Source organism: Haliotis cracherodii, unplaced genomic scaffold, assembly GCF_022045235.1.
Source record: "Haliotis cracherodii isolate W230 unplaced genomic scaffold, xgHalCrac1.p SCAF_19, whole genome shotgun sequence".
NCBI classification, from domain to species: Eukaryota; Metazoa; Mollusca; class Gastropoda; order Lepetellida; family Haliotidae; genus Haliotis; species Haliotis cracherodii.
Window position 1 is genome coordinate 16,439,807 of NW_027266274.1, and position 72,089 is coordinate 16,511,895.

Consider the following 72,089-nt stretch of genomic DNA (forward strand, 5'->3'; position numbering starts at 1 on the left):
GAACTGATCCCGCTAGGCTAGGCCTAGTGTCTTCGTTACATTGTTTCGCAATTTTTATCTCCGAAGTTGCCAAAACTTGTAAATGACTTAGTTGCGTCACAGTAACACACTGATTTTAAATATATTAGACTATTCTTTTGATAATGATAACACTTATCCCGGTATCTCCAGATTCCTGATAGTTTAGTCATGTTTGTTTGTAAACATTGAAAGTAGTCCCTACTTGACCTCTGATATTTACATCTCTATCCGCATATGACCCTAACATATATCTTCTTTATTCGGTGGCTTTATCCTGTCGAGAAACCTACCCATTATATGATAAATATTAATATCAAACTAACAACATATTGATTTAGATTTTACCCTCAATGGCATACTGATGTGTTGCAAACCTTTGTCTTTTATTTGACATGTTTTCTGAACTGTCAGCAATGGGGAATTCCTTTAGGTTTTCGTTAACTGACATGCGACTCACGCTTGACTCAGCCGAACGAATTTATGGCAGTTATTCTATGGTGGTACATGTATGTTGACATGCTTTTCATGTCTGATTCTATGCAATACTGGCAATACTCGGCATATTTGTGTAAGGGACAGGAATGTGTTAAACTGAACAAAATAGAATAAAAAAGTACACAAAATAAATACTTAATTGACAAAATTCGGCGTGTTGTTTGGAAAACATATTATCCATTACAAGTATATCAAAAATGACAGCAAAAGAAATATCTGTTTAAATATCCCCCCATACAGATTCCATTTCGCCGCCTCGGAAAAAGTCCAGCAGTCCAACAAAGACCTTGTCATTGATGACACCATGGATGTGAAATTATTACATGTAGCTGATCCCGACGGGCTAGCATCAGGCAGTGGGCAACGTCTGAATAACGTGGTTGGACTGGAAGCATTTTTAGAACGCAATAAGCACATTGTACGGATCAAGAACAAAGATCGATCCTGTTTGGCAATTGTGGTGGCACAGCATTATGTGCAGAAGACCGACCCCCCGACCCAAGAATGGTCAAGGCAGAGATGGAGACTGATGATAACGGGGCGAACTATGTTAAGGAAAACTGGCACAGAGATTGTTTCACCGCCTTGACATCCCTGAAGGTCGCTGTCGGGGTCTGGACACCCTAGAACGTGTGGGACGTACCATGGCCCGAAGGAACTATCAACTGAAAGTCTACAGTCAAGTTATGTTCAACAGACTGTTGTACAAGAGCGATGAGGCTGTACAAGGGTGATGAGGCTCCACCCGTCGCCACCGTGTTGCATTTATACCATCATGATGACCATTTTCATGTGATCACCACCATGCCAGCCTTTTGGGGGTGTAACCATTACTGTGAGCGGTTATGATACTCCCATCAAGCAATACCGCTGCCATGCATGCCACTATATACATCGTGATTCTGCACCTACCATGCGTTGACTTCAGAGTGTCAATACTCATAAATTGAAATTAGAATCCTCAATATCAGGGCGAGGGTGTAGGATTTACCGCCATACTCTGGCGGATAGATCTTCAGAACGTAGAAAGCGATTATGCTTGTCGTAAGAGGCGACTAACGGGATCGGGTGATCAGGCTCGCTGACTTGGCTGATGCATTTCATCGTTTCCCAATTTCGTGGATCAATGCTTATCGTCCAGACACGATTATTTACAGACCTGGACAGTATAGCTGGACTATTGCTGAGTGAAGCTTTAAACAACATGCATGCAAACAAACATACTGGTGTTCTACAAGTACAAAAAGGCTTTAGTTTCTGTACAGATGGTTGATAGTAATGAAAGGTTGGGTTCATATCGATGGTATTATGGGGATATGTATAACAGTCTGCACAACTGATAATATTATTTTTAAACAAATCCCTGACCCAGATTCCACACTCACCCATCTATGTACTCCACCCACCCAAGCATATAGAATGGCCGATCCCTAATGTCAATATATACTCTATGTGTATCATTGACATTCTGGGGTCTGTTCTAAAAAGAGGGAATGACAGTCTAATTTGTATCCTTTTCTGATCCAGCATTGGTAGGTCAGTGTGTAAATATTTGTTTTTGTCATGTCCAAGAAGATGTGTCAAAGACATTGCACACAACTGAGGCTATGATCTCTCTGATGAATATTCTGTGAAAGCTTATTGAGGCTTGTGACTTTGAGAAACTGAAGAGCAAAGCAAAAAAAGAAATAAACGATTGTATTGGACCTGAAAGACACTGGAGGAACATTCTATTGAAAAGGTACAGTTGGTTGATTTAATGCAATTTTTTGTATAGTCAAAGGCATCAGTAGATTGATCTGTGATCACTTCCCCTTGCTGATCCACAAAATACAAGCGACAACTATTTCCATAATCAAAAGAAATCTCTTCTAAAAGCTATTTCATGATTCTTACTATATCATAAGCATGTACTATACCATACGTCCACAATCACTTTCACTGCCCTTTCAGGTTGGGTTATATTGGAAGTATGGAATCATATAAAGGACATTGTGGCGTTACCGCCAGCTTGCCAGGAGAGCTTCAATCATCCCCATGCATCCTCGAGGACTGGTAAAGTATAAAATTCACCTTCTTTTTCTCTCTGTCATTTTTCAAAGGACGTGTGTGGACTTAAGTCCTATCGTAGGCTAAATGTCTGCTATATGAAACCTTAAAGCTACAGAAGGTCTTAAGTGCACAATGTTGAGGTGGCCCCTTCCTGGGCAGATTTCATTCACTCTGTCTCCCAGTTTCAGCTAAAATGGACAATTTCGGTGCGTCAAAACAGCCAGAAGAGCTTCATAGCTGGCCGGTATTTTTGACAAGACAGCAGTAGCATTATGAAAGCTGAAACAGCCATTGCTTTCACAATTCAAAGAACAGTCTCTTTCGTATTGTCGTAACTGCGTTTTTGGCTTAACTGGACCATACTACAGTTATCTACACGTATTGTCAAGGTCAATTGATTTCTCTGTCTCTATCTATCTCCATAAGCATTCAGTTACTGGCCCTCACGCACATTAATGAACAAAGTACTCACATACATTAACTTAGCTTCAGTCTATTGACAGTGGTAGAGGGAAATCTCAATTGACAGCGCTACCGTGACGAGATCATCGGCCCCGTAGTTCTACCGTTTGTGCGTCGTCATGGCCCAGGCATTACCTTTCAACATGACAACGCCCCGCCTCGTATTGCTCGACTTGTTAAGGATTCAACAAAACAACGTGCATGTAATATCCCTGGCCGGCTCGCTCCCCTGATCTCTCACCAATCGCGGACATATGGGATGAGATGGATCGGCGCCTTGGACGTCAATCATGTGTTCCACAGACACTCCAGGAACTTCGAAACATGCTCCATCAGGTATGGACAGATATCCCACAGGACTTTGCGCAAAACCTGGTCCATTCCATGAGACGAAGATGTGATGCTTGCATCGCAACCAGAGGTGGACACACACGCTATTGATTTGTAAATTGATAGTTTGGCATGTTCATGGTTTTGTTTATGAAATCACGCATTTTCTGAAGTCAGTTTGGCAAATTAAACCATTTGGAAACTTACAGGAGTCTTTTTTCTGTTACAAACCGAAATTGTTTCAGATTTGGTAAAAAAGCATAACTTTGCATTACATCTTATTCAATGTCACAGGAACTCTTCCTGTTCAGTATAGAAATCTGTACTTAAAGGTACTTAGTGTAAACAAACAAGCAACCAACTAGTGGTGTACAATCAACAAATGTATTACAAAAATTAACCAGATTTACAAATCAATACAGATTACTGCGCAGCAATTCCAGTCAGTACCCAACAGGGTAGTAGAATATTCAAGGGCAATAAATAATATGATGGCAGTGGTCAGTATCAAATACAAAAATACAGTGGTGATAGCAAAAGTCAGTGATAATGGTATATTCATCCAGTGGAAACACCTTGAGCTTCCAAGATGGTCTAGGCAGGGAATCAGAGATGAGCGACACTCACATGAAAGCAGGTTACCATGTGATGACAATCCGTGAGAGAGGCCTAAACACTTTATTGTCCCCGTATGAAAAAAACCCAACCACTGGAAAGTTCAACACAGTGCCCTCTCCAGTCCATAAGCACTAGAACATTAAAGTATTTTCCATAATATACTATCACCGTCCGCGGTATACCAGACCGTAAGGTTAGACAGCACGCTAGCCAAGCTCCTCACAACGATAGCCCTCTTTACTTTCGCTGCCACCGGTCAAATCTCCCCACTGTGATAGGTGGCTCCAACCATGCTTAAGAGTTGAACTCGCAGCCGACTGACCGGAAAGGTAATCATCATTTCAAATGTATAATTTGTTACAATTTTCTAATGTTTTTTATGCATTTTTACATTATAACAACAGCACAGGGTGCACTTCATTTTGCTTGGTGTTCTTAAAAGATGTTTCTGCATTTGGAACACAAAGTTAATATTTGCATCATACAACTTTGATTTTGCGCCATGTTGATGCATGGCATCGTGGTTTTCTTGCAGTTGTTTATTATATATTACAGGACTAAATATGTATATTTTTTAAAGGCTGAAAACAAGACATTCGAACTATCTGTTGAGTAAATGTTCATCACTATTACTCTTATGATTGTTGTTGTTGTTGTTGTTATTTTGTTTTGAATTAGGTTCAATGGAAGTATAGGACGATATAATGAGAGCGTGTATTGTAGGTCCCCTGCAAGAGTTTAGACAGCCGTTTTAATAATGTAAAATTTCCCATGAGGATTATGTTTTGAAAACATATTAAGTTTGTTATAATTCATGTTGCCATTACCTTATAGTGAAACGCACTACTTTGTGCTGTGATAACAAGGGACAGTTCAACAGACTGTGATACAGGAGCTCTTACGTCATGACAGGCTACATGTGAATTCAAATGAAAGACTTGACCATTAGCTGGTGGATAAATACGTGATTCATGATTTAACTTGATTTACTCACTCATTAACAATCTCTTGTCCCGGGATCACACTTAGGACGAATAATCCATACGTATTATTTATTCTCATTACTACATCAGGAGCAAACTGTACTTTGAATATGTAAATTTAATATTTTTTGCAGATAAAAGATAATCACGGACACACATATGTGCGAGCAATTGTTTTAAATGTTCATGTCAAACAAACAACCTACCCTCACCACTCCCGACCTCCCAGTGAACCTAGAATACAGATGTATTTGTCGACATTGTTGATTTGCAATCTCAGAAACGTTTCTTTCTGTTATTTTGTACACCACTATCCCACATGATACACTTCATTCCTTTATCCATAGGTTTTATGTCATGTAGTTATGTGTCTATATTCAAGTTTGAGGACAATTTATGAAACATGAAAGCTCTTGTTATCTGAAGTTTACTGAGAAAACAATATGTGAAATCCTGGACTTCCTCATTGATAACATCAACGTAAAATTTGGGGGTAAGAAGTAGGCATCCCTATGGGCACCAGTTGTGCTCCCCTTCTTGCGGATCCGTTTCTGTCTTCATAAATAAAACCCTGCAGGGAGAATACCCGGGACAGCGCCCGTTATGGTTTATTCTCCATGCAGTGTTATATTGTACGATAAACAACGACCACGAGTCTTTTATTTCTGAAATCAAGGACACCACACTGCATCCGTCCGACATATTTCCACGTTTGTGAGAGTGTTTAAAAAAATCTAAAATGTAAGGTTGTATCAGCATTATATCAGCCTTGTAATGCATGTTCACAAAGCTGGGATGTGGAGCATTTTGATTGTCACACCTGAACCTTGCCAGTCATCGCTCATAATATCACTGCTTTGTCTGGTCCAGACCCGGTTATTTACTCAACGCCGTCATAAGCTGGAATATTGCTGAGTACGGCGTTACATAACAAACAAACCATCATCTTGACATCTTGCAGCAATGCTGTGGCGGTATGGAGAATCTCCATCAGTTCGTGATGTTTCGTACATCAGGTATTGATACTGCCAGGGAATGATGTGCACCAGTAGTGGATGTGGATGTTCTGCAGCTGTTCTGCATCAGGTGATGAGACTGACAGGGAATGATGTGCACCAGTAGTGGATGTGTATGTACATATGGCTGGCATACTGCCGATGTGACGTTAAATCTTAACTCACTGTGGACGATGGTTCGGAGATAAACTTTTAAACAGGTTTACGAGTTGCTGTGCATGCAAACAATCAGTCTCGAAATGTCCTTTTTGAATAAAAACAACATGACAATCTTAAAGCTTGACGTTTACCTTTGTATCGTTCAAAGTATTGCTGCTCTCATGTTAATTAGAACATTGCTATTCGACGGAATTGAAGCCGATGTTTTTACTAAAGTGACGAAAAAGGTAGGAAAAACGTACTTCGTGATTAGAACTATGTCTTTTTAAATTTCAGCAACAACAACTCCATATACAAAATGTATATTTTGCCTTTTTAAAACTATATCGACTACATGACGCCGGTGTTGCACTAGCGTATGTCAGCAGCATTGCGTCACCCTGTGAATTGCCGATTTGGCAGAGAAAACATCCGGCCACTTTAGTTTGTTGACCTTGGCCGCAATGCCGTACGTCCGTACATTACATGTGGTGTTAATGTACCAATCACCACAGCATCAATATTTACACTCATTTTTTTACCTAATCATATATGAAGTTCCAAACACAACAAATGACAAAATGTCTGAAAATATTAAACATCATTTATTTATCTTCAAAAACAAACATTCTGACCTACATCATGAATTATACACACGACGACGTGAACGGCACACAACGTCACTGTCAGGGACACCGTCCTCCTTCAGTGTCTCCACAAATACAACACCGACTTCACTGAGCGCCACGGGAGTCCATGAGGTCCACCACCCGCGGATGTGTCATGAATCTTGCAAGGTCGGTCGCTGTCTCCCCCAACGCATTCCTGGCTTCGATGTCAAACTTCTTGAGTGACAGGACAAACTCCACCGTCTCCAAGTGTCCCCCCCAACAAGCCCGGTGAAGGATGTTGTTACCGTACTCGTCTAACAGTGACACATCAGCCCCTTCATTTCCAAGGAACTCCAACACTTCTTTACGTCCCAATGATGCTGCCTCCATTACCGGTGTCATGCCCCACCATCCTCTACTGTTGATGTCCACCACGTTCAGAGACAGGACAAACTCCACCATCTCTACGTGTCCTCCCGCACAGGCGTGGTGAAGGGTGTTTTTACCATCATCGTCCACCAGTGACACCTCAGCTCCTTGAAACACAAGGAACTCCCCCAATTCTCTGTGTCCATGTTGTGCTGCCCACATCATCGGTGTCAGCCCGCCCGGGCCTATACTGTTGACGTCAGCCCCCCCTGTTGCCAGGATCCGCATCACATTCGCCAGGTCGCCCTTCCTGCTGGCTTCATTGAGTAGGGCGTGGTCTACCTCGAGTGGTCGTCTTTGCACGACAGTCGGCGTCGCTGTAACACAAAGTAACATCTGTGAACTTGTCGGACATCTTACAACTACATTGTTCACATCTCAGGGATGAGAATGGAATGTTTCCATTTCAGCTGAAACTTCTTTCCAATGGAGCGTGGTCCAATATCTGGGGGAAGCCATGATAATACAGTCGGTGGCGTTGTACTGTTGGGTTATAATATCTTCAAAGTTTATTGCAAGACATATGTCATTAACTTCATTGTATACAAACTGTTTAAATAATCTTTGCATAAGGTTAAAATTTACATGATGAATGAGCTTTCCGGCTGACAATTATCATAATATCATGTACAAAACCCTGAGAATGGCACGCTGGCACTATGTTATTTTCTGTCTACAGTACTCCCCCACCTACCGTGTTGATCCGACCCCTCTGCCGGCCCAGGGTTCATTGCTTCTAGTTCGCTCGAGGCTGGAACAAATAAATATGTTCTGTTTTAACTACAGCACTATAAAATATACCGATATGGTATACCTGTACCTATCAAATGTGCCACAACACAGTCACACCTTGCACACGAAGAACAGATTTGTACACTACTTTACAAACGTGATCACATTTAATCGTCACTTATTTCGTCACGCTTTTGAACACATGAGTTGATTTTTTTCCGACAGAATCTAAATTCAGCAAATTCAAAAAGAACAGTCGAATACACTTCACCGACAAGCATATTGCACTGTCAAATACACTTCACATTTATATACACCTCATGATCAAGTACACTTTACAGACAAGTTCACTCTGAAGACAAGTAAACTTCACAGTATATACACCTCACAGTCTAATACACTCCGCAGTCAATGCTATTCACAAGTTATTTACGCTTCATAGTCAAATACACATCACAGTCAAGTACACTACACAGTTAAGTTCACGCCACAGTCAAAAACACTTCACTGCCATGTACACTTCACAGTCGAGTACACTTCACAGACAAGTACACTTCACAGGCAAATACACTTCACACACAAATACACCTCACAGTAAAATACACTTCATAGTCAATACTTTCCATAGTCAAGGACACTTCACAGGCACACACACTTCACAATCAACTACTCATCATGGTCAAATACACTTCACATAAAAAATACACTACACCGCCAAATAAACTTCACAGATAAATACACTACACCGTCAAATAAACTTCACTGTCAAGTACACTACACCGTCAAATCAACTTCACAGTCATATACATTACACAGAGAAATACACATCACAGTCAAAATATACTACACCGTCAAAAAAACTTCACAGTCATATACACAACACAGGGAAATACACTTCACAGTCAAAATTTACAACAAGGGTAAAAAACACTTCACTGCCAAATACACTTCACAGTCAAATACACTTCACAGACAAATAAACGTAGCAGTCAAATAAACTTCAGAGTCAAGTACACTTCACAATCAAATACACTTTCATGTCAAATAAACTTTGCAGAGAAATTCATTTCACTGTCAAATGTACTTCACAGTCGATGAGAATAGCAAACATCTTGTACGTACATTGTATAATCTTCATGATTATTATTGTGATAATCTTAAAAATGATTCAACAATTTTGAAGAGCACGTGACGTCTTTATTATTGTGAGATCGTTAGACATGGACTCACATTTGTATATTAACAAATATATTCATTTATTTGCCACAATTAGTACATTATTAGATATATTTACAGGAGTGACAAAAAGACTCACATTGGGACGGTTACAGACAGATTAACTGTATTGCCAGATAGACTCACGCTGGTACATTAGCATACAGATTTGCTATGGGTCCGGACAGACTCACGGTGACCGATAGAATGACATCCTTTACGAAAAGAGGATGGCTGCATCAGTCATAAAAAATCATTTCATAAAAGGATTTGATAACATGTTATAATCAAACGTAAAACTGTTGTGAACTTACATTGCTGTCTCCTGTTATGTAACAATATGCGTCTGCAAAAGAAAGACACAATCGATCAAGTCAGAACAAGCTCACCTTGAACTAATGATGCTTTCTAAAGTACCATAATTTTTAAATGCACACGGACAATGCAAAACACAGGACCCTGATTAAAGGTTTGTAGCTCACGTTGTCAACGTTTAACTAAATACATGTACACTAACATATTTCAATCAAAGTTAGGTATTACAATTCCAGACTTTCGCATAATAGATGGCAGTACAATTTCTTCACTATAGAACGGCTTGTAATTTCTTCCAAATAGACACTTGTTACGCGTCGATTCCCAAATTGAAACAAAATGTTAACCCAGAAATTAGTACAATAAAACCAACAAGTGGTATACAATGGACAAATGTATTACAAAATTCACTAAGTTTACAAATCAGTACAATTTACTGCTCAGCAATTACAATGGCAGTAAACAATAGAGTGACTTCTTTGATTGGCATTTAGAAGTTGGAGTACTAAGTAAGGATAAGAATTTATGGATGAACAACTTCTTTATTACAATTAAGAGCGACGTTTCGTTGTAGGTTCTAACACCGTTATCAAGCAAGTGATTTACAGAGTGCCATAAATTCTTATCCTTACTTTACAATAGAGTACAATATCCAATGGAAATATATAACATGATGGCAGTGGTCAGTATTAAATACACAAATACAGTGGTGACTGCAAAAATCAGTGTTGATAATATATATTCACAGAAGGTGGTCAAGCTACCGGGATGGACTAGGCAGGGAATCAGGGATGGGCGATTCTCACATGAAAGCTGGTTCTGATGAAAATGCGTGAGAGATACGTAAACACGCTAATGTCCCACGTGCACTATATATACAGTCTTACAAGCAACTGGAAATTTCTACACCGTGCCCTTACCTGTCTAACGGCACTAGAACATTAAAACAGTTTCCATAACATACTATCACCGTCCGCGGCATACCGGACCGGCAGATTACACACAACACTAGTACAATCATCCAAATATAGTAACTTCGTGGCGACTGATCACGTTCCAAACACAATGCATTGAGCGTCTACCGAATCTCAACAGAAACAGTGCATCACAGTTACAACAATAAAATACACTGCCATAAAACACACTCCTATTGTGAAACTATGATACAAATTGGATTCAGTTCAGCCAATCAGGTGACTGAATAAGCAAATATATACAGATGAACATTTTATGGAAATACACAAGCAGACCCACAACAATCTCTTATTTTCATGGCAAAATTCCGAACCAATAAGTGAAGGTATTTAGTCTAAACGCGAAAGGGTTCATAGCTCCTATCTAACCTGAAAGGTGTTTCTGATCACAAGGATTTGGAAGGGAGATAAGATTCATCACATTAGCTCTTCAACATGTGAAACAAGTGGGATGCTTCTGCTCTTGAAAGATATCCTGAGAAGACACTAACAGTGACTGTTCGACAACCAACTGCTTAATACAGTCACAAAAAAGGGTTGCCAAGCATGACTGTTGCAGATTGGAGGCAGATGCACAAGATCAAATTGACAGCACCACCAGATGCATGCACCAGAGCAGTAGGGGAAAAGGTGAAATGCTCCCCATCAAAGATTAACAATCAGTGGGAATTTTTCAGCTACCCCGCGTTCTTCACATCAGAGATCAACAATGGCGGAGATCAGATGGAACTTTTCCAGGTTCAACAAAAAATCAAATCTTCTGCAACCTAGAAGTTTTCAGGCATGCATCGTACGTCACATGAAAGATCAACATTGGTAACGGTAGATTACTCTTCACCAAACCAGTCTGCGCTTTCAAACAACAACCGAGGAGCTTGTCAACATGTAAATTATTTATGGTAGGATTCTGGTTGTCATTTAGCACATGTTTTGTGTAATCCTGATGAGAGTCTTATGACATCATGCTATTTGTTAGCTATGCAAAGTTTCTGTTTTGAAGTGCTTCTGGTAGAAGGTACAGAGTAGGGGAAATCCATGACCAAGCTGATCATCAAGTCGCATACGATTTTTGTAAAGCAATAACTCCAGGTTGGCACTAAGGGAGATCTTGGTCTAACTATGCCCGACATTTTGCTATCTAAGTGACATTCCTAGGAATTAAATGTGATTCCTGACCAGAACAAGATTTTATTTTCAATAACATATATAGATACACTCTTTTGTGATGGTTGAGTGGATGGTTGACAAGTTGTCCGGATTGTTTTATTCTTCTTTTCGTATTTGTACGGAGGTTAGGGGAGGAGGTTTGAAGGCTGTTTATAGAAGTTTAAATCCTTCAAATCGTGACTACGGTTCGAGTAGCCAATGGAATGTGTTAACCTATTATCTGCTGCATCATATGAAGTATTGTGTCTAACAATGAGGTTGACAAATCGGAGAGCTGAACTACTAATCTCTTTATGAGCCCGTATACCGTCAGTAATAATCCAAGATGGTTGTTACTGACCTAATATGAGACCGTATTCCATCAGGAACAGCCATCATGGATTTTCCAACAACCACCTCACATATTTCACATTCGTTATTCGACACTGTTTTGTGTTTTTAAAAATTACAGTTAAAATTTTCAACAAGGTTTGGCCTCTAAGGTTTGAAAGGTAGTCTCCCTTTTGAGCCTTTACGTCAGCGTACTAAGCTTAGAAGAGTAGTCCCATTACACTATAACATCAAGATACCAGAGAGTGTAAACTTGTCGGCATAATACTTTCGTTATGGTGTCTTTTGTTGCCATATACGTGTTCATGTTATGTTAGCAGAAACATATTGGGCTCGGCTAACCTAATATGACACCGTATACGGCAACTAAGGCACCATAACTCATATAGTATCATGTCTATCATTACAAAAAAGAGAGATTGATACGTGTACTAATGTTTCCATGGGGTCTTATTTAATGTTTATACCTAAAGTGAAATCGCTGTGTATTATCCCTTGTTCACTGCAAGAACTATATGGGATGGTGTCATAACTGACTCAAGGACGAAGGGTGTCACCTGTTACCTGACTACTACTTCATCATTTTCTGAATAACTGGTTGTGGAATCAAATATTACTTGCACATGTATAAAACTACAGTTTACGTTTTAACATGTATTCACATTCAAACATTCTTAATATGATAATATATTTTGTTTATAGAGTAATTCACTTTTATGTTTCCTCAACTATTGAATTTGTTTGATTGTTGTTTAACGCCGTACTTAGCAGTATTCCAGCTATATTACGGCCTGTAAATAAGCGACTCTGGACCAGACAAACCAGTGATTGACATCATGAGCATCGATGTTCGCAATTTGTATGCATCAACCAAGTCGCCAAGACGCCGAGTCAGATCCTGTTAGTCGCTACTTTCGACAAGCATGGGTTGCTGAAGATAAATTCTAACCCGGATCTTCACGGTTTTTTAACTGTGGTTCGCATCAATTATAGTCAATTGTAACATTAAAGTATGTATGTACACTGATGTGATTGGTTACAAAGTTTTGTCAAATGAGCAAAACTTTACTGAATGTTTTTGCTCTCATTACCATGTATTTATACATTAATTAATTTTTGAAATCATAAACATGGAGGATCAGATCGAAATTTTCCCCGAGTTCCACATCGGAGATTTCGATGAAATATTTACCGAATGGGACGACTACACATTTTCTCTGAGATTATTGAAAGTAGATGAAATTTACCTTTTTTCATTAAATAAACAGTCAAAATGATAATTGATGAAACGTTTGAGGCATAAAACGTGGCCAAAGTGTCATCGCAAAGTTTGGCAATGATATAACGAGATTGACAAAGATCTGAACGTAAATTTAATATTTCGTTTATTAAGATTTGAGTTATGTTATGCTGCATTGAGGCATTTTAACACACCGTCGTAATAAAATCAAATTCCTCCTACGTTGATAGACTTGAAAGTGCTACTATTCATGTAAAACAAACAAAACAAAACCTATATGAATGTGAATTGCAAGGCCTTACTAATCTTAAAAATAATAGAGACATCGTTATTAAAGAAACCGATAAATGGGGTGTTATTGTTATTGTGAATAAATTATTTTCTCAAAGAAAGATAATGTCCATTTTAAATGATGATCAATATTATAGCAATTCTAGTAAAAGAGAAGAAAAATATGTCCTGAATAAGGTTACGAAATTGTCAGATAAGTATGATGACGAACTTCTAGACAAAAGAAAAGGACTATCTTACCAATTTTGAACTTAATACCGCTAAATGTTATGGCCTACCCAAAGTACATAAAAGTAAATGTATTCAAAAGGAAATTAATGATAAAAATTGTGAAGTTATTTCTATTGAAAATCCCGAGGATTTACCATTTAGGCCAATTGTGGGAGGACCCGAGAGCTGTACTCAGCGTCTTAGCAAATTCATAGATATTATTCTTAAGCCTTTATGTAAACATGTAAAAAGTTTTCTCAGAGATGACATTGATTTTTTATATAAATTACCTACTGAGGTACCGGACGGATCTATGTTAGTTAGTTTTGACGTTGTTAGTTTTGAAAGTAATATTGAAACTGAGTTCGGACAAGAAGTTATCAGGTACTGGCTGAGAGAATATCGCCATGAAATACCAGATATATTTTCGGATGAGTTTATCATTGATGCATTGAAGTTGGTTATTACCAATAACATGTTTTATTTTGATGGATCTTATTATTCACAAAAGAAAGGAGTAGCCATGGGTACTACTTATGCAACCCTTGAGTTGGAATTTTTAGAGAATATGTTTTATGATAAGGTGAGAGATACTCTTGGTGAATCTTTGAAAGAACAAATTGAATATTCACGGAAAAGGTTTTAAGACGACTGTTTTATCATGTTAAAAACCAGTGAAAGTCAACTTACAGCTCTTCATGAAATTTTAAATTTACTTAATGCGTCACTCAATTTCACTATGAAAAAGCGAATCCAGTTTAACCTTTCTCGATGTAAGAAGAAAAATAATATCTGGGAGATTTGTACAAACTGATATCTTTTATAAAGGTACTGATACACACCAATATTTGGATTTTGGATCATGTCACCCGTATTATACAAAACGTAATATCCCTTACTGTCTCGCAAGACGTATTTGTACCATTGTTTCCGTGAATGATCTTAAAACTACCCGCCTTGCTGAACTTAAGAGTTTCCTACTGCATCAAAATTATCCTGCAAAGCTAATTGAAGATAGCATACAGAAGACGCTAAGTACTGAGCAACTAAAACTGAGAGAAAAGTCTGAAGAAAACAATATGGGGAATAATTTAACTCTAGTATCTACCTTCAACCCTAATCATGAAAAAACATTATCCATGGTTCAACGAGACCTGCCTATTTTGAATCAAAGTATTAAAATGGAGAAGATATTGAGCAAATACAAAAGTATCAACAGCCAAAGACCCAATAATCTTAGAAAGATTTTGACAAGTTCTAAATTTGATTCTGTTGTCATCACTCTACAGGGTTCTAAGTGCGATGACAAACGTTGCCTTACTTGCAGCAATATAATTGAAGGCTGTTCAGTCCAAATTACAAAGGACACTAAATTTACTGTAAAACAAAATATGACTTGTGATACTAGAAATGTTATTACTTGATTGTTTGTAGTGGATGCAATGAAAAGTATATCGGAGAGACAGAACTTAAATGAAAAAGAAGAATGAATCTTCACCATTCACAAATAAAGCAGCCACACAACCGCACGATTCCACTCAGTGAACATTTAGTGGAAGCAGCAACTTTTTAGTTTTCCCGCTATAGAAGCTAAATTTTTATCATGAACCTACAATGTTTCAAAAAGAGCAACATTTCATTCATAAATACGCGCCTAAGTTAAAAGTAAAGGCGTAAGTTATTTAGGAGATAAACATACTGTGTTTTCAATGTAGAGCTAGGTTACCTGTAGATTTAACCGCGCTAAATTGAATTTGGAACCGAACCTAGCTCTACATTGAAAACACATTATGTTTATCTCCATTCTACCATGACTATATAAAACGCGAACTCTTTGGTGTTAGTAAATATACTGAGTGAAGCGGCATGGGTTGAGTTCAGTGTTTTGAGTGGGTTATCGATCTGAATTACGGAATAACCTAACAAAATATGGTGCAGTTTGTTTACACCGTAATACTTCACTCAAACATATGACAGGCATTGAAAGCATATAAGCACGGCAACTTGGTAAGCTAACATGAGGTGGGCATCCCTAAAGAAAACAAAGCAAGCTCTCCGGCTCTACATCGCGCGTCACCACTATGACATTATATCGCTCATTGTGACGCAAAAAATATGACGACACAGTCGTATATACAAAAGCGCCAAAATTCCAAGCTCTCTGTTGTCTCCAAAACGTAAATACATTCCCTTTGTTGATTTCTGTCGTGTTTTTCTGCACGAAATGTATTGCCACACATCCTTTGAATATTGTAGTAACCGCATCTGTGCATTTTATAACCTGTAATTGTAGATATAATTATCTAAATATGCCTACCGACAATGACTGAAAATAGTACTATTCTTTGAATATTAACTTCCGTGGTGATGCGGCCGTCAAACCAGCTGTTTCAATCAGAGGAGGTTTATTGTGATTAAATAGCCTCTGATTGACCAATCAGAATCGAGTAAATTCCAAATTAATGGTAGAATTGTCCATTGTCACGTTGGTATTGTGACGTCATAGGTCTCCTAAATGTTACGACGTCACGTAACTATATGTTACTACTTCATGTCCGTTATACAGTTATGGCCTGATTAAAACTGTGTTCAATCTTACTCCATTTCTTTTATTATTACTATATATATATATATATAGTAATAATAAAAGACATGGAGTAAGACTGTATATATATAGTAATAATAAAAGAAATGGAGTAAGATTGAACACAGTTTTAGCAAATATACTGAGTGAAGCGGCATGGGTTGAGTTCAGTGTTTTGAGTGGGTTATCGATCTGAATTACGGAATCACCGAACAAACTATGGTTTGTTTAAACCGTTATACTTCACTCGAACATATGACAGGCATTGAAAGCATATAAGCACGGCAACTTGGTAAGCAAACATGAGGTGGGCATCCCTTAAAAAACAAAGCAAGCTTTGCAAGTCTCCGGCTCTACATCGCGCGTCACCACTATGACATTCTATCGCTCATTGTGACGCAAAAAATATGACGTCACAGTCGTATATACAAAAGCGCCAAAATTCCAAGCTCCCTGTTGTCTCTAATATATATATGGTCATGAGTAAGGCATTCTTTCTATAATGGGTAAATGTATTGTGAGGTGAGTTGGTTATATTTGTTACAGCTATCTATATAATATCCACTAAATCTCGATAGAACTGTTTACAAGGAGGGTTGGATAGGAATGCAGAGGGTCCTAATAGGAGGGCAGAGGTAACTACTGTCGAAAGTCAGTACGTTATTAAGTTCACATATCTGGGATACACATACTGTTTACAGGGAAGACGCTTCCAAGCGTGGGACAGCAGAGGCAGATACACAAGATGAGTGTGTCATTCAGAACTGTAAGCACCAAGAACCGTGATGTGATTTTGTATGAATGTTAGCAGTGGTCTTAGTATTAGGACTACTTTAGTTTAGTTAAGCTTAGAATAGTTAGTGTGCTCTGATTGTATACCAGCGGAACAAAGTAACAAAAGTTGAATATAAATATATTTGTTCTGAAATTAAATGATGCATCTTCCAATCTATTTTCACGAAGACATCTCCTCTTGAATAACGCAATAGTCTCTATAACGGTCCCTTGGACATAAATCAGAGATGTCCAGATGAAATTTGGACTCATATGAACGGTGCCCTGTCAGAGTCTTATCTTTTGAACCTCAAATGCTGTCTACGCCAAACTGGGCGTGCCTGACGGGGACGTGGAAGCACTAATTGGTCTCAACCTAGGAATTGTCAGAACTGTAAATGTGGCAGTATGGTATCGATTCCGTAGATGCACCAACCGAATATGAATGACCGCCCCGTGGCATGTGATTAGTGTTGCTTGCTGCTGGTAACGTCTCCAAAGAGATGCTATTGTGTTTCGATGAACATTAAAATGCCCGGCAACTTTGTTTTGCGCCATTCCTGTTTGCAGCATTTTGCGCGGAGATTTTGCACATTGAATGACCTGTGACCTGCACTATATTTGAATTATATTTTTTTTCGAGGTATACATGAACACATTTGCGTTATGCTGGTACATTTCCCCATGGTCGAAGTACGTGTACATCTTTCCAGAAGTTGTTGTTTTAAAACACATAACTTCACTTTTACAGTTTTCCCTTTAAGCAAAACATCATTATTCCTCTGGCATGTATTAGCTTTAAGCAGTACTTTCAATTATAAATCATCATATAATATTTCTTTTAATCGATGAATTTTTTCAGCTTCAATAGTATTTTAATGTCTGGCATTCTTAAACCAACATACTCATAATTCCTTATTCACTATCACTTTTAACTTTGTTCGGTTAAAGAAAAGTTATTTTATGAGTACCTGCTAGCTAGGCAATCATTGCGTGCTGTTCACATTTAAAAACAATATGTGTGTATCGTGCTTCCAACAAACACGCAAACATACAAATCGTACGCCGTGCATTAGCATGCACGTGCACAATTGAAAAAAATCACGACCTTTAAGTCGACGAGTTGTCTTCACGAATATGAAAACATGCATTATTTAATATGAGAAAAAAATTATTTCATTGAACTTTATAAAAAGCAGTCACTTTTCCCAGTTAGTATATATTAAGGAAGTGGCCTATGACCTGCCTACGATGTGATCCAGAAGTTTTACATTAAGTTAATGACCTATGACCTGCCTACCATGTGATCCAGAAGTTGTATATTAAGGAAGTGACCTATGACCCTGACTACATTGAATTATTCTATTTTTCTTTGTTTATTGATATTTTCGTCCGGGTATACATGAACACATTTGAGTAATGCCTTTCCTTTCCTCCTTTTCATAGTTTCATTGTGCCATATTGGTGGAGCTAGCATCTTTGACATTGGTACCTTTCTTTGTTGCCAAATTAGGCAGATATATGGAGATAGATGATACCCTTGTCTGCATCCTCTAGTAAATTCGTATAATTGTGATGCAAAGCTTTTTACTGATTTGCCGGAAATTATTTCAGAAATAAACGATAAGTAGGAGTTGTTTATCGTACAATAAAACACTGCATGGAGAACAAACAATGAGGGGTAATGCAGTGTTTTATCGTACCATAAACAACTCCCAATATTCGTTTATTGCTTACATGAGATATCAACTTTATGTACAACCTCTTAAAAGATGTTGATTAAATGAAAATGTTTTAAAATATTTACCCAAATTTTAATAATGATTACTCATTGTATAGAATCCGACCTTGGAAATGTCGGACAAGTCCATTTTACGAACAAGTGGGTTATATATTAATTTTGGTATTTCCGGCATATTCTCACAATACCCACGTCGATAATTTGTACCTTTTCCCCTAATTCCGATTGTCATATCCCTTACACTTTTTGTGTTGTGCACATGTGTTATTATCTTCTACTTCTTGTTCACTGTATTTGAATTTGTTTGTTATCTCTGCTTTAATATCTTGATTATCCAAAGTATCGATATCCATGTTATTGATATGGTTAATGGACCTTTTTTCTTTTCTCTTTCTGTCGATTTTCTTATCTGATGAATATCTAATAGTGTATCCTCCTTATCATAAGAAGAGTCTAAAAAGAGCTGATCATCAGTTGTAAACATCGGTTTCCCTTTTCATCTGAATTTAACTGATCATGAAGAAGAGAATTATTAAAATTCAGTGAGTGAGTGAGTTTAGTTTTACGCAGCTTTAAGCCACATTCCAGCAATATCACGGCAGGGCTTCACTCATTGTATCCATGTCGGGAATCGAAACCAGGTCTTCGGCGTGACGAGCGAACGCTTTAACCACTAGGCTACCCGACCGCCCCTATTAAACAGGTATCCTTTGCCCTTAAATATCCACTGTAACGAGTGAGCAAAACATGAAATAGTCTAGCCTTGCCTGTTAGGATTTGGTTTCATTTAGATTAAGTTCCTCTTTTTACTTTAGAATAGTGTCTCTTGCTTCCAGGATATTTGTGTTATACACGTCTAATAATAGTATTTTGAACTATGCTCTAAACTCCACAAATAGTATAGAAATCCGAATCATATCCATTTATAATCTCTCATATACGCGTGATATATTCTGGGGAGTCATTGTTTGGACCATGCAAAGAGATCAGCAATAACGAGATCCCCATACATGTTTAATCTTATTTTCCAAATCTGGAGTACAATGAGCATCCTGAAGGCAAATAATGTTGACATTTGTACTTTTTAAATATTATAAAACATCTCGTCATAAATGAAAATTCTTTGAGTCTTGACAATTAGTACAAAGTTACGTAATTTCCCGTGCCATATTTGATGGTAATATGATAGGGTAACCGTCAATATTAGTACACTGATCTTGAATAGTAATGTGATGATGAGAAGCTGTTTTTGTTAAGAATAAAAAAAAAAAAAGTCTTTGAAAGGCATTTAGAAGTGATGCACATAAGGAAGAGCCATTCTGGATGTCAACTTTTTAAGAAAGGAACAAATATGAAATACTTATATCCTCCGCCAATATGACATGTCCGGTTGGGGGAAATGCGTTAGCTCCTGTGAACTATGTTCACTCGACATTTTTGTAAATGGCCTAATTGTAAGCGCAAAAAAGTTCTTACTGATGTTGTTTTGCCATCTGCAGTTTATGATAGAATATGAAACTGCATTTGTAATGAGTTGTGCTATTACACCAAAGGCACCAGTTTACCACTAGACCTATTTCAGTGCTAAGTTTGGTGAAGAAATATTTACGGTTTTCAAGATCTCCTCCGGAAACGAGCACTACCGCCATTTCCAGTCCAAGTCAAAGTAGTTGCTAGGAAAATTTTCAGAAATCCCAAACTACCAAAAGGCACCAGTTCACCACGAGACCTATCTATGTGCCAAGTTTGGTTGAGATATGTCTCATGGTCTCTGAGCTCTGCTTTGGGACCGGAACGTGACTGACGGGCGGACGGAGGGCACCTATTCCTATATCCCCCTTCCACTTCGTGGTGGGGGATAATAACATTTAAAGAATACTAAACGCAAGGCAACTCCTGTCACATAAATGAAATACAGAATGGAATACATGTTTGACTAAACTTTATATTGGCTAAGACTTAAAAAACTTAATTTGATCAAAATCAATCACTATTAAAGAAATGTAAACATTTAAACAGGATCAACAAGAAACACCACTGTAGAGACTATGACCAGTGTATCTGATGAGAAGACTTAAGCTACCTTGACTATCACCTTGTCACAAGCTTACCTTGAACATATTGCTATCAGCAGTGCCGCAATTATCAGGACAGCACTGCCAATCACCAGAGGGATGATGAGACGGCTCAGGTCTGTGTTAACTTGCGGTTCTTTGTCTGCAACTGTGCGAAGACAGTGTTGGGATTTAAAAACATATTTTGTCACAAGGTGGTCACATGATTTGGGGATCAACATTCAACTGTATTGTTTCGTCACGTGGTACGGATTAACCAATAGAATTGCAAGATTCTTAATTCAAAGTAACTGCATTATTTTAACGATTAGTAACTGGGTGTCGCACCTCGCCCGACTAGAGCAGCACATTAAAACAGGCCAACTTAACAAACAATATACTACAGGCATCTCTCTAGACTTCTCCAAAGCGTTCGACATGGTTTAGCATAACGGGCTAATACAAAAACTATTTCCTGCACACAGCAGCACTCGGGTTGACCCGAAAACTTGGTGAAAATTTAAATTCATATTTGAAATTGCATAATCATTTAAAAACAATTCTGACCTCCTGACCTAAATGTTTGGGCGAAACATTTGTGACACCCACCTCCAAAACCTCTGTCCTAACTGACTGGCAGTTTTGCCCCCATAACCATGATAACAACTAGTTTGGTGCTTTTAATAGTTTTTATCTTTCATATATCATTGATGCTATACAGATACTCAGTGTTCACTGTTTTTTTAAATGTTAACATACCTTATACAACGTGGTAAACATTCAATTTCTATAACAAAATATAGCTTGTGCTTTGTTGTTTTAATTTGTGTTTTCACTAAACATGCTTAATATGCTTGACTTTTTTAATTCATGTACTTAGAAATAATTAAACCATTGTGGTGATTTGGATCAATTATATATATGTTACACGGAAAATGTATAATACCTGTAATTTTAAGGGAATATATTTCATGTCTGATTCACTCATGGAATATACATCATGTACATAATCCCTAACAAAATCAGGTATTATACATATTCCCTGATCTAACATCAAGTTTTTTAGACATATTCCCTGGAATTACTTTTGAGGTCAAACTTGATTTAAAAAAATATATATTGATGAGAAGACAAATTTATTTGACATGATAACAAATACACATCCGGGAATCAGAGGTGTTCACAGATTCTTCTAGGTCAGAAGGCAACAGACTGACGGGCTCTGGGGGGCTTTCACTTGACTCAACAGATGAGACTTTGTCTTTGTTCTTTGCGACTGAGTCAATGTATTGTGTTACCGGAAGACTCCACTCAGCGGTGCCATTTGGTGTGTGATTGGATTAATGTAAGGATGGATTAAGGAGAGGATTCTCCTATATTTTTTTTTAGCTATAAATCAATTTATGCTTGATAGACTTCTCCGACGTCCGCGCGATAAATTCGCCCATATCCATACTATAATAAACATGACCGTTCAACCAGCCACCAACCCAAGCCCAGCTTCCACGCTCACGGCCAATACTCCCCCCCCCCCCCCCCCCCCCTCTCCTGACTCCCTACCCCAGCCAGTAAGCCCAAACTTTTTATAATAGGTTTCTCACCCTCTCCACCGTTATTTTTTCTCCACATATTATTACATAGCATATCAGCTTAACTGATTATATACTATTCTAAGTCTTTACATTAGTTACTTCCCTTAGACTAGGTTTCTTACAGCTCTACATCTCCACTGATATACCTCTCCCCCCTTCACACTCCTTTACTATATTTCTTTCTTCTTTAACCCCCCTAATTTACATTTTTTTGGGCCAGCCGATTACTTACGTATTCCCCACTATTGTTTATTATTGGCTAACCCGTCTGGCCCCGACTGCGAAATAGCCGACGGCTGAAGCGGTCGTAAAATCACCATAATCCACATCATCGATAGGCCCATCTCCCTAACCTCAAATCTCTGCAAAATAATGGAACTTATGACTAAAAATAGGCTACAGCACTACCTAGACCAAAACAACATCATAAATCCCGACCAAAGCGGCTTCACTCCTGGCCGATCAACTCTCGATAACCTTGCCCGACTAGAACAGGATATAAAAACAGGACAGCTAAACAAGCAATACACCATAGGCATATTCCTCGACTTCTCTAAAGCTTTCGATATGGTATGGCACCACGGGATAATACAAAAACTAAAAAAAATAGGACTAAAAGGTCAAATAATAAACTTCATCCAAGATTTCCTAAACAATCGCAAAATTACCGTGGGTATAGACCATACACTATCGGACCAGTGTCCCCTAGAAAATGGCACTCCCCAGGGCAGCATCCTCAGCCCAACCCTCTTCAATATAATGATAAATGATCTATTCGAGGGCTTATCCCCTAAATTAAACACTTCAAAATTCGCGGATGACGGAGCCCTATGGATCCGCACTAAAAGCATTAAAATGGCAGAAAACTTAATCCAAAAATCTCTAAATAAAATACAACAATGGGCAGACAAATGGGGCTTCTCCCTTAACTCAGATAAAACAACAGGGGTAGTATTCAAACATAAAAACATGAAACCTGCCTACCCAATCCTCCAGCTAAACAACCAAACAATCAAATTCCAAAAACAAACCAAATTCTTAGGACTTTTTTTCGATCAACACCTCACCTGGGAGGCTCACGTCCAAAACCTAAAAACTAGATGCAGCAAAGACCTCAACACATTAAGATGTCTCACCGGCTCTAACTGGGGAGCCTCCAAAGATACCCTCCTCTCACTATATACAACACTAATTAGATCAAAACTAGACTACGGCTGTGCCATATACAATACCCTAAACAACTCTCTTTCTAAAAAACTTGACTCAATACTTGGCTCTCAAACTAATTACACGCACCCAACATGGCACCTCCTACACCTCACTTCAGGCCCTTACAGGAGAAATGCCACTAAATCTACGCAGGGAACATATAAGCCTTAATTTCTGGGCCGCGTCCCAAACAAACCCTCTCATCCAAAACCTAATTAACCAAAACATTAGCCCAAGAAACCAAGCTCTAGCTCGCAAACACCCCTTACTCACCCCAATATCCCAAAGAATAACTAACTACCTCATTGAACACCAAACTCAAAATCTTAAACAAAACTGCAAAAAATCAAATATCTTCACCCCTAAACTCAAAATACCCCAAACAGACAAAACGCTAGCTAACCAAATAAATAAACAAACCGACCCAAACATAGCTAAAACCACCACACTTGCATACATACACGAAAATTGGCCAAATTGGTGTCACATATACACTGACGGATCTTCAGACCCGATCTCCAACCACACAGGCTTCGGAGTCCATACCACACAACCAGTTATATCCACACAATCTTACCGACTCCCTAACAACCAATCTACATTCACGGCCGAACTTATGGGCATGGCCTCGGCCCTGCATAACCAACAATCTAAAAACAACAAAAAAATCCTAATTCTCACTGACTCCCTTAGTGGACTACAAGCCCTCCAAAACAAAAATACCAAAAAACGACCTAAATACTTAAAAGCTCCAACGACCTAACAAAAGCAGGCAAACAAATAACCTTCTTGTGGATCCCCGCCCACGTAGGAATTTACGGCAACGAAAGCGCCGATAAAGCAGCTAAATTATCTCTCAAAATACCAGAAATAAGCCTAAACCTACCCATCTCAAAATCAGAAATTAAAAGTGTAAACAAACAAGAAATAACCAAAAAATGGCATAATCAATATCAAAACTCAAATAGCCAAATCAAAAAAGTGCTCAGACAACCACTAGCCAAACCTAAAATCCTACACCCCTCTAAAAAAATTGACAGATTAGTTACAAAACTCCAAACAGGACACACGAACCTAAATAACCACCTACAACAACTTAAAAGACCCACCGCAGGCAACTGCCTCCACTGCACACAACCCGAAACCACAGAACACGCACTCATCCACTGCACCCACTATCAAACACACAGAACCACACTACAAACCACCCTCAATCTAAATAAGGTTCCTACTCTAGATGAAATACTAAACCCGCAAAATAAACTAGAAAACTTCAAGGCCCTAGGCGTATTCCTAATCAAAACGGACCTAATTAAGCGCATCTAAAAATTAATTAATCTACCAATCCAAAATCCAATAAACATACAAACACCCACCTCACCCGGCTCCCTTAGTTCCCTCCTCCACCTACCTCGGCATTTATTCCAAATTTAAAAATTTCAAAAAATCAATATAAGCAGCCCCTAAAAGACAGCTCTTGGGTTGCACACACCACTTTCACCCTTCTCGGAATACACTAAATGATCCGGCCAGGCCCTTGTGCGAAATACGCTGCAGTCGGAAAGCGCACGTTAAATCTTCTATATCAGTCAGTAGAGGAGGGGGTGTCGCATTCATATTGAGTCGCATTTTTGGCTAGGGGCCAGCGGTCGCATTCTTTGGAGACGCATTATTTTCACGATTTACAATCTTTTATTCTCATTTCTATCCTATGTTTTGATTGGAGTTAGGACTAACTGCTAAGTTGAGTAAAAGGTATTTGTTATCAGGTCAAATAAATATGAGAGCCTCAAAAGTAATTTCAGGGAATATGTCGAAAAAACTTGATGTTAAATCAGGGAATATGTATAATACCTGAAAATTTAAGGGATTATGTATATTCCCTGAATGAACCAGACATTAAATACATTCCCTCAACAGTTCAAGGAATACACATATTCCCTGATTATACATATTTCCTGTAACATATATAAGTGATATGATATATTGAATAATATATCATTATCACGAGGCAATAATGTCACAGGTGTACTTGTTAATGTGTGGGTATGAAGTCCGAGGTAGTTCATATATATCTCAGTTAATCAGTGACAGGAGTATCTACCGACTTTTCGGTTCTACCATCTCATTAGTTATATCCCAACAATGTGTTGCTCCAGTTGATATTATGTCAACTCAATTCAAGTGAAGCATACGTTTTAAAGAGTACCATCTCATTATTGTTATAATCGACGATCTTGAAGGCTTATCACCAATGCCGAACTGCCGTCACCTCAGGCCAAAGCAAGTGCACCACTGTCATAACAGGATAGTTAAACTTTCTTAAATGAAATGAGATTTTTGTTTAATTTTGATAATATTACCAAAATATTACATCAAGGGCTCCAGATCACATTCACATTCAAAGTGAACAGATTGTTATATAGAGAGTACATAACATGTGTCCAGTGAATTATCTCCTTTGCCCAATCACGACATGAAAGAAACATGATATTTCATAAACCATATGGAATATCCTCTTTATCATATATTTTTTGTCTAGTCGTCTGTCGAAAGAGTAAATTATTTCATTACAAATGCAAGACCTTGAAATGTGAATTATCCCTACCTAATACACAGGGACGTTTCACCACCCCGTTTCACCATTTATCATGACTACCTTCTCCCCACAACTTGAACCCAAACTATGATGACAATATTATTTCATTAGTGCCTGTGACAAAACATATGAGGTGATCTGAGACAAAAATAGGAAGCAAGCATTAAACTTTTGGGAGGAGGAATTTGTTTAAATTTGATAAGAAAGTTAATAGTTTCAAACAAAAATGTTTACCTTTGGTGCAGAATTCTGCAGTGTATGTCCCGTTACAGCCTAGAGTACAGTGTCCGGTATCTCTGTTACAGATGTTTTCTATGCAGTTGTTGTTGCAAGTGTTATTACAGTGATCTCCGTACCAACCAGAAAGGCAGCGCCCGTAACACTTCCCTGTATCTCTGTTACAGTTCTTTTCTATGCAGTTGTTGTTGCACGTGTTATTACAATGATCGCCGTACCAGCCAGTTCTGCAGCCTCTGTTGCATCTAGCAGTATGTCTGTCACAGTCCCGTACATCTGACTCACGCCGCATGGCACAGCGTGGGGGGCAGGGTAGCTCACACGATGCTCCATAGTGTCCAGCGACACACTGTGTCACACCTTGAGCACTTTGGACTGAAACATACCACATATGAATAAGAGAATTCCCCACAGTGAACTACATCTACAGCTTTAGCAAATATACTGATGGAGTGAAGGAGTGAGTTGGGTTTAAGTCCGCTTTTAACAATATTCCAGCCATCTCACGGCGTGCGAGCGTAATTTAGGAGGAGCGCACGAAGTGATGAAGGTGTCAGAAGTGTACCACTATGGTAAAACCAACGAATATAGGGACGATGCTGATAAAGCTAGATACATAATCGGGGCAAACCGGGATTCGAACCTACAATCATAGGTTGTCGGCGTGCCCAAGGGACGCAACTCTGCACAGTGAATTGCGGCGCTTTAGACACCTGGGCCACCCGTGTCCATAATATACTGATGGAAATGGATAAAGGAAAACTTAGTTTTAGACACAGTGAACTGATGTGCTATCATGGATTCCTAGCCTTGTCTACTATATTCGCGTTGGAAACAATGCCCACAAAAACAACTCTACAGTAGCTTTGGCACTTGCAATCTATGATGTACTGGATATAAAGACCAGTATGCTTGCTGACTACATTGATAGACAAAAGTGTCAAGGCTATAACACGGTCCACTACAATGCCAATACAGTACATGAAGCTATGGCAAAAATGGCAGGCGGTCGGGAGGAAAAGTCGAAGAGCGTGATTCATGTCTGTTGAACCTGTACAGGTGACCTAAAAAAGTGGACCCGGTCGGCACAGGGAACTGAGCGTCAGGATCGATACATACGGCTGATCGCATTAAGACAGATTTAAATTTTCCTCCAAAATAAACAGTCACATACACAGCCAGAATGCCCTCTGTCAGAGATCAGTTCTTTCAGCTCTACTATTCCCTCCCCAAACCATGGTTGAACACCCTCCATAGTTATGTTCAGCAACGTTGGGTTCCTGAAATATTTCTCCTTGTCCACGCCACATTAGGACATGAGGATCTTTGAAGCCAAGACAGTATCTCGATTCATCAATAAACGGTATTAGAGCCCATGTCCCCGTCTGTCCAATTGACCAAACTCTTTAGCCGTTTCTGACGTTTGCAAAGTGACGTTGTATTATCCAAGTTTCAAGCATGCCTATGCATCGTCAAATGCCGTCTTTGTTGCTGTAATCCTCAGTAGCAAATGATGTGTGCACTGATTCTGTCAAAATACAATCCAAACACACCTCGTTCCCATAACTGCATGCCTGTGTCCGTTCGTCATGAAATTAAGATCATGTAGGGGTTACCCAATCATTGTGGACCAGAATCCAACCTTTAATTGTTGGATGATAATTTTATGTCATCCCAACCTGATCCTCAGCAAATTCAGAGTAGTATACATCATGAAATACATCATGGGGATCATGTGTCTATTGGTTGTCAACAGAAGCCTTCACCAACGTGCAGTTGCTCTTCTACAAAAATCAGTAAAAGTGGTAACTGATGTGCCGATACTCCGTGCTATTGGGGGCTTTTCCTTTTTGTCTCTACCTTGAGACGGATTGACTTTACTCAACATTGTGTCATATATTCTGCCCCATATTTGCATTGATGTGTTTCAGTTTCCTTATTCAAGACATTAAAAGAAAGTATAAGATAGACAAAATTTATTATCTTGCCATAGGTGGGGCAAGGTATCCGACAGCATGGCTACAGGTACATAGTTATTATGTTATCATCGCCTTCATCTCCACAGATAGAACTTGACCAATCTTTTCTCGTAGATGTCGCTTGAACGACGTGTCCAAGATCTTGCCACCATTTCTGAGAGAAGCCAGAAACCTGCACCATACTCATCAAGATTGTGGAGCAATTATGGCTACTGCAGTTTGAGTGGTTCTTCCATGAGCACTGTAAATATACTACCGCGACAAAATAAGTGGACTGTGGGTGCCCCCATTAAAATAGTAATAAAAGACTTGAAGCAATTATACCCTGAAACAAGACCATTAAAGAATTTTTAACAGTAGAAAAAAACCCAACCCCGAGGAGTTAAAAGTACCAATACATTATTGATTTAATGGTGGGAGTTCAGGGTTTTTTAATGGTGGTAAACTCCATAGTAACTTACATAACATCATTAATGTCCATGAAAAGAATTTAGCTACTTAAAATTACAAAACCAAGGGGTTTTAATGAAGAATTTGTCTGTAAATAGTGACAGAATATCGAGAATTCAAAAGGATAACAAATGTTTACTGCATATTATATAAGAAAAGAAGAAATGACGTTTAAACATTTAACCATTGTTGTTATTATTAGAGAAGAATGTACACACATTTATCCAAATTATATGAAACGGTCAGAAATGACAAACGTAGATTAAACACTTGATGAAATCAATTACTTTTCATTGATGATCAGTCGGGCTATAGACAAACACTGCTGGTTAAACAAGAAATACAAACTATTGAGTCGCAAGTGAAATGATGGGTCGGTAGTTTACCGGAAAAACAAATTTCTTTTTTGGGCCTAGGTGCATCATACCCGCTACAACATGACATGTTCATATATGTACATACTTGGCTAACTCAGCTGAACTGTTCTAGGAAAACACATGCACCCGAAGGCGAATTTGCCGGTTCTACCCATCAGCTCTGGGCTCCCACAGATCATACAATTCAGACGGAACTGTCCACACTAAATATTTATCATCTTGCCTACTCTGAATATCATCCATATTCAATCTTAGTTCATTTGTTAGTTCGAAAACTTTTGTATAATGATCTCCGTGTTTTGCGGTCATTATTTTCGGTGGTATTTTTGTTTGCCCCATGGTCACTAGCTTCCGGCGTAAAGCTCCATACAGTAACGATTCTTTAGGGTATAATTTAATGTAATGTAAGAAAGTTGTTTTGCGAGTTTTCATACGCTTAAAACTAATTCGATCATTTTGAAGCAACGACACTTATTAATATATTTTCTAAAAACAATGAAATATGACTTTAAAGTGTCAGTTTTACCGATTTGAACCTGACTGGTCAATATAATTGATGCATTAGCAACTGACCAGACAGTTTGACAGTGGAGTATATACACAGAAGTAAAAGTTCCAGTGACAACATTTTCCAATCGGTTCCGTACAAGAAAAACCTTTCTGGTGTTCATGATAGCAGCGTCGAATTGGCCCCGTCACATGAGAAATGCATTTGGAAACATCATGCTGGTTGGAATTATTCCAGGAAACAGCCGATCAGAATCAACAAATTTAAACCCTGAGGATGAGCTGCTGTATTTGAGTGGTTGCACACAGTGCCCCAGTAGATGTCAAAGTAAAGTTCTTCTCTTTGTGCTAGATTATCCAGGTATGATTAAATGTTTTGGCGTGGAGGTGGCAGTCTGATGGGTTGCGGATACCAGAGCTGCTGCAATACGCCCTCCTCGTGTTTTTGGCTTGAAATCCCCTCCCGTCATTAGTAAACCTGGTTCACGAAGGTCATACAATTTGAAACAACTTGTTTCTAAAGGCGTACTCAAGTACTGTTTGAGAGGGATGACAAACTGTCTTCGTCTCTTTGATTGCATAGCTGAAATTTGTGCAGAAAACCAGTGCTCAGACGACTTGGATGTACTTGACAGGACAGTTAACAAGACTCCTGCAAATTTAGACAGAATGCTCCTGTATCACTTCCAAATATCACACCATCTATTGTATCATGTTGCAGTGTAAAGAGGTGTAACCTGTGTACGGAATGTGGATGTATGCTTTGAGAGATTTAATTCCTGGAATTGTAAACGTACTTTGAACTTATTTTTAAAATGGCCTGATGAAAATGAAATGTTTAATGGACTTTAGAACATTTAAATTTGAATCTTGTGTTTTCTAAACAAACTTTTTGTAGAATTTAATTTTAATTGTTCGTTAAAGCTGAGGTTTAATTTTCTTAATTTTATAGGCACACAACATTAATGTTCTAGGTTATTTTCATAAAACAAGTTTAATGCTTTGCGCCATTAAATGGTCCTGAATTCGTTCACACAGGCGCAAATAAAATGGTATTTGACTCCACCATTATTTCTTCACAGACACAGTTTAATGGTACAATTTAATGAGTTTATGTGAAATTGATGCACTTTTAATGCATCTGGCAGGCAGTAGTGTACACTGTCTCACACAATGTACACATTAAGATATCCACAACATACCAGTCCAGTTACATTATTACCCACGTGGTGAAGATACGGTTGGTAAGATACTAAATTCGTACGTCACACATATGTTTTACAAGGTTGACCTCGTTTTATTCGTTTTGATTAGATAACTGTGACCTCTGTCACCCCGGAACTACTTTTTTCATTCTTAATAAAATCTCGAGACGTCATTCGCTTTCTCAACTTCAAAGCAGAACTAATAGAATCTCACGAAATCGAGAGACATTTACACACACTTTATTAAAACAAACAAGATCGTCACGCACATTAAATTCGCTTTGCATTCTAAATTAGTTAGGCATAGAGCTACTGCAGACATTATATAATCGAGTGATGCATATCCATATGCAATGTCTAACGATGTATCGAGGGTCCCAATGAGCGTGACGCACACGACCACTTTCGCGACTATCAATTTGATTGAACAAAAAGGTTAAGCGTGGTGAAATGAAGTCAGTTTAAACCACCTGGAGAGATATCTAGACTTACGTTCGATGCTCCGGTTGTGCCATCAGTGTCGCCATTCAAAGCGTATTTTGTGACATTGCTTCCGGAGGTGTTTGTACATGAATTAACATACACGACTACACGACCAGCTCACTAAAAAGTTGAATATTTCTGATACAAATCATTCGAAAACTCCATAGAAGTGTGCCTGACTTCTGATCATGTGATCCAAAACATCACTAATGTGAACAATAACATTCCCTATCTCTAGCGTGAAATGCTGTGAGTAGATCCCGGTTGTCTTTAATTATTCCTGTGGTGACCTTGCCCTTCGTTCGAAGCTGTCACTGACATGCAAACAGACTTGAGTTTGTTGATTTTGACGTCTTCAGTATTGGGTGGTACAGTTAACATGAATGTCTTTGTCCAACACTCTGATTTCCCTCAAAAATGATTTCCTCCAAAATGGTGCGGACAGGATATAAATTCAGCTGATAGATAAAAAAAACCGAACCATTTTGATTGCACAGCGGGGAAACAGGCAGTGCGAGCGACCGACCAATCGTTGGTCTGAAAAGCGCGGCGCGAATGTGACTTTTAAAATTTCCTTATAGGTGCCCTGAGTACTAACAACAATGCGCTTGAATTACCATAAGTTGAAGAAATTCTTCCAAAAAGGGCTTGAGCGTCGGTGCTGTTATGTTAGCAAACACAACAGCACAAACATGTCGTTAATGCGTATGCATAGATATGTCAACAATGGCCATATTTGGGCATATATCAATATTCATGCGCAACCACATTTCAGTTTGGTCTGTCAACGAACAAAAGTTATTATGTATTTACACTTATAAATATATTGGGTAATAAATAAAATACCACACTCATTCTCATAAGATGCCATTTTTACGAAACTCGTGAACTTTATATGGTATTTGACCTCGCTTTCGCTCTAACGAGAATGAGTGTAGTATTCTTTATTTATCACACTCACAAACACACTACTAACACTAGGGCAACTACACCATTTCTGTGCAGTCACTATCTAACACTCATACACACTGCACACATTAGCACCCACACAACATACCTGTACATTCACTGTCTCAAATGCACAAATATACTACACTCATTAGTGCACCCACAAACTACCTGTGTAGTTTAAGTCTCACACTCTCCAACATAATGTGCACATTAGTATATACAAAAATACGCTCACAAACACTCCACACAAACGCACAAACACATTATACACATTAGTACAAACACAACATAACATGCGCAGTCACTGTCTCACACCCACACTTACTACAGGCATTAGTACATGCATCCGAAAAGCAGGTGCAACTCTATGGAATGCACTGCCCATTGATGTCAGGGGACCTGAAGATGTCAACACCTTTAGATCAAAACTCAAGACCATCCTCTTCAAAAGAGCATACGACTGAGCGCTCTTGAGCAGGCAGTATGTCTGGATAGGTAGCGCTATATAAATGTGTAATTTGAATTTGAATTAAGTGCACTCACTATTTGACACTCACTAACACACTACACACAATAGTTCATCCACTTCTTACAAGTGCAGTCACTCTCTCAATTTCAAACAAACTACAAGTGAAGTCACTGCCTCACACTCACAAACATATTACACGAGCACACCCTCTAAAGACATTAGAAGGTATCGTGAAATATAATATAATATACACAAAGAAAAAAGTTAAGCACACCCCTATTTCTGAACCATGACAAATGGCAATAATTATGGCATGGGATGACTGACCACAGGAGTTGGGCAATACCAATGGAATCAGATAGAACAAACATTTAACAACAAATAAAGAAGATATTGGTGAGTTGTGATTGAAATTTACTGACACAAATATCATGGTAACATAGGTACTGTTTTTGACCTTAGACAATTCCTAAAAATGTATGAAGCTGCAGGATTAAGTAAACGAGTTACGTTTAATGTTTCATGTGAAAATGTTCCTTAAAGTCTCTACTTGACATGACACGTGAAACAGATTAGAAGCCGGTATAATCGCCACGTTCCCGAATTACGCATTCTACCCTACGTTTCATGCCTCCAGTCGGACGTTGGATCTGTTGATAGGTCAACAACAACCACTCCTGATGCAATGCTGCTTCCAATTGGCCTAAATATTGTTCAGAAGGATCAAGTGCCTGTATGCGCCACCCCAGAATATCCCAAACATGTTCAAGGGGGTTCAAATCTGGGCTCATTGCTGGCCAGGGTATAGTCGTTATTGGGTTGGCCCTCATGTTATCCCGACTGCATGTGAACGATGAGGCCTGGCATTGTCATCAATGTACTGATGTCGAGTAGCAAGAGGGTGGTTGTCAAAATGAGGAACGACGACTGGCCTCAAAACGTCCTGGATGTACTGAGCCCCTCTTAAGTTGCCCCTTATGGTGACCAAATCCAACCTGCAATCATGAGAGTTACACCACCCCCAAACCATTAACGAGCCCCCGCCGTATGCAACAGTCGGTTAAATGTTCCCGGGGGTGTAGGCCGTGTTCCGGTGCCTCCAAACTATCGTTCTTCCATCAGTGAAGAGGAGCAGTAAGCCACTTTCGTCTGACCAATGGATCCGTCTCCAAGTTCTTAGATTCCAGTTCTGTTGCGCAATACACCATGCTAACCGAGCAGCTTTCTGGTGATCTCTCAACAAGGGACGCTTTATGACTCGTCTAGCCCTCAGTCCTGCTGCTTTCAGCCGGTTCCTGAAGGTTATGGTGTGGAAACGACGATTGGGCATCCACAGCTGTTTCAGACGATTACTTGTTAAAAAGGGTTCTCGGCGTATGAGACGAAATAGGTCCCTGTCTTCGTGATGTGTCATCACAGGAGGTCTTCCAGATTTGGGACAGTCCTGTACATCACCAGTCTGAGCATGTTTCTCGACTAAACGGCTTACAACAGTGTGATGATACCCCAAATTCCAACCAATGGCATTACAAGACATTCCTGCGTTATGCATGCCGATTTTTTGCCATCTTGTGGCGTTTGATAATCGCCTCGGGCCATGGTCACACAATGTCATGGAATAACTGTTTAAAACCGAGCATAAGAGAGCAATTGTAACGTTTGGAAATACTGCTTTTAGAGATACTCGATGGTAGCATGGTCCACGGGCATACCATGCATGGCACGTGAGCTTTCGTCACACATGACTAATTACATCATATCGAGAAAACATAATTTTTCCCGTAATTATATCTTTCATGACCAATATTGGGATCAAACAATAATGAAATATATTTGGGTGTTCTTAACTTTTTTTCTTTCTGTATATAATGTGGGTACTGAGTACTGCTCATATCACGTAAGGAAAGTATAGGAAAGTATAGAAAGACACCAAACATGTCCAAACATGTACATCTCTGTAAAACTGATGCAACCTCACCTTCAGTACAAAAGTCACCAATCATTTGTTTCTCCTTACAGCCTCGGGAACAGTATCCATTATCCCTGTCACATGTGTTGTTCCTGCAGTTCCTACTACATGTGTTATTGCAGTGATCTCCAAACCAGCCAGCAACACATCCTTCATAACATAGCCCAGTAGATCTGCCACAGTGTCCAACAGTTGACCAAGCCTTTGGGGCACAGTGAGTGCCACAGTGTTTGTTACATGATGCACCGTATTGTCCAGGGACACACTGTATCACACCATCAATTAATACTGAAACCAAGGACAAAACTAAAATAGCATATACATCGTAACAATTGTCTTGAACACCACTATTAGCTGCCCATATTTGGGCATATATCAATATTCATGCGCAACCACATTTCAGTTTGGTCTGTCAACGAACAAAAGTTATTATGTATTTACACTTATAAATATATTGGGTAATAAATAAAATACCACACTCATTCTCATTAGATGCCATTTTTACGAAACTCGTGAACTTTATATGGTATTTGATCTTGCTTTCGCTCTAACGAGAATGAGTGTAGTATTCTTTATTTATCACACTCACAAACACACTACTAACACTAGGGCAACTACACCATTTCTGTGCAGTCACTATCTAACACTCATACACACTGCACACATTAGCACCCACACAACATACCTGTACATTCACTGTCTCAAATGCACAAATATACTACACTCATTAGTGCACCCACAAAATACCTGTGTAGTTTAAGTCTCACACTCTCCAACATAATGTGCACATTAGTATATACAAAAATACGCTCACAAACACTCCACACAAACGCACAAACACATTATACACATTAGTACAAACACAACATAACATGCGCAGTCACTGTCTCACACCCACACTTACTACAGGCATTAGTACATGCATCCGAAAAGCAGGTGCAACTCTATGGAATGCACTGCCCATTGATGTCAGGGGACCTGAAGATGTCAACACCTTTAGATCAAAACTCAAGACCATCCTCTTCAAAAGAGCATACGACTGAGCGCTCTTGAGCAGGCAGTATGTCTGGATAGGTAGCGCTATATAAATGCGTAATTTGAAATTGAATTAAGTGCACTCACTATTTGACACTCACTAACACACTACACACAATAGTTCATCCACTTCTTACAAGTGCAGTCACTCTCTCAATTTCAAACAAACTACAAGTGAAGTCACTGCCTCACACTCACAAACATATTACACGAGCACACCCTCTAAAGACATTAGAAGGTATCGTGAAATATAATATAATATACACAAAGAAAAAAGTTAAGCACACCCCTATTTCTGAACCATGACAAATGGCAATAATTATGGCATGGGATGACTGACCACAGGAGTTGGGCAATACCAATGGAATCAGATAGAACAAACATTTAACAACAAATAAAGAAGATATTGGTGAGTTGTGATTGAAATTTACTGACACAAATATCATGGTAACATAGGTACTGTTTTTGACCTTAGACAATTCCTAAAAATGTATGAAGCTGCAGGATTAAGTAAACGAGTTACGTTTAATGTTTCATGTGAAAATGTTCCTTAAAGTCTCTACTTGACATGACACGTGAAACAGATTAGAAGCCGGTATAATCGCCACGTTCCCGAATTACGCATTCTACCCTACGTTTCATGCCTCCAGTCGGACGTTGGATCTGTTGATAGGTCAACAACAACCACTCCTGATGCAATGCTGCTTCCAGTTGGCTTAAATATTGTTCAGAAGGATCAAGTGCCTGTATGCGCCACCCCAGAATATCCCAAACATATTCAAGGGGGTTCAAATCTGGGCTCATTGCTGGCCAGGGTATAGTCGTTATTGGGTTGGCCCTCATGTAATCCCGACTGCATGTGAACGATGAGCCCTGGCATTGTCATCAATGTACTGATGTCGAGTAGCAAGAGGCTGGTTGTCAAAATGAGGAACGACGACTGGCTTCAAAACGTCCTGGATGTACTGAGCCCCTCTTAAGTTGCCCCTTATGGTGACCAAATCCAACCTGCAATCATGAGAGATACACCACCCCCAAACCATTAACGAGCCCCCGCCGTATGCAACAGTCGGTTAAATGTTCCCGGGGGTGTAGGCCGTGTTCCGATGCCTCCAAACTATCGTTCTTCCATCAGTGAAGAGGAGCAGTAAGCGACTTTCGTCTGACCAATGGATCCGTCTCCAAGTTCTTAGATTCCAGTTCTGTTGCGCAATACACAATGCTAACCAAGCAGCTTTGTGGTGATCTCTCAACAAGGGACGCTTTATGACTCGTCTAGCCCTCAGTCCTGCTGCTTTCAGCCGGTTCCTGAAGGTTATGGTGTGGAAACGACGATTGGGCAACCACAGCTGTTTCAGACGATTACTTGTTAAAAAGGGTTCTCGGCGTATGAGACAAAATTGGTCCCTGTCTTCGTGATGTGTCATCACAGGAGGTCTTCCAGATTTGGGACAGTCCTGTACATCACCAGTCTGAGCATGTTTCTCGACTAAACGGCTTACAACAGTGTGATGATACCCCAAATTCCAACCAATGGCATTACAAGACATTCCTGCGTTATGCATGCCGATTTTTTGCCATCTTGTGGCGTTTGATGATCGCCTCGGGCCATGGTCACACAATGTCATGGAATAACTGTTTAAAACCGAGCATGAGAGAGCAATTGTAACGTTTGGAAATACTGCTTTTAGAGATACTCGAGGGTAGCATGGTCCACGGGCATACCATGCATGGCACTTGAGCTTTCGTCACACATGACTAATTACATCATATCGAGAAAACATAATTTTTCCAGTAATTATATCTTTCACGACCAATATTGGGATCAAACAATAATGAAATATATTTGGGTGTTCTTAACTTTTTTTCTTTCTGTATATAATGTGGGTACTGAGTACTGCTCATATCACGTAAGGAAAGTATAGGAAAGTATAGAAAGACACCAAACATGTCCAAACATGTCCAAACATTTACATCTCTGTAAAACTGATCCAACCTCACCTTCAGTACAAAAGTCACCAATCATTTGTTTCTCCTTACAGCCTCGGGAACAGTGTCCATTATCCCTGTAACATGTGTTGTTCCTGCAGTTCCTGCTACATGTGTTATTACAGTGATGTCCAAACCAGCCAGCAACACATCCTTCAAAACATATCCCAGTATATCTGCCACAGTGTCCGACAGTTGACCCCGGCCGCGGGGCACAGTGAGTGCCACAGTGTTTGTCACATGATGCTCCGTATTGTCCAGGGACACACTGTGCCACACCATCAATTAATACTGAAACCAAGGACAACACTAAAATAACATTTAAAACGTAACAATTATCTTGAACAACACTATTAGCTGCCCATATTTGGGCATATATCAATATTCATGCGCAACCACATTTCAGTTTGGTCTGTCAACGAACAAAAGTTATTATGTATTTACACTTATAAATATATAGGGTAATAAATAAAATACCACACTCATTCTCATTAGATGCCATTTTTACGAAACTCGTGAACTTAATATGGTATTTGACCTCGCTTTCGCTCTAACGAGAATGAGTGTAGTATTCTTTATTTATCACACTCACAAACACACTACTAACACTAGGGCAACTACACCATTTCTGTGCAGTCACTATCTAACACTCATACACACTGCACACATTAGCACCCACACAACATACCTGTACATTCACTGTCTCAAATGCACAAATATACTACACTCATTAGTGCACCCACAAAATACCTGTGTAGTTTAAGTCTCACACTCTCCAACATAATGTGCACATTAGTATATACAAAAATACGCTCACAAACACTCCACACAAACGCACAAACACATTATACACATTAGTACAAACACAATATAACATGCGCAGTCACTGTCTCACACCCACACTTACTACAGGCATTAGAACATGCATCCGAAAAGCAGGTGCAACTCTATGGAATGCACTGCCCATTGATGTCAGGGGACCTGAAGATGTCAACACCTTTAGATCAAAACTCAAGACCATCCTCTTCAAAAGAGCATACGACTGAGCGCTCTTGAGCAGGCAGTATGTCTGGATAGGTAGCGCTATATAAATGCGTAATTTGAATTTGAATTAAGTGCACTCACTATTTGACACTCACTAACACACTACACACAATAGTTCATCCACTTCTTACAAGTGCAGTCACTCTCTCAATTTCAAACAAACTACAAGTGAAGTCACTGCCTCACACTCACAAACATATTACACGAGCACACTCTCTAAAGACATTAGAAGGTATCGTGAAATATAATATAATATACACAAAGAAAAAAGTTAAGCACACCCCTATTTCTGAACCATGACAAATGGCAATAATTATGGCATGGGATGACTGACCACAGGAGTTGGGCAATACCAATGTAATTTGATAGAACAAACATTTAACAACAAATAAAGAAGATATTGGTGAGTTGTGATTGAAATTTACTGACACAAATATCATGGTAACATAGGTACTGTTTTTGACCTTAGACAATTCCTAAAAATGTATGAAGCTGCAGGATTAAGTAAACGAGTTACGTTTAATGTTTCATGTGAAAATGTGCCTTAAAGTCTCTACTTGACATGGCACGTGAAACAGATCAGAAGCCAGTATAACCGCCACGTTTCCGGATTACGCATTCCACCCTACGTTACATGCCTCCAGTCAGACGTTGGATCTGTTGATAGGTCAACAACAATATAACAGTATAATGTGGGTAGTGAGTACTGCTCATATCACGTAAGGAAAGTATAGGAAGACACCAAACATGTCCACACATGTACATCTCTGTAAAACTGATCCAACCTCACCTTCAGCACAAAAGTCACCACTCATTTGTTTCTCTTTACAGCCTCGGGAACAGTAACCATTATCCCTGTCACATGTGTTGTTCATGCAGTTCCTGCTACATGTGTTATTACAGTGATCTCCAAACCAGCCAGCAACACATCCTTCATAACATATCCCAGTATATCTGCCACAGTGTCCGACAGCTGACCCAGCCTTTGGGGCACAGTGAGTGCCACAGTGTTTGTTACATGATGCACCATATTGTCCAGGGACACACTGTGTCACACCATAGATTAATACTGAAACCAAGGTCAAAACTAAAATAACATACAAAACGTAACAATTATCTTGAACACCACTATTAGCTGCACATATATAACAAATGGCCACAAATGTGGCTGTCTTGGCGGACATATTGAAACATGGATTTGGAAATCTTAAACATATTCAAACTCAGGAAAACCTGAGGTTGCAGCTTTATTGTTTCAGTTGATTATGCTAAATTGGTGTCTACAATGCCAGAAAATGCTTTTTGAAAGAATGTAGTAACAAAGTACAAAGGTTAAAGAAAGGTACAAATTCAAAATAATGAAAAAAAGAACGTGTTGAGCCCACACTCCTAACCACACAAAATACCTAGTTTCATTACTTTTTAAAATATACAGGCTTAGAAATCGCCGTAAAAATATCAGTTTTTGTAATGGACAAATGAAGGTTAGGATCGGATAAAGATTTAATTATAGAATAATCCACGAGTGATTACAGGAAATATGTCAGGTGAAATTTGTTTTAAGTTCGAGGCTTTAGCTTTCCCGTAATCACTCATACTGATTTTGTTATTCCATTCTATACCCCTTTCAAAAATATATCTTTCAAGAAAAAGCAAAACTAACTGTTGCCGACCAGAGACCGATCAAGAACCAGGTGAAAAAACACTGTCCACGCACTCCAATCACATTTCTCATTAAATAGCGTCGTAGCTGTTTTCGGGCGTCAAGTACGGCAGCCGCTCGGCTCCGCCAAGGACTGATTACGCCAACTTGTCTCTATCAGCATTCATACTCGCATAATAAAGAAACGCAACATCAGCTTAATACTCACATAGTTTTACTTACTCTCAGCCCATCTATCAATACAGGACAGGATCAGACTGGACAGACTCGTCACTAAATTGGGAATACTTAGAACCATCTGGATTCGACTCGATCGATTGCAAACCACGCTTACCTCTCCTAATTTCATAGTTTTCGGGCCTAGCTTGTCTGTGTCACATGTCACAATACCTCATTTTCATTTGTTAAAAGTTAGATCTGACCATGAAGTCATTTTTGTCGTAATGGGAAAAATACAGAAGCCTACGTGCCAGATTGCTGGGACACAAGTGAAGCTTAGGGACAGACAACACATAAGAGAATTAATAATTTGAATGTAGCTATTGTTGAGGTGATATTTAACAATACCGTGGCATGGCATCTAAAATCACAATGATATTTCACATGCATGAACAGAACATGATGCACATGCACACAGAAGTCACAGTGTGGGAACTATTAATCACTTATGCAACTGAGTTAAGTACATGCCTAAGGAAGCCTCGAGATGGAATGTCAATGAACATATCTCTCAGTTTTAACAAATAGTCACCTAAGATGTATATATTAAATACAGACTTGGCTTGTCAAAACTTATGATTAATTATGGACGGAATATATCACTTGAAAGAATACAAAGAATTTGTCCCTTCTGTAACTCTGCTAAAGAAGACGAAATACATTTTACCTTTGAATTTCCTTATTATGCAGAAACTACGTACTAAATATATACCAGAATGCTTCTTATCTAAGACGAGTAGAATAGCGTTTGTTTCTATTTTGTCATCGAATGATGCCGACGTAATGTTTAAACTGTCTATATTTGTATAACATGGGATGGAACTGCGAAATAACATGTTGAGTGGAAATTCAGAATTTTAATTACCTTACCCTAGAAAGTCCACATTTTTATAACCGACTGTTAAATGAATGTTATATTTTTATATTTTTTGTTGTATCTCCCACACTGTAAATTCCCACCCACTGTATTTATCTGAACTTGTATATGGGCCGATGGCCTTTGATACAATTAACGTCTTTGACTTTGAGTCCGAGATTCACCATGGGACAAAATGGATGCCCAAATGTTAGGTAAATCAAAGAGAGGAACCATGTTTACAGACAAATCAAGGTTTTGCCTCCGATTAACATATTGAGGAAAACTTTGTTTATGATGTAGTGGCGAGCAGTATACCAGGGCAACAATTCTTGACCATGCTGTACTGTGATGCAAATATGTCTACAAATTCGCTATGCTCTACAAAGGATAGCGGAAACGTTTTTATGCATGACATGGGGCGAAATGCTTCTCTTGTCTTGATCCTAAAAGCAAATATTGGGACATGCAAGCAGATGTGTAAAACCTAACTTTGTCTCATCTATCGCAATCCTTGTGTTTTTAAAGACCTTTGATGAGCATCTTGAGAGATTGCTAGCAGAATTTCAAAGAATGAGGAAGAATGGACTCAAGCTTAAGCCCCAAAATACCAACGTTACGTGATCTCTGTGGAGGGTCAAAGAACAGACTGTCAAGATTGATGCATTAAAGAGTTAGCCAGTTCCACATGATAATAGTAATTAATGTATGTAGAACCAACTAAAAGAGCTGCTCAGTGGCCCTGTAAGAAGTCTTTTGAATATTGTTTTTCTCTGAAGAGGTAAGTCTTCAAAGCAAAAAAGAAGATTTTGAGTTCATGGAAGGTCTGATAAGAGGTGGTGAGTTCAACAGAGTGAGAGAAGTGACTGAGAAAATTCTTTCACCCAATTTTGTTTTGTTTTGATATGTGGTAGAGTCAAAAGATTTGATCCGCAGAGTCACTTGAAATTATGTTTGAAGAGGACACTGTGAATACTGTGGATTACATTGTAGGTAAGCAGCTTGAATCTCAATTCAATGGCAGATGGTCAGAATATACAAAGAAACATGAATGATTCGTGTGTAACTCTACATGTCAGACGGTGCGAATCAGACTTTATGTCACCTCCTTGAAATTGCGTTGATCTTCCTCAATCTGAATCATGATTGTGATGTATCCATGGTTCCCAGAGAGTGATCTAAGTGAGTCAAAAAGATCTTATGATCAACCGCTGCTGAAAGGTGAAGTATCACGAGAAGAACAACTGAAAATACCATTGTGTATTTTGACCTGTGCATCAATTCTCCAGCACTGCCCAGGGTTCCCTAGTTGTCAAAAAATGCTTTATCCACAGGCAACAAGTCATAAGTTATAGATTTTGCAGGAGTATATGACAAGGTATAGTGAAGTACTTGGATGCATTAGGGAACTAGCATGTGTGTACAACACACTTTATTACAAAACAGTTAGCTTTCCTATTGGTCTGTGTGATTGTAATATCCAGAACAGTATGGGTAAAACGTGTTAAATGCACAAGTTATATTGTTGTATCACAATGACACTTACCATAGAAAGTAAATATTTGGATTTAGTTTAAATAATGCTTTTACCTACTCGCTGTATAATATTAATTCCAGTTTTACACAGGACACATTCCCAAATAAAAATAAAAGTCATGTGGATGCCTCTCATTCGCTCACGTAGCTGCACAACATGGGCATATTCTTCCTGTAGAACTGAAGTACTCATTATTCCTTATTTCTGTAGTACATCTCTTCAATAAGTGACTGATACCATCAGTAAAACAAACTGTGTTATGGATGACGTTGCCCATTTGATCAGCTTTGCGCATGGAGCACTTTACAAACATTCTTCTTCTCATTATTATTATTATTATTAGGGCTCCAAGCCGAAAGGCTGTAGAGCCCTATTGTAATCGTTCGATTTATTATTATTATTATTATTTATTATTATTATTATTATTTATTATTCCGCCGATTTTTGTACCTGCCCTAGCAAAATAACCACCAGCTCGATTTTGTTCAAATTTTGTGTGTGTTTGTAGACCATTGGGTACTAGTGCCCGCCAAAAAGCCATAACATAACATAATATTTTGAAGATATGTTTCGCCCTATTGCTCAGCAACCGCTTATCCGATTACTTTGAAATGTATCTGCTGCTTGAGCTGCTTGACACTTTTTGTTCTTTGACTTTGGTCATTGGTCTCGTGGTTTGGCAGCCATTATGGATTCAAATTTTTCCACAGTGTTTTGGGGGTACCTGTCTTTAAACGCAAAGAACTCCGAGTCCACTGCATGAAATGCTTTCAAACTTTTTGATTATTATCTCAATACATAACACATCAAACTTTAGTAGCCGATTTTGGAAGTCATTTTTAGTTACGGCCGTATTGAATTTTGATTTTGATCATTTTTTTCAACGAAATTTTCCTTTGAAGATCATATCTTGTAAGGTTCTCCACAGAAACTATTGCAAGTTTACATGAAGTTAGTGTGCCATATGCATCTCATTTATTGTTATTGGTTGTATGCTAAAAGTAACACCGCTTGGTGGTAATATTTGATTTATATTTGGGACACCCCTGGAACACGCCAATTTCGTAGCGGCGATTTCCGGTGATTATCTTTTGACAGAGTTGGCACAAGCCAATCTTTTATGGATTCGAACATGTTCGAGGTCGGAAATGGTTTTAGAACAGACCTGGACATCCTGGCACACGCCATTTTCCTTGCGACGATACCCTGCAAGTGGTGCCTACATTTGACGGATTTGGTTCAAGGAAACCCTTTGAGGATTCGAACATGGACGTTTGGGCACAGTGTTTCTTGGAGCCCGCCATTGCTGCTTGCAGCTTTAATTATTATTATTATTATTATTATTATTATTATTATTATTATTATTATTATTATTATATACTCATTAAAATACAAAATGCAGCAAAGAGGGCTTAGGTGATCCTGGGACAGTCAGCCTGGTTAGGCTCGTCATCAGCCCGTGCCCCCTCTCTGCACACAGCCCAGACATAAAATATGGGACTTCTTCCAGGAACCGCTGCCTAGTCAAACCAGTTTTTGAGAATGTGAAGACTGCCAAACACAGCAGCCTTCTGCATTTCCCAGATTGTCAGAAGGGCTGTATTCAAGCAAGCGTGATGTGCAAGCTCCGCATATTTGCTTTATATTTTGAATTCTGTCAATCAAATTAGCTTCTAAAGGGTCAGAAAAGTGAATGATATGAATGATTTTATTGGATTTATTAAAAAGGACAAGATCAGGTTGGATTATTATTATTATTATTATTAATGTGAGAAGATGCATGTTTGTGAGTGGTACTTGCTCACGGAATAACAACAATGACCTCTAATCTGCAAGTCTTATAATCGAAAACCATTCTGTACATTTGGTCGTTAAAATTGTCATCGTGCTTAATAACATGGTGTTTTAACTGGCAAACGTGTTACATTCAGAAATATCAGTATAAACTTAAAAAGCAAATGTGGTACAACAAGCTATTTGTTTCACTTGTTTATCCAAGATGGAACCAAGCTGATAAATTGCCATTGGAGGGGCACAATGATGATATGTAAGAGTGAAACAAATGTATCTGTGGTAAATCTGTTCTTCTTTCCTCACCTTCTCTACAGAAAAATCCGATATATTTCTCTTTACAGCCTTTAGTGCAGGTTCCATAGAATCGGTGACAAATGTTGTCAATGCAGTTTGTGCTGCATGTCTGATTACAGTGACTTCCATACCAGCCAGTAACGCATCCATGAACACATCCGCCTGTAAGTCTGTCACAGCCACTGACAACTAACCCAGACTGCGGGGCACAGTGTACGGGACATGGTATCTCACAAGACGGTCCATATTTCCCAAGGGCACACTGTTTCATTCCTTCGGTTGTAAATACTGAAAAATAGCACAAATACAATATTCACATGTACAGTGATGTCAGAACAAAATAAGATAGCCTCATCGATGGTTCTGCATAATACGTTACATGAAAGTCAAATACACATAAATGTAGACTGTCTGCATGTGCCAATAAAACAATTTACAATGACACAAGGAGAAATGACAGTGCCCAACACAGCTCAGGGACTATCTTTCAGGGTAGAATGTGTCTCTAGCAACCTATTCTGGTCGTGAGAGGTGACGGTATACATTAACTTGTCAGGCTTTGATGGTCACTGGGGTTCGGAATCGATTATTTACAGGCTATTGTGAAACACACGTTCAATATGATTCTAAACAACACACAAACCTAAGTGGCCCGAAATAAAATTAAATTACTAATATCCTTTTCTTTATACTCCACTTTTGCACTATGAAAAGGGATGTATTAGCCCATTATCACAATACGACCTCAACCCTTTCGTCAAGTCAATCAGTAAATAAATTAAAGTGACAAAGCCCTTTGCATATGTATACATCACGAGCACGTGTTTATGAATCACAATCAAAGAGTGATAATATCAGGTGTTTGCGAAAAGATGAGCGAAAAGATCAGTGTGACCCATCACAAATTCATACAAATTCAAATTAATTGTTCACCTATAAAAACAAGTGAACATATGGTACAAACCAAATTGGGAATTGCATCTGACATATTTTTTGTCACCGATCCATCACATTTTGTAATGTCCTCCACATGTCTACCTTTAAATTATTTATAAGCCTCACTGAGACATGTCTTGTTCATGCAGCTTCTGAGCAAGAGTTGTATTAAAATCTTAGAAATACTTTGTGAATGTTGACACCAAGGGCTGGACATGAAGAACATAAAGGAAAAGTTGACCATTGTGAAGTTGAAATCATCACTTTTTTTTTTGTTATCCTACTTATGAACTGCGTTTTGTCAGTCTAAACCTTTGTTCACAGATCTTAATATGAAAATAGATAAAGTGATCTCTCTGGTCACCTGTATTTCCGGTTTAAATGGGTTAGTCAGTGGACTGGAATTGCCTATTTGATGGTTATTGAACGATATCAGATGACCGATATGCCTGAAGCTTAAGTTACCTGGTTTTGAATTTGCCAATCCGAGCAGAAATTTCGATTCATATTCATAAAGATACAGATCAGCAACAAGTGGAGTGTGATTGGTGCCTGTGGGGATGCCCACGTCTTGTTTTAATGTCTTACCACAAAGAACCTAATTCTACTTACACAACATAAGTAGGATGATCCCATTGGATGCACTGCACAAGGCCATCTGTAACGCAGAAACGAAATAATATTTCACATGTAAGTCCTTAAAGTAACAATGTAACGAAAATATATTATCAAACAAATGATGGTAAGTTCACTTGCTTTGAGCTTATTAAACATGACAGCCACTGAATGTAATGAAAAACAATCAACAATTCCCATAAAAAATATATCTCCTGACAGCAGAGTCCATTGCCAGACCAAGGAACATATTTGAATGTGAATGCTCTCAACAACGTTTGTTAAATGTGAATGCTCTCAACAACTTTTGTTTTTGTGACTGGTGCCACCAGCAGCGCTTGATACAGTCGCCTTTTCGTGAACACCTGGTAACCATTTGGATAATATTTTCCTCGTTTGAAGAATGAATAAGATAGAAATTATTTTCTCCTAGCGGTATGTCAATCAAGGTGATTATGTGCCCCTAGGTGGCGTGATTAAGGGGGTATATAAGGGGTAGTACAATTTTGAATTGTTCTCTCTCGCTCACTTTGCATGCACGGCTACACACTTGTTTCGTCAATATGGATACAGAAGCTAAACTGGACGCCATTTTGCAACAGCTCAATTCGAATAGAACAGAGTTTCAAGCCTCTCTTAATGAGAAGATTGGTTCATTGAGGAAGAGTTTATACTGACTTCAAGAGATTTAAAGAAGTTGAAAGCAAAAAAAGATTTTACATGGTCAAGAGAGGGGAACAAAATTCAATTCAACTTTAATCAGGAAAGTATAGATTGCCTCCAGAAAATTCTGGGAGATATCCAGTCTTCTCGTCTGGACGAAGCAGAAGCTTCCGTAACGTCAGAGCTCGACAGGATCAACAGAAGGAACAAGCTTATCAAAATAGCAGATACATCTGTAGGTGGGTGGGAAACGGTTAAGAACTATGTTTCTCGTGAGCTGGCGGATGATTCCGATGACGACAAACGTATCAACAGAGCTGAAAGCAAAGCTGTCCGAAAACTCAAACAGAAACGTGCCAGGCAAGCGCCGTACTCTACAAATAGGTCAAGACGTTCGGCGACTGTCACCTACCCCGTGCAAGTTGCTGTTCAACCTGGTTCTACTTCACATCATATGCAGCCAATCACAAACCAGCTTTTTCGTGGAAAAGGGCTAAGATCAGGGGCCTGTTTCGCATGTGGCGAATTCTCTCACTTCAGGAAAGACTGCCCTTACTTCGGAACAGGTCAAGGGGCGACAGCCGGCGGACAAGTTGCCTCAAGTCAGCAACGCCAGTAGTTCTGGTCAAGATTTGTCAGTTAAGTATTTCAATGATAACTTTGTCATCAAGGATAGCAAGTTCACTGATAACTATTTTGAGTATGTACAAGGTACAGCTGAAATCTTAGTCAGGGGCCGTCTCAAAAGTAATATACAGTATTGGCGTGAGATAGGTGCATCTCAATGTGTTATTGATTGGATTGCCAATGGATATATAATTCCGTTTATTACGACCCCACCTAAATTGCATGATAAGAATAACAAGTCTGCTATTAAACACAGCGATTTTGTCTCGCAGGCTATTGGTGAGTTGTTGAAGGACCTGGTGTGCCAATGTGTTGCTCCCCCTAGTGTTGTAAGTCCTTTGTCTGTTTCAGTACAGTCGTCAGCAAAAAGACGTTTAATTCTTGATCTTAGCAGAGTTAATAAATATATCTTCAAGCAGAGTATTAAATATGAAGATTGGAAGACTGCATCGGCATATATTAATATGAATGACTGGTTGATAAAATTTGATATCCACTCAGCATACCATCATTTAGATATAATTCCATCTCATACTGATTTTCTTGGTTTTGCATGGTTTAACGAAGCAGGTAGAATATGCTACTACAAATTCTTGGTTTTGCCTTTTGGTTTGACGTCTGCTCCATATGTACGTATTTAATTTCAAAAAGGCTGCAAACCTTCAACATACTCTGCAACCAAATAAACATTCAACACATCCAAAACCCAGACAATGACATATTCAACTCAAACCTAACCAACATTTATACACAAAATAGCCACTCAATGCATCCCCACAATCACAATCACAATCTCACCTAACCACAGACCCTTGGTGGAGCCCAGCAATTGAAAAATCAAGAAAATTAAGAAAGGAAGCACTAAATACAGCCAAGCAGGATATACCCAAACTCCCCTTGGAGAAACTCAACTAAGCAACCTATAAGAACAGCCAAAAGAAAACATTGGGAAACTTTCACTAGCACTATAAAAATGGGGAAAACAAAACACTAAAACTCTCTGGAAAAAAACCTCAAGGCAATTAAAGGTAACCCCAAAACTTTTTCAGCCCCCACCTCTCCTAATTTAAATTCTGATAAAAAAAAGGCTAATGCCAAGGCTGGTCACTTCTCGGCAACTAGTAGCTCCGCCAATCATACACCGAACATGCAAAACAAAATAAAAAGTCACCCCACATACACACCCAGACCACCCCTCACCCATATGTCATTAAACAAAATAAGCAACATCCACGAACTCCAAACTGCAATCAAAAACAAAATCACAGCCACAGCCACAGCCACAGGACCAGACAACATCAGCTACACCATTCTCAATCCCTTCAACTCTTTAATACACCTACAACTCTTTAATCAGATCTGGACCTCTGGCACTTTACCACAAACTTGGAAAACAGCCCAAGTGGTACCGGTTCTAAAACCAGGTAACTCACCCGTAAAAATGAAATCATCATATCCAAAAAAGAAGCAAAATTTCTGGGAATCACATTTGACCAACAATAAACATAATAAACATATTCATAATATGGTCACCTCATGTCAAAAAAAGATTTCTTATTGCGGTGCTGACAAGCAAACACTACTCAATATATACAAAACACATATATTACCTAAAATAGACTATGCTGCTCCGGTCCTCCACTCCATCACAGATAATCTAGACAAAAAACTTAATTCCATTTAATATAAAGCCCTAAAAACAGCCCTGGGGACCAGAACCGGTACCTCACTAAATGCACTCAAACTCATATCCGGCACTACCTCAATACAGCTAAGACGAAACCAAACCATCCTAAATTACAGGGCTGGGGCCCAACACAACCCAATATTCAACCAAATCATGATCACAGCTAAATACAAAACCTTAGACCTGCCACACTAAAAACATTCAAAAACAACCACAATCTAGCCCCCTACCTAACACACCTTCATAAACTTATCAAAACCCACAAACTTGAGAACATCAGACACACACACCCATCACACATATACATTAATGACAAACCCCCATTCAAAACAGACCTTACTTTACACAAAATATTCACACTCCAACTCGGTATCACAAACACAGTCAAAACATCAATTACCAACAACTATATTCAACAAAACTGGCCTAATCACACACACATCTATACCGATGCCTCCCAAACAAACAAAAATACAACAGGACTAGGCATCCAAATCACACAACTAATACCAATCACCATAAATTTCCACTATACAAACTTCACACATACCACTACAGCTGAACTACTAGCCATCAAATGTGCTTACCACTATATAAAACTATCTAATGACACCAACTTTCTAATTATTTCTGACTCTCTAGGCTCAATATCCCAAATTCATAACAAAAAATCCAAATTGCGCCAGGACATCATTAACAACATAATTGATATACTGTTACGTGTGGATCCACTAAACCGTTTCCATACATAACAAGGAGAGATCACACAACAATTTAAAAATAATTTAATACTGGCAGTCTAATCAAGATTCATATTATTTACAAACAGCAAAAGCAAGTATCAATCACAATAAAAACAGTCTTACTTTATGATGAAAAATCACATCATTTCCAAACAAGATCCAGTGAATGTTTCTTGTAATCCATAATACACCATAGTTCACAAATTGCCGACATGGCATACACAATTAAAGTTTAAAATCTTGCCGACATGGCATGTCAGTTAACACCTCCAACCCGACCTGGGAACTGACCACTTTGTCTACCTGTTGAGCAATAGCCAAGCTACAATTGCATAACATCAGCCTTACCTTGGCTGTGAGCTTACCAGGGCTTACATATAGACAATGTGAAGTGAAGTGTGTAATTGGTCAGTGTTGATCACTGGCAATCTGTACACAAGCAACATAATATATGAAAAGGTAGGAATATACATTTCATGATAACAAAGTACATTTAATATATTCTACATATACATATAGTAAATATACATGTATAATGGATTCTCATAACATTCCCCCACTTGAAAAGAAGTTTTGCATGTTGAAAAACTTCAAAGCTAAACTATGTACAACAATTGTCATAAAACACATCATGATCACACATCATAATTCAGGAACTCATGTTCCACAGTTTGAAAATATAGCTGGTTTTGCTTTTCAGTTCATAGGGGTGAATGTAAATTGTCACCTCCGTTCACACTGCAGGTGAGAGTGCATCAGCCAATATATTGTATTTTCCCTTGATGTGCTGAATGTGCAGATCAAAGTTCTCAAGCTGAATGCTCCAGCGCATTAGTCGCTGATTCTTGTTCTTTAGTTTCTTCACAAACACAAGCGGATTGTGATCTGTGAACACAAGTATTGGTGACACCGTTGTACTAAGGTACACTTCAAAGTGTTGGAGAGCTAGTATCAGGGCCAGAGTCTCTTTCTCTATGGTTGAGTAGTTTCTCTGATGAGTGTCAAATTTTTTGCTAAAGTAGCAAATGGGATGGTCTATCCCCAAATCATCTTCTTGCTGTAGTACTCCTCCTGCCCCTATGTCACAGGCATCAACATAGAGCTTGAAGGTCTTGTTGAAGTTTGGCACAACCAACACAGGTGCATTAGTTAGAATAGCTTTGATCTTCTCAAAGGCCTGTTGTTGAGACTTTTCCCAGTTAAATTTGCAGTCTTTCTTCAGTAGATTGGTCAATGGAGCTGCTACTTGAGAAAAGTTCTGACAGAACCGGCGATAATATCCAGCCACCTCAAGAATCGCATCAGTTCTTTCCTGGTTGTAGGTTCTGGAAACATGTTCACAGCTTCTACTTTGGCCTGGACAGGTTTAACTTCACCTTGTCCCACAACATGTCCTAAATACACCACTGTGGCCTTCGCGAATTCACTCTTGGACAAGTTGATCGTGACTTTAGCACGGGTTAGAGAGTCAAATAACATTCTCGTGGTCTTCATCTGATCATCCCACTCAACTGTAGCCACAATGACGTCATCAATGTATGTCTCACAATGGTCAATACTTGCTGTGATGGTGTTGATAAGTCTTGGAAAGGTAGCTGGGGCATTCTTCAATCCAAAAGGCATTACATTATACTGATATAAGCCTTCTGGTGTGACTAGAGCTGATACTTGCTTTGCCCTATCTGTTAACGGGATCTGCCAGTATCCCTTCAATAAATCAAACTTGCTTACATACCTAGCATTTCCTATCCTATCAATACAATCATATATTCTAGGCATTGGGTAAGAGTCAGATTTGGAAAGGGCATTAACACGTTTGTAATTATTACATAGACGAATGCCGCCCCCAGCCTTTGGTACAAGAATACATGGTGAACTCCAAGCACTGCTGCTGGGTTCGATGATATTATTGTCCAACATATACTGAATCTCTGTTCTAAGTTGAGCTAACTTGATAGGATTCACACGATATGCGTGCTGCTTGACAGGAGGTGCATCCCCTACATCTATGTCATGAAAGATACAATCTGTCCTATATGGCACATCTGGAAATAAATGTGAGTACTCATGAATTAACCCTTCCAGTTCTATCTTCTGTTCACTGGTCACATGTGATAACTTAGCATCCAGATTGTTTAAGACATCTGAGTTATTAAGCTTCACGTCAGGTTCTCCCTTGCTCTTAGTACAAGTGTCTCTAGTTAATGTGACCTCCTCAGTTATCTCTACTATGTCTATGGTGCTAACACTCACAGTCTGTGACACACTTTCAGCACACCTATCATAGTACGTTTTCATCATATTGATATGACAAACTCTTTTGGACTTTCTCCGATCTGGAGTCTCCATGACATAATCTGTGTCACTCAATTTCTTGTGCACAAAATAAGGGCCATAGTACCTAGCTCTTAGTGGGTGTCCTGGTATTGGTAAAAGAATGAGGACTTTATCACCTGGTGCAAACTCCCTATGTTCTGCCTTTTTATCATACCAGGTTTTCATCTTCTCTTGGCTAACCTGCAAGTTTTGATTTGCCATGCTACAAGCCTTAATGAATCTCTCTTTGAAGTTCGAAACGTATTCTAGCAAACTGATTTCCCTGTCATCATCTAACCACTTCTCTTTTAGGAACTTTAATGGTCCCCGAACTGTACGTCCAAATACCAACTCAAAAGGACTGAAGCCCAGTGACTCCTGCACAGATTCTCTAGCTGCAAACAACATGTATGGAATCCCTTCATCCCAATCTTTCTGATTGTCCTCACAATAAGCCTTTAGCATGTTCTTCAGAGTTTGGTGGAACCACTCTAAAGCACCTTGTGACTCTGGATGATATCCAACTCATACATAACCTGCTGAAATATTCCAGACATAAAGTTAGATCCCTGATCTGATTGGATTGACTTTGGTAACCAAACTAAAGTGAAGAACTTAATTAAAGCCTTGATAATGAGAGGAGCCTTAATATTCCTCAGTGGAATATCTTCTGGAAAACGTGTTGATGCACACATTATTGTCAACAAATAGGCATTTCCTGTCCGTGTGCGAGGGAATGGTCCGACACAATCTATTATAACCCTGCTATAAGGTTCTTCAACTGTTGGAATTGGCTTTAAAGGATATTTTGCAATCTTCTGATTTGGTTTACCAACCATCTGGCAAGTGTAACATGTTCTACAGAAATTTCTGACATCATTCTGAACTCCTGGCCAATAGAAGTGAGTTAAGATCTTTTGATAAGTCTTGTTAACTCCTAAGTGCCCTGCAAGTAGAGTATCATGTGCTAGACTAAGAACTTCCTGTCGATACACTGGTGGAATGACTATCTGGTGCACTTTTGTCCATTCTTCATCTGCCCGAGAGTCTGGTGGTCTCCACTTCCTCATCAAAATATCTCCTTTCAGATAATAACATACTGCCTCCCCATCACTTTCTTTTTCTGAAACAGCTTTGTCTCTTAACAACCTAAGTTCTGGATTCATCTTTTGTTCTTCAATAAGTTTCTCCCTAGAAATAACTCCACTTGAATTTTTCCCAAAACTGTACTTATCACCTTCAGTTCTAAGCCCTTCAGATAATAATCTGCACCTATTATCTGATTCATCCACTTTTCTGACACTAGCAGGAGACATTTCCATATCTTCAATTTCCTCAGGATGACTAATAAAAGTCTCTGATAAATCAATTTCGCTAGATCTAGGGAAGTCAGACTTAGCTTTCTGTTGAGCCCTAGCCCTAGTAAAAGCACACGAAGGATATACATCTAACTCTTCTCTCTCTTCCTGCTTATCGGTTGGTATCTCACTAACTTTAGGAAGATCAGATACAACCTTATCTTCTGCAATATCATTGCCCATGATAAGTGATACACCTGGCACTGGTAAAGTTGACATGATTCCAACTGTAATACATCCTGTCACCAAATCTGATTTCAAATGGACTACATGAAGAGGTACTTTAATGTAACCACCTATTCCTCGCATGAGTACGCTGGTTCCAGTGTACGTTTCCTCAGAAAATGGTAGATCATCTTCTAGCATAAGAGTCTGGAGGGCTCCAGTATCTCTCAGGATATCTACTGGTTTTGAGACAGAGCTATGATCCACTAAAGATACCAATCCTCTGGACATAAAAGGTGAATAACCCTTTTCAGAATTAAAGGCTGTGTTATTTACTTTCACAGCTTCAGCATCAAGTCCAGCCATTTGGTGTGATATCACTGAAGCCAGAGCATGTGGCACCTGTTCATTCTGATATTTGTTTTTTAGTTTCCAACATGCACTTATCAAATGTCCCCTTTTCTTACAATATGAACAAACTGGTCCTGAAATCATCATTCCTGTCGACATGGATGTATTGTTTCCCTGAGGAGAACAACTTGCCACCCCTGACACCTGGTTATTGTTAGGGCCTTTAAATGATGACTGAGAAAATCCACGACCTGTAAAGTTACGACCTCTGTCATTTGACCATGAAGAATTACTCCCTGTAGCATTTGACTGACTGAAAGAACTAAACCTTCCTCTACAAGGTAAGCTGCACTTCACAATGAAGCTTTATGTGTAAGTGCATAGTCATCTGCTAGAGTAGCTGCTTGTTCTAATGATTCAGCCTTTTGTTCATCCAAATAAGTTTTAATGTCACATGGAATACACCTCTTGAACTCCTCAACTAGCATAAGTTGTTTCAACTTCTCATAGTCTTTGTTTATCTCTTTGGAGGAACACCATCTATCAAACATCATAACCTTGGTTCTGGCAAACTCAACATAAATCTGCCCTTCATGTTTTCTGCAGTTTCTAAACTTTTGACGATATGCCTCAGGAACTAACTCATAAGCTTTCAATATGACCCTCTTAACCAACTTGTAATCAGAGCTCTGCTTAATGGATAAGGCTGCATAAACTTTCTGAGCTTTGCCTGTTAGAACACTCTGAATAAGTGTAGTCCATGCTTCTAATGGCCATTTTAAATTAGTAGCTAACTTTTCAAAGTGCAAAAAAAACTTGTCTACCTCGTTTTCCTGAAAGGGGGGTATAAGTTTTACAAATTTTGCCACATCAAATCCCTTTTCCTTCTCACCAGTTAGACTCTGCTGCTTTATCTTAAGTTCTAGCTCTAATTTCTGAATATCCAATTGCCTAGATCTCAGTTCTCTGCTCTTTTTCTTTCATGCACTCTAATTCCATTAAGATTACTTTTTCACTCTTGTCTGTTGACTTAAATTCTAGACTCCCATCTAAAATATTTTCATCCACTAAGTATTCTATAACGAGGTTTTGAATATGGGATTTCCTAGCTAATGGGTCGATTTCAACCTGAAAATATGTTGCAACCTGTATTCCTTCAGATTTCTTCAAAGCAAGGATACCTTCTACACTAATTGTCTCTACAAAATCCTTCACTTTGAACTCCATGGCTACTAATTGTTGTGCTTTCTCTATTTACAACAATTAAGATGAATAAACAATTTGAATTTGGAATCAAAAACCATTGGAAGTCAGTAAGTGTTTTAGTTGCACAATATTAATTTTTTTATCTCCCTTGATTAAGCATTCCAAATAATGAAATGAACAATCCCGGACGAGCCCCCAATTTGTTACATGTGGATCCACTAAACCGTTTCCATACATAACAAGGAGAGATCACACAACAATTTAAAAATAATTTAATACTGGCAGTCTAATCAAGATTCATATTATTTACAAACAGCAAAAGCAAGTATCAATCACAATAAAAACAGTCTTACTTTATGATGAAAAATCACATCATTTCCAAACAAGATCCAGTGAATGTTTCGTGTAATCCATAATACACCATAGTTCACAAATTGCCGACATGGCATACACAATTAAAGTTTAAAATCTTGCCGACATGGCATGTCAGTTAACACCTCCAACCCGACCTGGGAACTGACCACTTTGTCTACCTGTTGAGCAATAGCCAAGCTACAATTGCATAACATCAGCCTTACCTTGGCTGTGAGCTTACCAGGGCTTACATATAGACAATGTGAAGTGAAGTGTGTAATTGGTCAGTGTTGATCACTGGCAATCTGTACACAAGCAACATAATATATGAAAAGGTAGGAATATACATTTCATGATAACAAAGTACATTTAATATATTCTACATATACATATAGTAAATATACATGTATAATGGATTCTCATAACAATACACACCAACATCACAGCAACAAACAAAACAATAACACTACTATGGGTACCTGCCCACACTGGCATACAGGGAAACCAACTTGCAGACACAGCAGCCAAAATAGCCACCACACAACCCTCTCCATCCATCAACTTCACCACCAGCATAGCCGAAACTAAAACACTCATCAGAAAAAACCCATCATGAATCTAAATTTCAAAATTAATATTCCAAAACTGTAAATCCACATGGATAAAATCTCTCTTCAGTAAACCAGCTACCCAATGCCGCATTTTTACAAAGTCTATTCTTTCGGATAAAATCATAAACAGAATGCTAAGCGGCCAATTTAATCTAAACGAAACACTATATCAACAAAACAGACACCCACACCCCAACTGTTCCCACTGTCATCTCCCAGAAAACCTAGAACACATATTTAACCACTGCTCACAATACAAACAACAACATACAGTACTCTCTTCCCCCTCATTACAAAAACATCATTACCTTACTACTACAACCCTCTAATGACCTTTCCAAGTACTCTCACTTAGCTAAATTCCTAAAAACAACCAACTTTATAAACAAACGTTAGACCAGTCCCAACAAATCATCAGCCATAACTTCTATCCACTAAAACTATATTTTTCCACTTCAGGATCGGGATCGAAATTCCTAGCGCCGATTGTCTTCTCCGACGTCCGCGCGATAAACTCATCCATATCCAGCCTAGTAAATATCATGTTCGTTTAACCAGCCACTCACCCAAGCCGAGCTCCCCAGCAAACGACGCCAATTCACCCTGCCACGCGCCTCCCTCCGCATAAGCCCAACGTTTATTAGAGTTGTTTTTCTATATCACTCTCCTGTTTGTTTTCTTTAAATTAATAGAACTATTACCTTAAATACAACAGCCTAACTGATCATGTACTTATTAATAGTCCTATCCCCTTATTATGTCTCAGTTTAGTTTAGGTTTCCACACAACTCCTATCTGCCACTAAGCTCTCTTATCCCATTCAACCCCCTTTACTATTCGTCCTTCTAGCTTTACCCCCTAACACAGTTTTTTGGGTCAGCCGATTATCTTTTCATTCCCAATTATCAATTTTTATCTTAACCCGTCTGGCCACGACTGCGAAATAGCCGACGGCTGAAGCGGTCGTAGAATCACTAAAACTCTCTCTCGGTATTCATTCACCTGATGGAGGAGTAAGCATATATTCCAAAACGTTGTGTTCCTCATAATAAAGAAGTTGACATCCATAAATTCTCTTCCTTATGTGTATAACTTTTAAGTCATATATAATTATGCACTCACTGTTTAAGAGGCAATAATCGGTGACGACCTGGGCACGATGTGGTGGCCTGGCATTTTCATCTTTCAGTTCCAAATTTCTGCACATGATTTGACTCTCATGTGTTATAACACTTTACACTATGACACTACAACCCTCATACCGGTCAGGTCAAGAATCGTTGCTACGTCGCCAACAACGTTTACTGCCATCAGTGAATCGCTTGCATAACCTTGATTCGTCTGGAAACATGATGTAACGCCATTGGCAGACACTCCGCCCCTGGTGTTGTTTATGCTACCCCAAAATTGCCCCCTGGGGTTAGGATCACACCCAACAGTGGCGTTTGCTTTTTAGTAAGTGAGTGAGTTGGGTTTAACGCTGCTTTTACCAGTATTCCAGTTATATCGCGGCGTGTCAGCCTAGTGTGGGAGGAAAGCCCAAAGTGATGCAGGTCTCGGACGTTTGCCACTTCAGTGAGACCCACGAACATGGGTATGGTGCTGACAAGTGAGGGCGACCGTGATTCGAGCCCACAATCATAAGTTTCTGGCGTGCCAAAGGGACGCAACTCTGCAAAGTGAATCGCGGCGCCTTAGTCGACTGGGCCACTCGTGCCCCCCACCCCTTGCTTTTTAGTCGGGTTTTAGTCTATTACATAGTGCAATTATTGCGATGAGAGGATCTTGTCCAGGTGTCGTTTTTTAGCCCTGCCACGCCCAGGTGTCATTGCAACCTCACCCATTCGATGGTACTTCATCGGGAAATTACACTTTTTGATTACCCAAATATTCGAGCTACTTGAAATATTGACGTACCCCCTCCATAGTACCCACAATTTGCCATTTTGTCTGTTCACTGAGATACTGTCTCAGGGGCATTTATTAAGACCATTTTTTGTCAATTTGATACAAAGAATTACTCTGATGGGTTCTTTCCTTGAATACACTGCAAAGGCAGATAAAAAAAAAACAGAAGTCTCCCCAGACATATTGTCTAATTACTGGATTGCGACTTTTAGAGACGTTTAGGTTATGACTCTGACCCATCCAAAAACAGCATTCATTGCGTGCTTGTAACAACCTCATGTGTTAACATAACACGCACATATCATCAAAGAGAAACCGCTGGTCGGCGTAACGCGAATAATTTTTTTCTGAAAGTCGGCGTAATGAACCATCGTAAATGAGCGTAGGCATTGCTTCAAAGTCAACTTACACTGTCTTTACTTGCGGTAGCCCAGTCTCTCGTCCAACGCAGTGCGTCAGCCAGAAACATCAAAAACAGCCCTAGTTGCGTCGGGGTATAAGCCTGAACATAGTGCTCCCTCAAATGAAACTGTGCTCACACAGTACAGCTTGATATATTCTGGTTGTTTCCATTCACAAAACTGTATCAACTCACATGATAATGCAACGTGGTGTTAACCAATGTCACTCAATTGTTCAGAGCCATACATGTTCCTGAAGCTGTGAATGTGTATGTTTAGTCCACACTATAAGTTAATTGTGAAAGCTTCATTCAATTTTGAATAATATGGGCTGCGGGAGGCATTGATAAATAACTAGTGCATGTTACACTGTATTACACGCTAGCTTACCAGAATGCACAGTATGTACATGTACCCGTGCAATGGTTTATGTGATCATGGCAAAAGAAACTGCTTCTGAACGTTAATTACTGCAGTCAAAGAAAATGATATGTATAATGAGTCACAATACCTACCACAATGTACAACTTCTTAACGTGAAGTAATAGTAGATAGTAATTCTTCTTATATAGGTGAAAAAACCCAATAGATATGGCAGTATATTTAATTTTTAATCAATGATTGCAACTGTGTTACATTGTTTCTGTTGAGATTCCGTGGAGGCTCGATATAATTCGTTTGGACAATGATAATAATTATGTTGTCAAGAATGTAGGAACTATTTAATGTAAGCAGTGGTGAGGACATTACTATATTTAGATGCTAGTGTCATGTGTAAACTTCCGGAATACCGTGGACTGAGATATAGCGTTAAAGAAACATGTGGAAGTTTCTGTGATGTCATGGCACTGTGTGGAAATTTCCAGAAGCTAATGAGACAATAGTAGGGGTACAGGAGCGTGCCTGTCATATCTCTCGCACATCGTTTCACATATGTGACAACAGACCAGCTTTTGCGTGATTATCGCTTATCACCCAGGATTCCCTACCTAGGTCCATCTCGGAAGCTTGACCACTGTCGACGCTGGGTGAATATATTATTATCACTGAGTATGGCCATTACCACTGTATTTGTATGTTTGATACTGGCCACTGACATCATATGATATACTATCATTGGATATTGTACTACCACTCTATTGCGTACTATCATTGTAATTGCTATGCAGTAACTTGTTTTAATTTGTATACATAATGAATTTTGTAATACAATTGTTAATTGTATACCATTCGTTGGTTGTTCGTTGGTTTCACACTAAATTTATATACAGATATCTGGGTTGACATATTGTTTCAAATTGGGAATCAACACGTAATACTACACACTGCTGGTTCACATTCCACATGTCCTTACGTAGGCCAAATTCTAACCCAAAGACACCAAAATTCCCGCCGACAATGATATCTGAGAGACAGACATAATTTGGATTTTACGAAATGAGCATTAAAAAAATAAAAATAACCCCATACATGCATATATTTAGTAAGCTGAACAAATTATTTATATTTGTGGTAGAAAAGATCTTATTCCAAGCATAGAATGCAAAAAGCGAGATATTATTTGATATTATGATATCACTAATTGTATTTTATTTTGTCAACTGGCGTCCTTGTCCTGACTAACCTGGTGTAAAACTCCATCTGTTTCCGCAAAGGCAGGTTATAGTGGTGAAAGTCATTCACCCACTACTCAGATTTGCATCTAATTCTGATACATAGAGGCACAAAGGAAAAGTTTGTCATGGTGTATGTGTAGGAGAATTGTTTCATTGATTTAATGCTACTAGCGTTTTATTTTTGTAACATGTGTTTCATGACACGTTCCTTGTTGTCCCTTGATATAGCATAAAACCTATATTGATTGTTATCATAGTAGCTGAGTCATTAATGCAGATATATAAGACCGTTGACAATGAGTAATAATATGTTTACGTCTGACAGTACAGAGATAATTTAGCAGATGTGGATCCTAGCCCTACTTTTTGGGACACCCACTGTGACAAAGCACATGGAGGCGCCAACTGAGAACCAAGAGGGCCCAGAAGAAGTGGGTCTCGCAGTGTCTGTTATTAGATGTGTGTATTCTTTACACTGAGATATAGGCCATAGGCCATATTAATGTTGGTATATGCAGTCATTAGGCAACATGTTTGAAACTTCTTATGTTGATGGCATGCACGGTGTACATTGACAGTTTCTTCGTAACAACATTTTTACTTGATTTTAATGAAATAAATGTCTGTCACAAGGATAACGGACATAATATTTAAGAATTGAACGTCAGTTTGGATGGGTTCATTGAAGTGTGATCGATTTAAAGGCGCTGGTTAAACTGTGTGAACCTCCGAGCTTGCAATTCTTATAATTTCATACTTTGTAGTTTACTGGTCTCGCCGAATAATATCGTAACAATGTTTCCTTAAATTTGAAGTCCTCTGGTTTCGCCGAAGAACATTGCAACAATGTTATTTTGTCGGTATTTGCCGGCCCTCGGTCACATACGTTTCCCCACTCAAATATACAACATTATCTAGAAATATGTCAACATAATTTCATTTTCTGAACATATTTACAAACAAAATTTGGGATAAATCAAATCTTAAAAATAGGTTACAGGAAGTTAAACAAACATATGCACCGAGGCGAGGTCAACCGTCAAGCGCGGATTTATATATGACGTCACATAAGTTTGTAAAGAGGTGCATTTCGAGTCGAACGGGAGCATGAGGATGAAATTTATAATTACTGCTGTTGAAAATGACGTTTATGGAGCAGTTATGGAAAAACACCCCGACGCATGAACCCTCTCATGACACGAGCAAATTGGGAATATCACCGATTTGTGAATGTGTTGCATGTGTTTGGATAATCGCAAACCAATTCGGACGATGCGGAATGGACTGGTGGGGACTGAACCGAGTGCTCTGAAACGTGTGTGTTTTGTGATAATTTTCAATGTCAGGGTTTGTTATATTTGGAGTTTGGGATTTGTCGAGTGTGCTGAAATACTTTGCTTAGCTGGTGTTTCTTGTAACCTGTCACCTGAGATGGACCTATTGTATGACCTGATAACAGTTTCATTTCTGTGCCCCGTCTCTCCTCATGTGCCGCCGCTTCTCGGCCTAGAATGCACGGAGAAGGTCGGTCAACTCAGAAACCGGAATAGTTTCTAATAATTTCTAATTCCGTCTAGGGGTATTTTCTCGTCCCCGATGACTAATCAGTAAAACAGGTAGGCAAGTTTTTTTGTTTTGTTTTAAAAAAATTATGTTTATGTATTATGGTTTCTCAAAATCTTAGATTTTTTCCCGATACGATACTGAATCGAGTTTTAGTTTGGGATTGATCAGGAGCAGTCGCGTTTGCTCTGTGTCAGCGGCCACATCTGAGCAGGGTACTACATTGTTTTCATTGTTGCTAGATTCCTGTCATTTCCGAAAACAAGGCATCAACATCAATTTCGTTCACCTCAGTAATTTTACAGAATATATTTGCTTTACTTTCGTTATTAGTATTGAAAGATAGCCATTCCACATCCAAATCACCGTAAGGACCATCCATTTTGTTTCATGTAGCAGCTAGACGACATTAAACACCAGAACCAAAGCATTTATTTATTTATAAGTGAGATGAAATGTTCCTAGACCTGGCAAAAGTACCAAATTAATTATATTGCTGATAAATGCAGGGATTAAAAAGAAAATAGAAAAAACGAGTTGATCGTAAACACCAATCGCGAATTCGGAGAAAGCCCCGAAAGTAGTTCCGGCAAAAGTTCACACGATTATATTCACAAAAAATTGTTCACATCGTATGAAATTTTTATGTCCGGTCACAGGTGTGTGAACTCCAAATATCAGATCACGTGACTACCCATTCAGCCAATCAGCACGAAAGAAACAGTGTAAACTTCAAAGTAAGAAATTATATATCAATAAACCGGACACATTTGTAAGAAATGGTATTCATTTTCTACTATGTTTAAATCGCAAAACTGACAAAACTGATAATGATATGGTAATGGTGGTATAAGGCCAATTTTGAATGTACATATTGTTCAAGGTGTGAGTAAAAGGATCGATGAAATGATCTTGTGTATCCGTGTCCTGTTCTGTCTATGTATCACAATCATAACCACACTTATTCAGCTTATGCACAGTTAGTTTGTCCATAGATGAATAGTATGTTATAACATTTCTTTGGATACCTTGCTACACACGGAACACTATGACTGGAACACCCAGACAGCAATATGACTGAACCCCCAGATCCCTGACTGGACCTGTAGCTCCCCGTTGCCATCTACCAGGAGAAACATTATTACTGGAACACCTTGAGGAACACAGTGACTCGAACAGAAACATTATGACTGGGTCCTAGCTCCCTGACAATAGAACAGAATGACTGGACCCGTAGATCCCTGTTGCCATCTACCTGGAGAAACATTATGACTGGAACAACTTGAGGAATACAGTGACTCGAACAGAAACATTATGACTTTGTCCTAGCTCCCTGACAGTAGAACAGAATGACTCGACCCGTAGATCCCTGTTTACTTCCCACTAGAGGAACACTATGGCTGGAACAGGAACACTATTACTGGACACGAAGCTCTCTGTTGACATCCACATTGAGGAGCACTATGGGTGGAAGAGGAAAACTATGACTGGATCCGTAGCTCACAGACGACACCCATCTTAACGAATACTATGACTGGAAGAGGAACAGTTTAACTGGGCCCTGGGTCCCTGTAGACATCTACCTTGAGGAACAATATGACTGGAAGAGAAACACTATAACGGGACCCCTATCTCCCTGTTGACATCCACCTGGGGGAAGACTATGACTGGAACCTAAGCGTCCATCTAGGGGAACACTATAACTGGGCCCTAGGTCCCTGTTGACTTCATCCTTGGGGAACATTTTGACTGAAACAGGAACACTATGCGTAGTCCCGTAGCTCTCTGTTGGAACACTTTAACTGGATCCTAGATCCCTGTAGACATCCACCTTGAGGAACACAATGAGTGGAAGGGGAACACTATAACTAGGCCCATAGATCCCTGTTGGCATCAATCTTGAGGAACACTATGACTAGACCCATAGATCTCTGTTGACATCAACCTAGCAGAAAACTATGACTGGACCCCTAGCTCCCTCTTGACTTCATCCTAGAGGAACAAAAGTGGAACACGTCGAGGATCACTATAACTGGAACAGGAACCCTACGACTGGTGTAGTAGCTCTCTGTTCACATCCACTGAGACGAACACTAAGACTAGAACGTTAGCTATCCACCTTGAGGAGCACTATAATTGGACCCTAGGTGCCTGTTGACATCCATCTTGAGGAACACTATGACTGAACCCCTAGCTATCTGTTGACATCCACTTACAAAAATGTTATGACTAGACCCCTAGCTCCCTGTTGACACCTACTTACAGGAACACTATGACTGGGCTCCTAGCTCCCTGATGACAACCACTTACAAAAATACTATGACTGAACCCCTAGCTCCCTGATGACATTCACTTACAAAGACACTATGACTAGACCCCTAGCTCCCTGTTGACACCTACTTACAGGAACACTATGACTGGGCTCCTAGCTCCCTGATGACAACCACTTACAAAAATACTATGACTGAACCCCTAGCTCCCTGATGACATTCACTTACAAAGACACTATGACTAGACCCCTAGCTCCCTGTTGACACCTACGTACAGGAACACTATGACTAGACCCCTAGCTCCCTGTTGACACCTACATACAGGAACACTATGACTAGACCCCTAGCTCCCTGTTGACACCTACGTACAGGAACACTATGACTGGGCCCCTAGCTCCCTGTTGACACCTACGTACAGGAACACTATGACTGGGCCCCTAGCTCCATGTTGACACCTACATACAGGAACACTATGACTGGGCCCCTAGCTCCATGTTGACACCTACGTACAGGAACACTATGACTGGGCCCCTAGCTCCATGTTGACACCTACATACAGGAACACTATGACTGGGCCCCTAGCTCCCTGTTGACACCTACCTACAGGAACACTATGACTGGGCCCCTAGCTCCCTGTTGACACCTACGTACAGGAACACTATGACTAGACCCCTAGCTCCCTGTTGACACCTACATACAGGAACACTATGACTGGGCCCCTAGCTCCCTGTTGACACCTACATACAGGAACACTATGACTGGGCCCCTAGCTCCCTGTTGACACCTACGTACAGGAACACTATGACTGGGCCCCTAGCTCCCTGTTGACACCTACGTACAGGAACACTATGACTAGACCCCTAGCTCCCTGTTGACACCTACGTACAGGAACACTATGACTAGACCCCTAGCTCCCTGTTGACACCTACATACAGGAACACTATGACTGGGCCCCTAGCTCCCTGTTGACACCTACGTACAGGAACACTATGACTGGGCCCCTAGCTCCATGTTGACACCTACATACAGGAACACTATGACTGGGCCCCTAGCTCCATGTTGACACCTACGTACAGGAACACTATGACTGGGCCCCTAGCTCCATGTTGACACCTACGTACAGGAACACTATGACTGGGCCCCTAGCTCCATGTTGACATCCATCTTGAGGAACACTGTGACTGGGTCCCTAGGCCCCTGGTGACATCCACATGGAGGAAAACTATGACTGGAAGAGGAACACTATGACTGGACCCCAAGTGCACTGTTGACATCCACTTACAGGAACTTTTGGACTGTGCCACTAGCTCCCTGTTGACATCCACTTACAAAAACACCTAGATGAACACAATGACTATTTGGAGGAACAAGGTGACTGGAACACAAACTTCTTGTTGACATCCACTTACAGGAACTTTATCACTGGGCCAATATCTCCCCGACGACATCCACTTACAAAAACAATATGACTGGAACACCTAGAGGAACACAATGACTGGACCCATATCTCCCTCGTCAATATCACAGTAGTCAGAGCTGCGCGACCTGCTTGGTGTTTCATGCGGTCGACCTGCTTGATGTTGTGGAAGGTTGATATCTTCGCAGTGTATTGCAGCTTCACCATTTTCTGTGGCGTTTCTATAAAAAGAACATCACACAATCATTTGAGTAAAATCATGGGATCAAATTTTAACGTAACTGTTTCAAATACAATTGTGCGTTTACCATTCTACAGGTAACATGCTCACGATTTAACCCCCAGTTGAAAGCACATTCAATGGATCAAATTCAAACAGCCTAGTGTATCCCTCAAACCCACCTTCGCTTGGTCTGTCCTTTGCGGTAACAGATGTAGTTTGACACCAGGATAGCCACGACAAAGAATACACAGGCTGTTGAAATTCCTATGCTGCCACCTATTGTCTTCAAGTTTGCTAAAGAAAAAAAAACAGATAGTATTGAAACAAAGACAATATATTTTCAGACGTAACATACCATAGCATTCGACTATGTTCATACTGTATTTGTGTCATTACTATCCTTATTCATTCCAATAATTCATCTGGTGAGTGCAATAGAATAAAGTAAGGTGGGAAGCACAGACGAAACCCAAGGTACAGATGATGAAAGATATTCAATGCTGCAATCTATTTATTGGTCGTTTTTAGTGATGGAAACATTGGGTTCCCGTGCAGAAGTATGTACACATCCTTCTGGCATTGCTTCCCTGATACCGTTCATCCAATCATCTTGGGCGAAAAACACGATGAGTGAATTGTTCCTAACAACATTCGAAGGGATTCATACATAACATTATGTTGTCGAAAATTTATATTAGACCCACGGGATCTTTACGTACTGACACACCCTTGAGTGAAGGGATAAACAGTATAAGGTTTTCATATAAAACTTTTTTTTAAATATTTGATACAAAAATTACTCCAATGCTTTTATAGGTAGCAGAGGTCTGGGGTCATACTGATTACAGAGCTATTGAACTGGTCCATCTATATGCTTGTTTATAACGATTCCGTGGCGTAGAAAAACCCTGTACATCGAGTGTTATATGGTATATGGTGAATGTGGACGTGTACCACTTTACATATTTCAACATATTAGAATTATCAAGTATTGGTTCAAGAATCTTAAAATGCCTAATGATAGAGTACCTAGAAAATGTTATAATATGATGTTATTGTGTGAAAAACATGGAATCCGCAATTGGGCAATATATGATGCAAAGTCGTTATTAAATAAATGCGGCTATGGGTATGTTTGGCATAATCAATGTGTACCTAACAATCCAGATTCGTTTTAGTATCTATACGCCAAAGACTTAAGGATATTTACTTTCAAAATGGTCATTGCATGTTTTAAGTTCAGAAAAAATATTACAAGCTTTTTAAGACAACTATTCCCCCAGAATACTATTTGTTTGATATCAATTTTTATTCAATCTCATAGACTTAGGGTCGAAGTAGGCAGACATAGAAACAGAGACAGAGAATTGAGCTAATGTGAGCAATGTGGTTTAAATGTGACTGAGGATGAGTTTCATTTTCTGTTAGTTTGTCCAAAATACGACCACCTAAGAAGAAAATATATTGATCTGCCTTTTTATGTAACTGATAAAGATCCTCTAAAAATCTATCAATGTTCATTTATCATGCTATGTTAATTAGAATATGACCTGTTAAACAGATCTGTAACCATTCCCAAAAACAGAATTTTACTATGGGCCTGAGGCCTTTCAGTATGGAATAAAACTTATCCTTATCCTTATCCTTATCCTTATTTGGTGAAATGGAATTCTAACATAAAATTAGATGGTGATAGGTTTTATTAAGGAAAAACTTCATTCAATAATCATTGGAGCGATTGTCACTAAAGATAGTAACCATAAAAATATCTCTTTATTTGTTAATCTCTATATATGTCTTCTGAAGCTTACAAAAGAAACAGGACCGCCTCCGTGGTCTAATGGTAGAGCGTCCGCCCGGAGAGCGGAAGGTCCGGGGATGGATCCCCGGCCGCGTCATACCAAAAGACGTTAAAAAATGGTACTTGTTGTTACCCTGTCTGGCGCTCGGCATTAAGGGGGTAAAACAAGGACTGGTCGGCTCAGAGTCAGTATACTGTGTCTGAGTGGGGTATTCATGTTAAACTGCGGCATGGTATCTCAGTGGGCTGGCACTATAAATCGGCATCAGTCCGGACTAGTACAAGCAGTCACGCTCACACGTGCTTGCACGTCGCTATATAAGTGCAATAATCTTGGACGCGACGTTAAACCCAATTTCACCTCACCTCAACTACAAAAGAAACAGTATTTTAAATTACACCTATGTAGGGAAAGAGCATTTAGACAAGAAGTAAGCGCCACCAGGGCAACAATTTGCGCTCCCCTTCTTTCTGTTTCGTTGCTAATGAATCGGAAGTTTTGTTCCGATTGGTAAAATCAAACAGCTTTAGGTATATCAATAGTCTTAAACAACCATCACATAATCGATTCCCTCCCACTGATTTATCCAACTGAACTAGGAATAAAAGAGACCATCAAGTTTCAAAATTAGATCTCATCATAAAGGGTTAGGAGAGATAAATGAATATCAAAAATGAAAAGATGGGCGTCTTTAAATATTCAATGTTCCACATTCTCTTCTTGTACTGCAATATTCCAACAGCTCCAGCCCTGGGTGTCTAGAGTTCTAAACATTTGACCTACAATCATGCACGCTCTTTCTACGAAGATTGCAATGCGTGTCATGTGAGTCTTGCCCAAAGGTGGATTCTTCAGGGTTATGCCACTCAAGGCCTTCAGACCAAAATGATGTCCGATGTAATTCCCTATTTCGACTTAACCATGTGTTACCGTATTTGTTCAGGTAACATTTAACTTGCCATTACAAGTGTTTGTTATGGTTGCCACCGGAGAAACACCTTATGTCATCACCATTTGATAGTTATTCACAAACAAATGAATATGATATAATCGAAAACGGATTCTGATTGGAAGGTGTTTGATAGTTATTATTTACCTGTTTTGCACATTTCTCCATTGCAATACTCCTTGGTACAGTTGTTGGTACAGGAAGTTCCACATGCACGTTCACTGACGTCACATCCGTTTATGCACATGCCAGACGTCTGATCGCAGACCCCATCACGACACATCTCACAGGTTTCAAAACATATCTGGCCAGGATATTCAGGTCTACATCCGTCAACACAAGCACCTGCAGCATCACACCTACGACAGCCTGCACTGCATGGATAGGAGCACCGTGGCCCATACCAGCCATCCGCACAGCCATGGAGACACTCGCCACTCTGGTTGTGACACTCAGATGAACAATTCACAGAAGTATCTGCACCAGGGGCCAGACACCTCGTCGTATCTGTTATGTTCGGTGCAGGTCTACAGTTTCCACCACAAGCCACGACACAGAAATTGCCACCATATGGTGGGTAGCACTCGTCACATGTACCAGCGATCCTGTTGCAGGTTTTACACCTGCTGGAGCAGTTCTTACAGTCAGGGCCGTAGTAGCCGTCGCTACAATCAGACACACAGGACGCACAGTAGCCCTGATCACACCCAGTCTCACACTTGGAACATGTGGTGTCTTGAGACTCACACCGTCTTCTACAATCTATGCCATAATAACCACGATCACAGCCTTCAGTGCATCTCCCGATGCCTGTCTGTGTAGACTCACACACACTATTCAGGCAACTTTTGCTGCAGTTTGACTTGCATCTCACACCAAAATGTCCCACGAAACATTTTGTGTTGCATTCCCCGGTCTTGCTACAGTCTGAGCACTGCTGACCCGTCCGACACTCTGCTGCTGTAAGATGTAAAACAAGGTAACAAAAAGCCATTAAAAACTATTTAGAGGGTCATAAATAAACATTAATTGTAAGCCATGTATTATATAATGAGGTAGGTAGGAAAATAGTATCATGAGGTTGGTTGATTGTGTTGCAGAAGGCAAGAGCTGACGAAACTATCTTGGAATGTTCCAGAAGTCAAAGCTGAATTTGTGCAGTTGAGTGAGAGGAATAATACATTTACATTGAATACGTCTGTGTGCCTGTTCATGGATTACAACTTTCCAGGACTAGAGCAGTAATCAATAATGTATTTTCACATCATTGCATCTGCATTATACAGTCACTAATGTTAGCGGCCTTGTGCACTACCAATTTGACTGTATCATAATACATATTCATATTGTAATTGCTATCGACTTTCAGCTTGATTTGGATTGTTTAATTATCCCGTCTTGTGTTTACTCGTAACAATGTTTTTTTAACAACACAGTCAGCAATATTGCAGGTTTATTACTGGACAAGGCGTCAATTATTCAATCTTTCAGACGATTATTATCAGGCGAATCATTGACATGTGATGCTTCAAACTTTTTCAGTTAAAGTAATCCGTTGAAGTCAACTGTTGGAAACGGCAAATTCAGGAAAAACTATAATTCGTATTTTTAGCCGCAAAGTAAGAAATGTGTAAACAAATATTCAGATGCACATGTTTAAATGTCTTACCGTGTGTGGAAACTACCATGGACATAAGAACCAGACTCACTGCAAGGGCCATAGTTGTCTGGAAAAAAAGAATGTCCAACTGAAAATTGTGAGCAAACTCTCAAAAGTAAAAACCTGAATCACATACATGAAACCCGTGACACACTGACGACGTTGACATTCAAGGTGTGATGAGACAATTAGAATATATCATGTTGCATAGTCATATTAACATTCAGTTATATCTGTTTTAGCAGTTAATTTACATATACCTTTCTCTCTAGCCACTACCAGACAACTGAGGACGTTTTCGCTATTTCTGTGTCATTTAAACCTTCCGCCTGGACGGGACACGTGACGGGCTCATCTTCCTGCCGTAGAGGAAGTTAAAAGTGCACACCGATTTAGTAGCCCTTATGTTTAGGTATTGACATCAGTACGTTGTTGTCTTGATACTGCCTGCTAGAGAGTAACCAAGTTATGGCTGAGGGAGAATAGGTAGATGTGCTTTGTTGCCCTGATACCAATAGACCAGGCAATATACAGCTAGCAAAAAAAGTAATTTGGTATACAGGACTAAAGACTAGTAAAGACATTGTATTTGGTATCATTAGAGAGCTTGAATCTTTAGTTTTCCACAATCAATGTTGCCGTTTTGCGGCGTTTCCTTGGTTACCATTATATTTTGGAGAAAACAAACAAAAATAGTAACACATCTTAATGGATAAATATGCATAGATAATTTTGTAATTTTATGAATGTTTGTATTGACCCTAATCTGCCAACTCTTTGTCATACACTTGAAAAGCGAGAGGTGAATGCTGGTGAAACGCTGATAACGGACGCAGCACTTAGACAGAACGATAGCATATCCCAGCGCTATACCCAGACACAAGCAAAGGTCAGGTCGCCCGAGAGATACAACAAAAGCAGTCTACCACTTCCTTGTGATCTCCATACTTGAACTAAGATGCACTCATACGAACTCTCACAGATACAACATGTACCAATATCCGATCAGAAGGGAAAGTTTCCTCGAGATAAACCTCGGAACAAGACGTGACGCATTGTTAAAAGATGGGATCATGTCATTCGACTTTAATTCCGAAAACATATCATAGGGGTACTGTCAACTGTACCGACGTTTTGCTGCACTTAGTTGAAGGCTACGCAATGCAGAAGAGAAAACTGGCGTCGAATATTTTGTAAATACAACTGGGCACAATCACTAAATCATAACTATTTAAACTTTCGCTAATTTATACACATTTTGTTTTTTCACGAGTGGCATCTGGGGGTAGACCACGAAGGAAGCTAGGGAGTCTGTGTCGTGGCCTAGTACTTAAAGTTTGGAGAAATCCGAAGACTTCCAGTCTCTGTGTAGTCACACTGTCTGCCCATCCCATATCCCCTCGAGCTG

At 39.3% G+C, this 72,089-nt stretch overlaps 2 protein-coding genes across 2 annotated transcripts; both read right to left on the reverse strand.

Annotated features, from left to right (window-relative positions):
• Positions 1-6,762: 6,762 nt before the first annotated feature.
• Positions 6,763-39,842, reverse strand: LOC139467158 (uncharacterized). Its single transcript, XM_071248877.1, has 7 exons — positions 39,668-39,842; positions 34,819-35,097; positions 26,417-26,794; positions 20,840-20,951; positions 9,417-9,448; positions 7,850-7,906; positions 6,763-7,472 (listed from the first exon to the last, which is right to left on the reverse strand). Exons 1-7 carry the CDS (start codon positions 39,750-39,752, stop codon positions 6,850-6,852), a joined length of 1,566 nt encoding a protein of 521 aa, XP_071104978.1. The 5' UTR covers positions 39,753-39,842; the 3' UTR covers positions 6,763-6,849.
• A 26,266-nt stretch (positions 39,843-66,108) lies between these two features.
• LOC139466995 (scavenger receptor class F member 1-like) lies at positions 66,109-70,742 on the reverse strand. The gene is made up of 4 exons (XM_071248701.1): positions 70,691-70,742; positions 69,169-69,981; positions 66,450-66,564; positions 66,109-66,268 (listed from the first exon to the last, which is right to left on the reverse strand). Exons 1-4 carry the CDS (start codon positions 70,740-70,742, stop codon positions 66,109-66,111), a joined length of 1,140 nt encoding a protein of 379 aa, XP_071104802.1.
• Between the last annotated feature and the right edge of the window lie 1,347 nt (positions 70,743-72,089).

Coding starts and splice junctions, on each gene's coding strand:
- LOC139467158 (XM_071248877.1), bottom strand. CDS start 39,752: ATGAACAACACATGTGACAGGGATAATGGTTACTGTTCCCGAGGCTGT. Junction 26,795..34,818: donor TGGTGACTTTTGTACTGAAG/GTGAGGTTGCAT, acceptor GGTATGTTTCAG/TCCAAAGTGCTCAAGGTGTG. Junction 7,473..7,849: donor AGAGGGGTCGGATCAACACG/GTAGGTGGGGGA, acceptor TTTGTGTTACAG/CGACGCCGACTGTCGTGCAA.
- LOC139466995 (XM_071248701.1), bottom strand. CDS start 70,742: ATGGCCCTTGCAGTGAGTCTGGTTCTTATGTCCATGGTAGTTTCCACA. Junction 69,982..70,690: donor CATGGTAGTTTCCACACACG/GTAAGACATTTA, acceptor TACATCTTACAG/CAGCAGAGTGTCGGACGGGT. Junction 66,269..66,449: donor AAAGGACAGACCAAGCGAAG/GTGGGTTTGAGG, acceptor TTCTTTTTATAG/AAACGCCACAGAAAATGGTG.